Source organism: Musca domestica, unplaced genomic scaffold, assembly GCF_030504385.1.
Source record: "Musca domestica strain aabys unplaced genomic scaffold, Musca_domestica.polishedcontigs.V.1.1 9, whole genome shotgun sequence".
Lineage (NCBI taxonomy): Eukaryota > Metazoa > Arthropoda > Insecta > Diptera > Muscidae > Musca > Musca domestica.
In genome coordinates this window covers 13371710-13443798 of record NW_026712435.1, presented here as the reverse complement: position 1 = coordinate 13443798, position 72089 = coordinate 13371710, and the positions used below count along the sequence as shown (strand labels likewise).

Below are 72089 nucleotides of genomic sequence, written 5' to 3'. Positions count from 1 at the left end.
TAAAATTATTAAAATACCCAATCTGGGGAGGCACCGTTATATGGGGGTGTGCGAAGACGTAGAACTGTTTGAGCAGCTTTCCGTCACAAAACGTAATACCCATTAGGAACTTCAAATTCCAAAATTGAAACATTTCCGGTAAAAAGTGTGACACAAATTATCAAAAAACCTAATATCTAGAGGTATCATACCAAAACTTAGGCCTATATTGACAGTTCTATGCAAGTATGTTTCTTAAATGATATGAACATATGCTGCTTATTAACAGAAAATTCGGGCTAAAACCCCTTAAATCTGTCGGTATAGTTATATGAGGAGCTATGCCAAAACGTGGACCTATATAGCCCATTTTCAAAACCAAAAGTCCTGCAGGCCTCACACACTTTTGAGTAAATTTTTATCAACCTATTTCATTTTGTTCGGAAGCTAGAGTGATTTCCACAGACGGACGGAAATAATTAAATCGACGCAGAAACATATGCTGATAAGGAGTTTGTATATTTTGTGGGATATAACATTTATATTACAACATTTAAGTGGAGGGAAACTCATACTAAGGTCATTTTCGCCATTTCAATTTTGACTTAGCATCAAAACAATCCATACGAAAATTGCAATTGACTTGTAAATTATTGTACAGCCACCGAGTAAGAATTTAATGAGAGGATCATGTTCATTATTACCATGACTATCGGATAATGGAAAGAGAGCAACAACAACGTACGACAAAAAAAAATATGATGACATGCGTTACCACCTTCCAAGACTCAACTTGAGAAATAAACATTTAGATACTGTCTGTCTGGTGGACGACAACGACGACGCCATAATAAAAATTAATGAAAACAAAACCTGGGGGGCGTTACAGAGAAAATATAGCCCAACAAACGGACAAATTAATGACCATTTTTCAGAATGAAAAGGAAAGGCACCAACAAAATAACTGTGAGAGGCTCTTTTTTAAAAAAAAAAGAAGAATTGATTGGCAATGATTGGAAGAAATTGACAACATGGCAGATATAGGAAGAAATTTTTTTTTGTTGAGAAAATTGAAAAGTGATCGTCGTTGGTGGTTATATTTAGATGAAGATCTATGATGAAATAGACACGAAATTATGAAATGTTTAAAACAGATTCTCATTGAGCTTCCTATTTTCGCTAATAAAAACATCTAAATATTGGATAGGAAAGTATATATGGATCTTTCTATCTCGGCGAGCTCAGTCGATTTAGCTAAGTATGTCTGTCCGTCTGTCCATGTTAATTTGTAATCACTCTACAGGTCGCAATTATTGCCCGATCTTCACAAAATTTAGAATGGAGGTGGGGCTAGGGCTAGAATAGAAGCCTATTGAAAATAAACTGAACAATTTCCTGATTTTGGAGTTGCTCTGGAGGTTGCAATTATAGGCCAATCGAAGCGGAAGATAGCATGGGGCTAGAGCTTAGGGCTGGGCAGAAGCCTTCCAATTTGGATGGTCATCAGGTAATATTTAGTGGGTGAAATAGACCACAACATTTATGTTAAATAAAAGTCAAATTTCCTATTGAACCTCGAATATTTTTAATCCTGGCGAAAACACAAATAGACGAACAGGTCAATTCTGACGGTAACGTAGATGCCGATAGTAAATATATCGGATATATATAGCGAAATACATACAATGTATATATACAAAGGAAGGGGATGTTAGCTAGAATGCTTATATCTCAAGAATGGCTGGAACGATTTTGACAAATTTTGTCAATTCAGAATGCCCTCTTGGCATAAAAAATAAAATCTAAAAAAATCGCATATAATAATAATGATGTTTATACAGATTTTGTAGTCTTTTGTGAAAATTTTTTTCATTCATATTTTTATCGCATGCGATTTTTTCAATTTGACTTACAATATTGAAGTGTATATTTTGTAAAATTTTTTCACCTTCCAACACAGGTTGGGCTTATTATATACAGATTGCAATTATCGTCCGATCCTCACGAAAATTTTCACAAGGGTAGGGTAAGACTCAGAAAGGCTAAGCCTATTGTTTCAATAATAATGATGTTTATACAGAATGTTAATGATGTTTATACAAAAAGAGAATGGTACCCCCGATATTCGGTATTTTGATGTTTTTAGCCACATTTTTCAACGGAATTGTCTGAAATTCTACACAAGGAATTCTTTGTGAGCACTTTAGCCTCTGAAAGGGAATTGTCTATATAGTCCACAATATCGTACATCCCTCATATAACGGTAACCCCCGATATTCGGGATTTTGATGATTTGAGCCACATTTTCCAATGGAATGGTCTCAAAATTCACACAAGGAGTTCCTTGTGAGTAATTTATTCCTTGGAAGATAATTATCTATATAGGTCCACGATATCCTTTAGCCCCCATATAACGATACCCACGCGATATTCGGTTTTTTATGATTTTAGCCACATTTTTAAACGGATTGTCTTAAATTCTAACAAGAAGTTCTTTGTGAGTACTTTACCCCTAGACATAGATTTTTCTATATGGGTCCACAATATTGTATATTCCCCCATATATCGGGACCTTCCGATATAAGGTATTTTAAAGATTTTAACAGAACTTTTAATGATTTTTTTTTTTTTTTGAAAATATCCTAATTCGTTCCAAATGGTGGAGGGAATTCAAAGTTCGGCCCGGCCGAACTAAATGCTTTTTTACTTGTTTGTGCAAGGGTTTTCCAGCTTTCCGGTAACTTCGTGCAAGATTTCGTGTCCTTTGGTTTCTATTTGAACATTTTTAGTTGCTGGTCCATTTCAACCCCTAAATATTTTGCGGACATCTTTGAAAACAATAGGCTTAGCCTTTCTGAGTCTCACCCTACCCTTGTGAAAATTTTCGTGAGGATCGGACGATAATTGCAATCTGTATATAATAAGCCCAACCTGTGTTGGAAGGTGAAAAAATTTTACAAAATATACACTTCAATATTGTAAGTCAAATTGAAAAAATCGCATGCGATAAAAATATGAATGAAAAAAATTTTCACAAAAGACTACAAAATCTGTATAAACATCATTATTATTATATGCGATTTTTTTAGATTTTATTTTTTATGCCAAGAGGGCATTCTGAATTGACAAAATTTGTCAAAATCGTTCCAGCCATTCTTGAGATATAAGCATTCTAGCTAACATCCCCTTCCTTTGTATATATACATTGTATGTATTTCGCTATATATATCCGATATATTTACTATCGGCATCTACGTTACCGTCAGAATTGACCTGTTCATCTATTTGTGTTTTCGCCAGGATTAAAAATATTCGAGGTTCAATAGGAAATTTGACTTTTATTTAACATAAATGTTGTGGTCTATTTCACCCACTAAATATTACCTGATGACCATCCAAATTGGAAGGCTTCTGCCCAGCCCTAAGCCCTAGCCCCATGCTATCTTCCGCTTCGATTGGCCTATAATTGCAACCTCCAGAGCAACTCCAAAATCAGGAAATTGTTCAGTTTATTTTCCCCAAAATATTATGCGATCATCTCCAATAGGCAAGCAATAGGCTTCTATTCTAGTAAAGTGCTCACAAAGAACTCCTAATGTGGATTTTCAGGATATTCAATTGGAAAATGTGGCTAAGATTATCAAAATACCGGATATCGGGGGGTACCGTTATATGGGGCTATATGATATCGTGGACCGATATAGCCCATCTTCGAACTTGACCTGCCTGCAAAAAAAAAGAGGGATCTGTGCAAAATTTTAGCTTTCTATCTTAATTCGTTTTGACTGTAGCGTGATTACAACAGACGGACAGACGGACGGACGGGCAGACCGACGGACAGGGCTAAATCGTCTTAGAATTTTACGCTGATCAAGAATATATATACTTTGTTGGGTCTAAAATGATTATTGCGATGAGTTACAAACGGAATGACGAACTTAATATACCCTCCATACTATGTATGGTGGAGGGTATAAAAATACAGAAAAGGCGAACTTCGTTGACGTGTATAACCAAATATCGTAGGCAAGCAAATTATATAGATGAGTCTAAATTTGGAGATACAGATGGGCCTCTTGCATTTGGAGATGATCGCAAAATATGTAGGGGTTCAAATGAACCAAAAACACAAAAATTGAAACCAATCGACACGGATTTTTGCATGAGATGAGAGTTAAGGAAAGGGAAGAAGTCTAGCATTTAAGATGACAATTGGATTATATTTAGCTGTAAAATGGACCACAACAACTAATAGCACGACAGAGTGCGTAAATATTGGGAAAATGTCCCTGGTCAAAATCTGGGCAGTGCTCCGAGACATAATGTCAAAAGCGAAATCTTCCAAAATGATTTTGGACATATTGTAGGGTAGAATTGTATCACATGGTCGGCCCCGCACGACTATAGCCTTTGCTTACTTGTTTAAAACAGAATTTCGAAATTATTTTGGATGTAATTTTATGTGTTGCCTCTTTACTTAAATTGTTTGTTTTATTGACATTGCCCAGTCAATCAGGCAACCATACGCCCAAAGCGACATGCAGACCGGCAGACGGACATAACAAAAATATCAAACATTTGGATATTTGACGATCATCATCAGACAGACAGACAGACAGATAAATAACAAACACTACACCTTAACAGATGTTGTTATTTTTTTTTTTTTTTTGAGTAGACACCAGACTGGTGGCTGTTGTTCCCCCTCTTGTCTCTAGCGATACGCCAACGCCTCCTGCTTCCCAACAAAAAAACGGTAGAAACACCATTTTAATGGGTGATTTGTGGTTAATGCGTTATTTGCTACAGTCAATTGACAGTTGCAGTCGCTTAATGTGCGTTTAACATGTTGAGACACTTTTGCGGTGTGTGTTTTTCTATTCTTTTCGTTACACAAATCGAAACCGTACAAATACCCATCAAAAATAACAAATTTATGTTCGGAACAACAACAACCCAAAAGAACACCCCCCCCCCAACTAATGATGAGGGGCGAATGCATTTGTCTGAACAATTGTGGATTTCTTGAGGCATCCATCCATCCATCGATCCAGCCATTCGTCCATATGACGCTTGTTTTGGGGTGTTGTTGTTGGTGGCGACAGTTGTAATTCTGTTCGAATGATTCATTTTAATGAATTGTAATGTAATTCGATATACGAATTAGTGGTTGTTTGGTTTTATTATTATTGCCCAGAGTTGTTGCCGTTTAAATGTCAATGGTTTTGTTATTTTTAATAGTTGGTGTAGTTTGTTTGTAAATACATTGAAAGAAACAGCCATGGAATTGAGGAGCTAGTACGGAAATGTGTGTGTATTGTCATTCTCGGATTTTTTTTTTAATTAGTTCCAGAGTTGGAGAGGGACCCGGATATTTGACCCAAAAGTCCGGGTGGAAGACCCAGGTTAGACCCGGATCTACTGAACCGATATGGACAAAATAGGTATAGGTATCTCTTCTGGGTATGTCCAACATCGGCAATGCGAAATAAAGTTTTTTATACTGAAAATATCATTTAACAAGTTAAAAAGTATCAGTCGGTATTGCCGACAGATATATACCCTCAGCCTATGTTCGATTAAATAATCGAAATATATTTGACTAGTGTTGCAATTGTTCAAACGTTTGACCCTCTGATACAAATAAAAAGTATTGAGCGAAATATTGGGCAGCATTACAAGAGAGGATAATTATGTCCAATTTGATATTTGAAGAGAGTTGGATGCTTATTTCGCTTTATTTGAGCATTTTGTTTTTCAAAATCTTTAACCCTATGTATGGGGGATGCACCAGAAGAAATGGTTCGATCTATGCCACCTTTATAACAGATCTTTTGTTGATAGAAATATTGAGATGTGCCAAGTCTAAATGGAATCGGATGTTATTTTGGCGTTTTATGAGCTTCATGGATATTCAAAATTCTACACTTTGTGGGGGAGTTACCAGAAGGAATGGACCGATACATTTCATGCTAACACCAGATCTTTGGTTTACAAAAATATTGGAATGTGTGAAATTTGAAGACGTTTGGATCTTTACATCACATTTTATAAGAGTTATAATTATTCAAAATGTTGACCCTTTGTGGGGGAGGTACTTGATGAAGTGGATCGATACTGTCCATTTTAGCATCTGACCTAGCACTGATGCAAATATTAGAATTTGCAAAGTTAGGGCAAAATCGGATTATTGCTTCTCCTTATGTGCAGAAAATATTTTTTTTTTTAAATTTCGACCTTTTGTGGGGGTGGTAGCCGAAGGAGTGGACCGATACATTCCATTTTCACTCCTGACCTTGGGCTAATAAAATTTTGAGGATGTGTGATATTTGAAGACTATCGGACTCTTATATCACATTTTATAAGAGTTGTAATTATTCAAAATTTTGACCCTTTGTGGGGGAGGTACTTGATGGAGTGAACCGATATTGTCCATTTTCACACTTGACCTAGAACTGACGCAAATATTAGGATTTGCAAAGTTCAAGCAAAATCGGATTATCCTTTCTCTTTCTGTGCAATAAATTATTTTCTTTGAAAATTTTGACATTTTGTGTGGGAGGTACCAGAAGGAGTGAGCCGATATTGCCCACCTCCGTTTGACAAAAATATTACGATGTACCAAGTTTGGATCAAATCCCTTCGAGAGTTATCGTGCGCACCAGCCAGCCAGACAGACAGACGGGCGGACATCGGTAGATCGACTCCAAATGTTCTGAAACGGATTTAGTCCAAAGAGGCCTAGGGTCTAGAACCGTTATTTCGACTAGGCACGTTTTGACCATATTAAATGATATATACCCTCTATATATACCTGAGGGTATACAAATACCTTTACAGAACCGGGAGGTTCGGGTTCAAAGACCCGTATCTTTGGATCCGGATTTTTAAAAAATCCATACCTATGTTGTTCATACCTATGTTTTTTATATCGGTTTAGTAGATCCGGATCTAACCCTTGTCTTGGACCCGGCCTTTTAGGTCCTATATCCGGGTAGACACACCCATGAATCAGGGTGCAAATTCCTACCTACAAAAACTAAAGTTGTTCCGCGTAATACTCAGTGATATACAGTTCGTAGCGAACTAGCTCATATGTAGATGAATAGAACAAGACGATATTAGAAAATTCGAATTACTTCGTACACTCAAAATGTGATCGGGCTAGATTTGTAAAATGATTTCCTGAAAATTTTTAAATTATCAGTCGGTCTGCCGACAAATATGTACCTTCAGCTTACGGTTTGACGTAAGTAAGTTTTTTTTGAAAATCTTTGGTCAGATTTGGACAATTATCCACCGTTCACCATAGTATGAAGGGTATATTAAGTTTGTCATTCCGTTTGTAACACCTCGAAATATATATTTTAGACCCCACAAAGTATATATATTCTTGATCATGGCATAAAATTCTATGTCGATTTATCGATGACCGTCCGTCTGTGCAAATCACTCTAGCTTCCGAACGAATTGAATTAAGTTAATAAAATTGTATTCAAATGTATGTTTCCTCTGCATGACTTTTGGTATTGGAAATGGTCTATATAGGTCCACGTATAGTTATCGCCCCCATATAACTGTACCTCCCTATATTCGGTCTTTTGATGATTTTAGCGACATTGTTCAATGTAATGGGTACTACAGTCTGTGACAGAAAATTATGTATGCAGGTCAAGGTTCAGGTCTTCGTATATCGGTACCTACCTATATTTGGTATTTTGATGATTTTAGTGACATTATTCACCGGAATTGTTTCAAATTACTTATTTGAAGTTCCTAATGGAACTATGACAAAAAATGCTTATACAGGTCCTCGTCTATGACAGAAAAATTGTCTATGCAGGTTCAGGTCTTCATATAGCTCCCATATAACGGTACCCCCTATATTCGGTATTTTGTTGCTTTTCGACATTATTTACCGGAATTGCTTCAAGTTTCGTATTTGAATATTGTCTTTGACAAGGAATGCTTATGCAGGTCCACGTCTTCGTATAGACCCCAATAAAAGATTTTAAAGGAGTTTTTGACGGAATTTACTTTTTTTCCTTTTTTTATTTTTTATTTTGAAAATTTCCAAATTTGTTCCAAATAGTGGGGGGTATTTATAGTTCGGTCCTGCCAAACATACTGCTTTTTCACTTCTTGGTTAAAATAAAAATCACAAATAGACGAAAAGTTCAATTCTGACCGTTATGTAGATGCCTATAGTAAATATATCGGATATATATAGCGAAATATATACGATGTGTATATACAAAGGAAAGGGACGTTAGCTAGAATGCTTATCTCTCAAGAATGGGTGAACTGATGTTGAAAAATTTTTTCAATTCAGAATGCCCTTTTGGCATAAAATAATAAAATCAAAGAACAGCGCATAAAAATATGCCAATAATGATGTTATTATAGATTTTGTGAAATTTTTTTCATTTTTCAAATTTTTTTATCGCATGCGATTTTTTCAATTTTACTTACAATATTGAAGTATACTTTTTGTAATATTTTTTCACGTACCAACACAGGTTGGGATTATTATATACAAACTGCAATTTTCAAAGATGTCCGCAATATATTAAGAGGTTGAAATGGACACTGGAACAACTAAAAATGTTCCTGACTTTGCAACCGTTGTAAAGGTAACAAATAGAAAACAAAGGGGGTTCAAATGAAGTAAATACAGAAAAATTTCCTTGATCTCACAATTGAAACCAATCGACACGGAATTTAGCATGAGAAGAGACTTAAGGACTGGGAAGAGTCTAGCATTTTAGATGACCATTGGATTATATTGAGCTGTAAAATGGACCACAACAACTAACAGCATGACGAAGTGCGTAAATGTTTCATAGTGAAAATCTTCCAAAATGGATTTGGACATAAGGGGCCTTCTAACATATTGTAGTGTTGTAGGGTATCACATGGCCTCTGGTTACTTGATATTATACCTTACTTATGATATATTATACCTGATATACTATACCTTACTTATGTTAAGTTCGTCACTCTGTTTGTAACACCTCGAAATATACATTTTAGACCCCACAAAGTATATATATTCTTGATCAGCATAAAATTCTATGTCGATTTAGCAATGTCCGTCCGTCTATCCGTCTGTGGAAATCACTCTAGCTTCCGAACGAAATGAAGTAGGTTGATAAAATTTTACTCAAATGTGTATTATATCTGCAGGACTCTTGGTATTCAAAATGGACCATGTAGGTCCACGTCTTCGTATAGCCCCCATATAACGGTACCTCCCGATATTCGGTATTTTGATGATTTTAGCGACATTATTTACCGGAACTATTTCAAATTTTGTATTTGAAGTTCGTAATGGATACTACAGCCTATGTCACAAAATTGCTACCTACAGATTTCTTCAAGTTTCGCATTTGAATATTGTAATAACTTGTGACAAAAGGTGCCTATACAGGTCCACGTCGTCGTATAGACCCTATTATATGGCTACATTTTTAAGATTTTAACAAAATTTTTAACGGATTTAATTTTTGGAAAATTGCCAAATTTGTAGCAAATCGTGGAGGGTATTCAAGGTTCGGCCCGGCCGAACTTACAACTTTTTTACTTGTTTTTATTTTTTTTTTTTTTTTTTCATTACAATAAATACGTTTTTTTAATTCTTGATTTTTTCTTCAGAACCACTAAATAACGAAGGGAGTAGCGAAGAGCGCCGGGTTCAGCTAGTTAATATATAAATAACAAACCCCTACATTATGTTTTTCTCTGTGTACAATTTGAAATTTTACAAAAGAAACAAACGTAAAACCCCGCAAAAGAAAGAGATATCGTTCCAATAAATGAACAACAGATATGGTTTCTTTCTTTTTATTATTTAATTGAGAATTGTTGGGGGTGAAAGGAAGTGTTAATGAGTGAAATTGGTAACCGCAGTTCTACATGGGCACAAGCCACACATTGTGTATGAGGGCATTCATGCACTCATCCAAACATATAAGCACATACACAAATGAACTTCTGAAGTCGCATACGAGTATATGAATGGTTGAATGCATCGTTGAATGTAAATGCTAGCTACCCTTTCTTCTATTAGACTGATCTGAAATTTCCCTTCTACGGTCTTCGCATTGCCAAGGTAGTATCATCTTCATTTGGTAAATATTTGTTTATACGCTCAATATCGTATTTTAAATGCAAATCATGCACAAAATTTCGGTGTGGAAAATTAACAATGTGTTTCAAATTTTCCATTCAACCAAAATGTTAGTGTGGTCTTTTTAGAAATCCAATGATCAAAATGCAATGGTTGAATAGAGCTTTAGGTGGTGTTTTGGGCATGAAACCGACATTCGCTGTATTTTTGTTTAAACATTTACTCGACAACCACCAATACCTTCGTTTTGGTGGGGCTAGACTTGAACTGAATACAATTTTGGAAATGACTTGACACTTTGTGATGGTGGTATTTTGATTGGTTTGATTGGGCCAAAAAGTTAGCAAAACCTCGAAATATTGGTTCTAGACGCACGATGTTACAAATGGATCTTCCTATCTCGCGTCTATATGTCCATGTTAATTTGTACAGGTAGCAATTATGGCCCGATCTTCATGAAAACTTAAAATTAGTTCAAATAAAAAGAAAATGAGTTAAAATAAGGCTCAGAATATAAGCATATTTCTATACCCTCCACCATACTGGGTGAGATGAAAAAACTGCAACCAAATTCAGACTGTTGTCATTTCTAAGCCACTGGTCCGACAGCTTTTAAAATTATTCCAGTGACAGCTCATTATATTGTTTACAAGCGTACAAAAACATTTTGGTGAGAATTTTAAAGAAAAAAAGTTATCAGTGATGGAATTCAAGCGTGTGTGCGATAGTGTGGTTCCTTTATATTTGGGTGGAAAACAACAAGTGGCTATGGTTAGAGCACTCTGGCATTTAAATAAGAATAAATCTTTTGTGCCTCATACCATCGCTCGTTACCGTGATACTGGTAGTGTAGCCCGACGTCAAGGAAGTGGGCGGAAGAAAACAGCAACATAAGCAGAAATGGTTCGAAAAGTAAAGAAGCGACTTGATCGAAACCCGCGTCGTAGTGACCGCAATATTTCATTCGGCAAATATTGAAAAATGAGCTTACACCGAGCCATTGGAATTTCAAAAAGTGCAAGAACTTACACCGCAAAAGAAAGAAAAGAGACTAAAAAGGGCAAAAATTTTGGCCGCAGACCTTGGACATTCAAACAGGACTCAGCACCAAGAATGTCCAAGGTCTGCGGCCAAAATTTTTGCCCTTTTTAGTCTCTTTTCTTTCTTTTGCGGTGTAAGTTCTTGCACTTTTTGAAATTCCAATGGCTCGGTGTAAGCTCATTTTTCAATATTTGCCGAATGAAATATTGCGGTCACTACATTTCTAGCGCACAATGGCCACCAAAATCTCCGGATACCAATCCGTTGGACTACTGTGTCTGGAGTATTTTGGAGAGCAAGGCACTAAAAAATATCAAAATGTCCATCACCTCAAGCAAGCGCTTCGCCAAAACACCGCATTCAGCAGCGTGTGACGGTTTCATTGGCTGTTTGAAGGCCATAATTCGTGCCAAAGGTAACCAATTCGAACAAATCTAAACATGTTCTAAAATTTGATGCTATTTCCGACATTTCAATAAAATTTAGGAAAAAATAAAAATTATGGCGTTTGACTTTGTTGCAGTTTTTTTTATCTCACCCTGTATTAACTACGTCACTCCGTTTGTAACATCTCGAAATACCCATGTCAGACCCAACAAAATATATATATATTCTTGATCAGCGTAAATTCTAAGTCGATTTAGTGATGTCCATCAGTCTGTCTGTTGTGATCACGAAAATTTTGAGGTAGAAGGGTAAAATTTCGATCATGTCGGTCCAGGTTTTCATATGGCTCCCATATAACGGCACCTCCAAATAATTAGGATTTTTATGATTTTAACGACTTTATGTCGTTAATGTTAATGGGTACTACAACCTATGACCAAAAATACGCCTTTGTATAGCCCCCATATAACGGTTTTCATTTAAACGGTATTTTTCGGCTAAATTTTCTTAACATTTTGCAAGTTCTTTCCAAATGGTGAAAGATATTAAAAGTTCGGCCCGGGCGAACTTAGCTACTTTTTTATTTATTTATTTATTTTTTTTTTTGGGGCTGAATATTAAAAGAGTGGAAGGGAGAAAAAATATCCTGATTTTGGAGTTCTTCTAAAAGTCACAATTATTGAGCAATCTACGCGGAACTTTGCATGGGGAAAGAGTTCAAGAAAGAGCATCGTATAATTTTTGAAATAGATCAAAAAAAAAAAAATCATTAAATAATTTGATGCTGATAGCCAAGACATAGCAAAATAGGTCAATTTCTATATAAAATAAATTGCTATTAGTTACCACGATTATAGCTCAAGAACGGCTGGACTGATTTTCGCTGAAAAGGATAAAACTAAAAAAATCGCATAAAAATATGCCAAAAAAAATATTTAACTTCCGCCTGTCTGTCCATTTTTTTTAACAAATAGCAGGTCATATTTATAGTCCAATTTAGATAACGTTTTACACAAATCATTTTTGACCCAACGAACAAAAAACCATTTATATCTGAAAAAATCAAAAAGGCTTTCGGAAACGATAATATTAAGTGGAACCAAGCTCAATGGAAAAAACATTATTTCTGGGATTAGTCTACGTTTAATATTAAAGGCTCAGATGTGAAAAATTTTACGGTGAGAAGACAAAAAAATGAAGGACTCAAGCCGCAGTGTTGCAAAGGTACAGTGAAGCATGAGAGAGGGTCAAAAATGGCGTGGCGCTGTTTTTCTTTCTATGGACTTGGGCCTATCCATAAAATAAAGGAAGTTGTGGATCGGTTTGTTTACAAAGATGTGTTGGACATCACATTGTTCCCTTACGCTGAGTAAAATATTCGTCTGATTTGGGTGTTTCAGCATGACAATGATCCCAAACTTGTATCAAAACTTGTCAAATATTGTTTGCGGGAGTCAAAAATTCATGTTTTGTTATGGCCGGCACAATCACCTGATCTAAACTCCTTAGAAACCCTTTGGAGTATCGTAGATAGGAAGATCAAGAGAGATTCGGAAATAAATAAACACAATATTTTCTAAAGAATTCGGGGTGCCTGGGAAAGCACACCCAAGGATCAAATTGAGCGTGTTATAGATTCAATGCCTCGTAGGTGTGCAGCTGCTATCAAAAGTAATGGTTATGCTATCGGCTACTAGCCAACATTTAATTATTTTAAAATAAAACAAGTAAGCAAAGGCTACAGCGGGGCCGACCGCTAGAGCGGGGCCGACCGTTGAATACCCTACAACACTATAATAAGTGATACAGTTTATATAGGCGAGATACTCGAATGAATTCCACAAGATATTGTGACAAATAATAAAAGAAAACCATCAGGTTTCGTTCTCTAATTTTCAAATAATAGCAACTTAAGCTAATTTGATCATTTCCAATTTATTGGTAGATGTCTTCCTAGAGCTGGAACCAATATTTCCCAAAGACCTATAATCTCTCAGAAGTGGCAAAAGATTAACATTTATTATTGGTTTTTGACTGAAACGCATCTATATGAGATACAGACATTTGACTATATTCTTCAACGAAATCAGCCTTAACGAAATAGTCAGAAGTGCGTCTTTCCTGTATTTGTGAATTCTCCAAAAAGTCACTGAAAGTTATTTTCGTATTTTGTCTACAAAAGTTGGCAAACTATTTCAAACATTGAATATTTTTGGATGGCCATCCAAAACTGCTTGGCTTTTGCAATGTCCGGTAACCCCCATTCAAATGTGGGTGAGGATCGGGCGATAATTACGACCTGCTGACAATTTTGCAGTTTTCTTAGTCCATTTCAACCCCTAAATATATGGCGATCATCTCCAAAAAGAGTAGGCTTTTATTCTGACCCTCATCTTATCTCCATGCAAAATTTCGTAAGGATCGGGCCATAAATACGATCTGTATATGATATCCTGATATCCTAACTACTTAGTTTTGTTAGCTGTAGAAATATTACCAAATGTTTAATTCAAAATAAAAATATGCCAAAAATATGACAAAATTGAAAAAATATGAGAAAATGTTACAAAATCAATATTTTCATATTTAGAGAGATGTTTTTATGCGATTTTTTTAGACGTTTTTTCTTTCCTGCCAAAAGGCCATTCTGAATTAATGAGAACTGTCGAAATCAGTTCAGCCGTTCTCGACATATAAGAGATCTTTCAAGCATATCTTCTTTGATAGACATATATATCGCACATATATTGCTATATATCCGTTTTGTTGGATGTTAACATCAATGTAAAGATCAGAAGTAACCTTGTCATGGCTTTGTGGTTTCGCCGGGATTTAAAATATTAGCGGTTTAATGAAAATTTTTGAATTTTTTCAACACAAAATATATGATCTATTTTACCCGCTAAATATTATTTGATGACCACCCGAATTGGTAGACTCCTTCCCTGCCCTAAACTCTAGCTACATGCGAAATTCCGCGTCGATTGGTCTATAATTGCGACCTGTATAGCTACTGCAAAATCCGACATTTTTTCAGTATTTGGTCCATTTCAACCCCTAAACATTTGGCGATCGTCTCCAAAAGAAATAGGCTTCTATTCTGACCCTAGTCCCACCTCCATTCTAAATTTCGTGAAGATCGGGCCATAATTGCGACCTGTAGAGTGATTACAAATTAACATGGACAGACGGACAGACGGACGGACGGACATACATAGCTAGATCGACTCAACGTGGCGAGATAGGAAGATGCATATATACTTTCCTATGTGGGAAATCAATATTTCGTGGTGTTACATAATTGTTGGCCCAATCAAACTTATAATACCCCCAACACATAGTGTTGTAGGATATAAAAATTGCATTAAAAGGTGCCAATAATGATGTTAATATAGATTTGTGACATTTTTTTATATTTTCATATTTTTTATCGCATGCGATTTTTTAAATTTATTGAAGTGTTTGTTTTGTAATATTTTTTCACCTTAAACACAGGTTGGGGATATTATGTACAGATTGCAATTATTGTCCGATCCTCACGAAAATGTTCACAAGGGTAGGGTTAGGCTCAGAAGGACTAGGCCTATTGTTTTCATAGATTTATTTATGTGTTTAAATGGACCAAAAACAGAAAAAATTTCCTGATCACACAATTGAAGCCAATCGACACGCTTAAGAAGAGAGTTAAGGACAGGGAAGAATTGTAGCATTTTGGATGACCACTGGATTATATTTAGATATAAAATGGACCACAACAACTAACAGCACGTCCAAAATGCTAAGGGTAATATCTGGGTAGTGCTCCGTGACATAATTTCAAAGCGAAATCTTCCAAAATGGTTATGGACATAAAGGGACTTCTAACATATTGTATTGTTGTAGGATATCACATGGTCGGCCCCGCACGACTATAGCTTTTGCTTACTTGGTACTAGAGCCTCCGTCAAATTAGTTGAAAATCGATTTACAGTTGGATATAGTTCCGAAATTGTTACTACTGATACGCATTCAAATAAGGTTCATAGTTGGTATGATCTACTTCACATAAATTCCCAATGAAAACTTTTTTGTGTTTCGGGAGCTCTACTAAATACGCATAGTGGTGTGGGGTATGATATAGTCGGCCCCGCCCGACTTTTGACCTTTCCTTACTAGTTTTTTGTGAGGATTGTTCTAGGTCTAGTCATTTCCATATAATACTAAAATTTCGGTTGCATTTTTTCCCATCCTCCAACTTCATTTACAAAATCAAACAAATATTTTTTGTTTTGGTAAAAATTATTTTTTTATTATTGTCCATTGTTAGGAAATTAAATTATTACAAAATTTATTGCATATTAACAAGGCGTGGTCCATATTAGTTATATAAAATAAAAAAAATCGTACAATTTTAGCGATAACACCCAGCATTATGTCTAAGATAACTCCACTCCACATGACGATCACTGTTACTTGGCACGTTATAAGAAACGAAAAAAAAGTCAGCTTAATTAAAAGTCTCACTAACTACCACCACCTAAAATGGCCGATATGCTGAAGCCTTGCTTTCTGCCATTGTTGCTGTTGTGGCTGGGATGATTTAGCTGGGCCCTGTTGCATGACGGTGATTGGGGTAATGCATCATTTGTCGGTGGACAACCATCGCTGCCGGCGGCGATGGTGGAGTCGGTGTTGTTGGCAGTAGCAACAGCGTCGAACGTTGTTGGCACCGGGATTGGTGTTGTTGCTGTTGGTAGCGTCACATCGTCTTGTATTAATGATGAATCGGATGAAGAAAGATCGGCATCGTTTGTAATGCAATCGGAGGTGGTATTCGAGTTAATGGCAGTAACACGATTTGGCAACAATTCTCCACTACCACCACCGTCACTGCCTCCAGCATTGAGAGACAAATGTTGGGGCAATGGCGGCAGAAGAAGTGGTGGTGGCACAGGTGCTGTTGGTGGCAATGTATGCTGGGCTGTCAAACCGGCCGCCACAAGAGCTTCATGCTGTTGTGTGGAAACATAGGCTGCATGTTGCGGCTGGGGATACATGGGCTGGGGACGAGCAAAATAGGTACATGCTAAATCGACCAGTGAAGGTCGCAACAACGTCTGCATATTTTGTTGGAAATGATGCATGAATGCAACGGATGTTGCATTACAACTTGTACCAACTCGGTCGCCGCCAACACCATTTTGGCCAGCAGCCAATGCAGCAACAGCTGCCGCAGCGGCTTGTTGTTGAAAAACATTGCCACTATTGTTAACATATTCCAGAGGCAATGGTGATGACATACTGTGGTTAGAACTGGTTTCCAAAGCTGATGGTGCAATGCAACCACCACCGACACCACCACCACCATCCAATGATCCATGCGCAGCATGCTCCAGTGCTGCAATGGCGGCTAAATCGTTTGAGCGTAATCGTTTAATTTGCGCTGATGTTCCAGCATCCATGTCCACAATGATATGATCATTAAAGAATGCCGTCGTCACTGGTTTATCCGAACAAATTGATGATCCCGACTCACTGATTGTTGCATTCGATGTCGCCGAAGAGAGGCAGGAGGAGGAGGAGGAGGAGGAGGCTATTGTTGTTGACGACGACGTTGGTGGAGACGACGATGATAATTTCGTTGGCGACATGATTTCATGCTGCTGCCGCAACAACTGCTCATCGGCAGTAGGTGATGAAGACATTTTACGCTTGCAACGCGATTGACCAGTCTCACGAAAGCCCTTGGCAAAGGGATTATTATCGATTTTCAGTTTGGTAATGCGATCATTCTGAAAGTAGAGAAAAAGAACGAAGAGAGGAAAGAAGCTATTAAAAAAATTGTGTTTGATTGAATGCTATCTTAATGTTGCAGTTTTAAGAAAAATTGCGAAATATAATAATTAATTCAAATTGGGTGGATTGCAGTATCCGACTACATCATTGCTACATAAAAATATAGGCCTAGATAAAGGGATACCGTTCATGAAAGACCCGAAGAAGGCTGTCTCTGTCTCTAGAAGGCCGAAAAATTGAAGTTCTGTAAAATCGTTTCAACAAAAGCAAAATTTCTAAAGGTCTTTAACCTGCAGAGGTCTTTAAAAGGACTTCTAAGAAAAGAAAATATTCCCGTTTAGCCTTTTTAGTAATCAAAATGCACAATTTGTTTGGTTTGACAATTTTTTAAAAAAAAAACTTCATACGTCGTACCAAATTTACAGATTTTCAATTCAATTATTTTTTTTTTGTTTTCGAAAAGAATAATAGGAAAATGTTTAGAAAAATCTTCAAAATATTTAATTTTGATGTTTATCAAGGACATTTTAGTAAAGACATTACACAATGGACCCACATCCAATTTTTCTGTTCAAAACTATTTCAACGTCTCCATATGTAAACCTTAGAAACATTTTCAAAAAATCTCTATATCTCAACCTCAGATACCAAGAGTCCCTTCAATATCAAATTTCAGGATTTCACCTCTTTAATTCCCCCCATTTCCAAATTTAGTACCATTTACTAAAATAGCGTTCATCACTATTTCTTCACCCAATGCCAAATTAGTACTCTTTAGTACTTTTCGGACAATTATGGCACATATTTCAAAAAACACCTCCATATCTTAATCCCAGATACCAACAGAGACTTCAATATCAAATTTCGGGATTTCATTCATATTCCTTCACCCAATATCCAATTTAGTACTATTTGGTACTTTTCGAATAATTTTAGTACTCATATATAAAATAAAATACTCAAATATATAAATAAATATAAAATTTTATTAAAACAGCCCTATCTCTTCGGCCAATATTAAATTTAGTACCAATTCGTACTTTTCGTACAAATACAGTACAAACAGATGTCATCAGTAATCTAAATATTAAATTTCAGAATTTTATCTCTAGCCCTTAAAGAGTTGCTTCGCTTGGACGAAAGTGGTGAACTGCAGAATTTGGTTTTATTCGATGAGAAAACATTCGTTGTCCAGCAACGATGAGAAAACAAAATAATCGTGTTTACTTGCCAAAGAGGTAAGCGGAAAATGTGCAACTTCGGTTGGCCACCAGAACTTGCTCTCCGCTCGTATTAATCGACAGTGGCATCAGAATAAATGCCGAATATTATCGCGAAAATATTCTGGAGAGTGTATTAAAGCTTTGGGCACGCAAACATCCGATGAGAAAGCATTCCTTGTCCAGCAGTTTGTAAACAAACAAAATGAGATCAGCTGAAAATGTGCACCTTCGGTTGCCCACCAAAACTCAAGCGCCGGCCATGGTGATGGTATGGGCCTCCATAACAGCCGATGGTCGCTCTCCGTTCGTATTAATTGACCGTGGCATCACGGTCGACCTGGAGGGTGTATTAAAGCCTCGGGCATGCAAACATTATGGCCGCAGACCTTGGACATTCCAACAGGACTCAGCACCATCGCACTCAACAAGCGCCACCCAAGAATGTTTACAAAATGTGGTTCCTCGCTTCATTTCCAGCGCACAATGGCCACCAAAATATCCGGATACCAATCCGTTGGACTATTGTATCTGGAGTATTTTGGAAAGCATGGTTCGCACTAAAAAATACCAAAGTGTCGATCACCAAGACACCTTCGCCGGGAATGGGTCAAAATACCGCGGAGCAACATTCGGGCAGCGTGTGATGGTTTCATTGGCCATTTGAAGGCCATAATTCGTGCCAAAGGTGACCAATTCGAAACCAACCAACTAATTCCCAAAAATAACTCATATAACAAATGTTAGAATTTTAGCTCCATACATTCCTATAATGTCAAGTGGTACCAAATTGGGTGCTCTTTAGTTATTTTAGTACACTTATAGTTAGAACTTCTAAAAAAACAAAATTTTGGTACGTCTATCCTAACTCAATCATTCAAATTTCAGAATTCCATCTGTGTGTCCAATTAAAAAGGACTACATTTTTAGTACCTTTTAGTACCGTCAGTACACTAATAGCTCAAATTTCCGATAACACAGCCTTATATCATCCCTACACACCAACATCGACTCACATGCAAAATGTCAAATTGACACTTCTGAAAAGGAGGAGAAATATGTAACAAATGCAGACTGTTTTTACATAAAACCCTTGGTATTGACGTCACCTTTCATATGAAGTTTGCAGAAATAAAATCGGTTCACACATCCCAGAGAACATCAATTACTAACACAATCTAATTTATTTTTATACCCTCCCCCTTACATTGTATAAGGACACATTAAGTTTGTCATTCCCTTTGTAACTCATCAAAACAATCATTTTAGACCCCTCAAAGATTTTGCATAGAGTTGTCTTTTGTCATCAGGCGTATCAAGTTCGAAGATGAGCTATATCGGTCACCGTTTTCGTATCGCCCCATTTAATTGTACCTTTCCCTATTCGGTATTTTGACGATTTTAGGCACATTTTCTAACTGAAGAATGTAAAATTCGGTACATAGAGTTTACAAAGGAATCTGCCGCCTGTTGCAGATCCCTGGATATTCGGCTGATGATTTTCGCCACATTTTCTAGCGGAATAGCTTAAAATTCAGTATTTAGAGTTCATAATATATTCAACCTACTATGGCGGAACATTGTCTATTTAGGGCCACGTTTTCCTAAAGCCCTCCATAAAATGGTACCAACAGATATTCAATGCTCTTTTGATTTTAGCCATATTTTAAGAGGGAATTGATTCAAATTTAACTTTTGTGATTCGCAAAACATACCGCCGCTGTGAAAGAAATCTGTCCATGTAGGTTCACGATTTGACATTTGCTGATATTCAGTATGAAATTACTTAAAATTCGAGATTTCGATTTCGTAAAGCGTTCCTCTCCCGAAGCAGAATAATTTCTACACATGTTAATGTTTTTCTATAGCCCCTATCCTCACAAAAATCGGTATTTTGTTAATTTTGGATACATTTTTTTAGAATTGATTGAAATGTGCATTGTATGTTTCCAATGACATAAGTGGCGATTGCCCTTGAATACTGGAATTTCGGCATATTCAGAAAGATTTTCTGAATGATGGAGGGCATAAAAAAGACGATCTTTCATAAAAGACTTTTAAAATCTTTTACATCCTTAGAATACGCATTGAAGGTTTCCTATCCACACCCCATGTGCTATGATCTCACATACAGAATACGAATATACCACTGTTCCATTTAGGATCTTCTATTGAAAAAGAGTAAAAAAACACCAGTCATCGTTGATCTTGGCTAATTAGACATCTCCGAGAGAGACAGAGAGAGCGAGAAGGAGAGAATGAAAAATAAAGAGTAACTAATCATCAGATTGATGGCGTCCCATTCAAATCATATTAGGAGGGCAGACGAGGGAATGCTTAAAACCAGCCATCAAAACACATAGATGGCCGACTAGACAGATATTTGACCAACTGACTGACTTACTGAATCGACTGGGTGGATGGATAGCTGAGAGAATTAAATTCCGCTTTGGAAACAAAAACACAGCAAGAGCTCAAATTATGCCACTCATTCTCAAGAGCTGGTGATTCATTGCTGAGATGTTTGTCGAAAGGAAATTGGAAATTGGCTGGCTGGCTGACTGATGGCCATTAACTAGGCATGTTTGCCACGACGACGACGACGACGATGATGACGATGACTAAGGACTTGCCATGACTAAGAACAATTTTGGCAATCACCACAAAATGCAACGACATGCACTTCCTCTTTGGGATGCTGTCGCTGCTGCTGTTTTCTTCGGCCTCGTCTAACTAGCCAGTCTAGTTCAGGCAACTAGGCTGTCTTCATGTGGGCAAAACAAAAAGGATGTGCGGGGCGTTACAGGCTAATTTGCTTGTTAAAGGCCCAACCGCTGTGCCTTTGTTTGCGTCTGTCGTCCATGAGTGACTGCGTCCCCTACCCCGTCTCCGACCCCGTGACTGGGTCGTTGTGAGTTTTTCTTTGGCAGTCTTGAACAAATTAAATAATTAACTAAATTTCAAGTGGTTTCTATGGTTTCTGCCCAAAAATTCAGGCAACAACACCCCCAATGGTTAGTTTGGTAGTGGAAAAGGACAAAGGATGCCAAAGTCAATTAATAATTCGCAATGGGCCAAACATGGCCGCATAGGACAGGGCCAGTCCCAGATGATTGAGACAATGTAAATATTGAATGAATGAGTTTGTTTGCCAAGGTTGAGTTTTGATTTTCATTCGTCGTTTTCTTCTTCAAGTGGTTGAGTGGGTGATTGATTGATGGAGGGATTGCGATTTTGGTGTTGGGATGGTGCTGTCTACGCCTCTTAATTAGTTTGTCATTAACAAATAGTCGGCAATTATGTCCTTAAAAATGTCTTAGGTTGAGTTTGTGGTGGCAAGGAGTTTTTTTATTTTTGGAAAATTTTCTAGTCTTTTTTTTAGGAAGAATTGCAATGTGAAACTAGGTTTTTTAATTATTACAGGTATTTTTAAATCCCGCACGGATAATTTAGAGCCATTAATCCTCTATTCAAAATAAACCCCTGAATACATTATAAACGTTACTCAATGGCATGTGGTACGCCATCCGTGTTATCCGGAAACGTATTGTTATCCACGATATCCAAAACTATATGAATCTCTATGAATCCTTCAATATATGAAGCCGAATAGAGAAATATCACAAACGTATGAAATTTTGAAAAACCTTGGTATTGGTGTCACCTTTCATATGAAGTTTGCAGAAACAAAATCGATTCACGCATTCCAGGGAACATCAATTTTTAACACAATGAAACTTTTTTATACCCTCTACCATAAATTGTATGTATGTAAGTTTGTAACATAGCGAAATAATCAATTTAGACCCGACCCCAAAATTTTGCATAGTGTTGTCATTTGTCTGCAGGCAGTTCAAGTTCGATGATGAACTATATCGGTCAACGTTTTTGTATAGGCCCATTTAATTGTACCTCCCCGTATTCGGTATTTTGACGATTTTATCCACACTTTCTAACGGAAGAGTTTAGAGTTTAGTATTTAGAGTATATAAAAGGTTCTATCTCCTGTGGCAGAATATTTTCTATATAAGTACTTCTTTTAGTATAGCACTCATATATTGGTACTGAAAAAGTATGAAACTTTTGCCACACAATCCAAGAACTTTTGGAGCCTTATTCAAGTTTTCGGAAAACATATGCAAAATTATCGGAGTTATCTATAATTAGTAGATATCTAATCTACATTGTCAGGGGACATAAAATTTTATTCAAATCTTGGGACACCTAAACCATCCAGAAATCTGTTTATATAAAGGTAAAAAAAGAAGTTTTTATTCCCTCCACCATTTGGAAAGTATGTCTGTAAATGCCGAAATTCCAATCGAGAGGTATGCGTCACTTCTGTCACTGGGAACATATAATCCAAATTTCAATCAATTCTAAAAAAATGTGGCCAAAAACCACAAAATACCAAATATTGGGAGGATAGAGTCTATCGAAAAACATTAACTTGTGCAGAACTTATTCTGGTACAGGAGTAGAACACTTTACGAAATCCATATACCGAATTTTGAGCATTTTCATTACGTCAAACTACCGAATATCAGGAAGTACCATTATATGGGTGCCATAACAAAACGTGATCCCACACAGACAGTTTTCTTCTACAGTGGCGGTGTGTTTTTTATGGGGGCTATAGGCAATCGTGGAGCTATATACGGACAATGTTCCGCCATAGGAAATTGACCATATTATGAACTCTAAATACGAAATTTCATACTATTCCGCTAGAAATGTGGCTAAAATCATCAGAATATCGAACATCGGGTGGTTCCGTTATATATGGGGCTCTAGGGGAACTTGGACTTGGATATTCTGCCACAGGAAATAGAATCCATTATAAACTCTAGATGCCGAGTTTTAAATTCTTCCCCTAAATAGTGTGGCTAAAATCGTCAAAATATCCAATACTGGGAGATATAATTATATTACTGCCTGAAGGCAAAAGAGAATTATATGCAAAATCTTTGTTGGGACTAAAATTATAGTTTTGATGAGTTACAAGCGGAATGACAAACTTAATTTACCCTCCATACAATGTATGGTGGAGAGTATGAAAATAAGTTTCATTGTGTTAGTAATTGATGTTCCCTGGAATATGTGAACCGATTTCGTTTCTGCAAACTTCATATGAAAGGTGACGTCAATGCCAAGGTTTCTACGTCCGTATGTGTGACATGTGTTACAACTATTTTGGTGAAACTGCATTCATTTCTGAAGCTTGAACGTGACATTTTTGCATGTGGGACGACGTTGATCCGTAGGGATGAGATGAGGCTGGGTTTGTGGAAATTTTAGCTTTAAGCTATACAAAAGGTACTAAGAGTTGGGTCCATTGTTTTAGACACACAGATACCGCTACAATTCTGAAATTTGGATGATGGGGATAGAATAGATGTACCACAATTATGTTTTTTTAAGGGATTCCAGCTATAAGTTACTAAATTTTGGTACGACTTGATATCACGGGAACATATAGAGGCAAAATCCTGACATTTGGTATATGAATCCTATTTAGAAAGTAGGGTTGATACAAGTAGACTGTTTCGGAAATATGTCCTAAGTATGAAAACTGTACCAGATAATACAAAATTTAGTTTTGGGTGAAGAAAAAGAGATGGAACAATGTTAGCATTGGGTTCACTGATGGTGGGTAAGTATTGGGATAATTTAGGAAAATTACTAAATGGCACTAAATTTGGTATTGGTTGAGTGCATAGTGCTTGAAATCTCATATTTATGGTTAGGGTCACTGTTAGTGTTTAGGTTTGAGATTTGTATGGGGTTGAGGTGGGATGTGGAAATACATACTGAGAAGTATGAAAAGTGCTAAATGTTATTAAATTTGATATTTTGGGAAGGAATTAAGCAAGAATTTTGAAATTTGGAATGAGGGACTATGATGGGATGTAGGATAGGTGTAAAGTAGGATGTAGATAGATGTATTAAATTTAGTACCATTTGGTATAATTTTAACGGATAGAGCGAAAATCTTGATATAAAAAATTAGTTTACCAAGTAGTTGTGATATGAGGTGGTTTCGGAAATGTGTACTAAATGTGAACACTGTACTAGATAGTACTAAATTTGGAATACATTTTTCTTTGGGTGAACTGATGACGACGGAAATCTGAATGTTAGCTTTGAGGTCATTACAGGTGGGTAGTGTTAAAATAAAGAGGGACTTTGGAAAAGAGCTAAATGGTACTTAATTTGGTGATGGGAGAACAGATAGTGCTTGAAATCTAAATTTTGACAATGGGATTACAAGTGCGAAAAATAATAAATGGTATCAAATTTGGTATAATTTTTTTTTAATTTGGTATTGGGCAAGAGATAGTGGTAGAATTCTAAAAGTCGGAATGAGGGTCGCTGATAGGGCGTAGGATTGGAATTTGATGAGAGAACCTAAAGTATCTTCTCTCACATCGGTTTTTTAAATGTATTACAATAAAAGTTTTTTATAACCTCAGACATATGGCTGAACCGAAATAACGGGTTTAGGCCCTATGTATCTTTGGACCACATCCGTTTCAGGATATTTCGAGTCGATTTAGCGATGTTCGTCCGTCTATCTGGCTGGCTGTTTCGCACGATAACTCTCGAAGGGAGTATGCGGTTTGGTCCAAACATGGGACATCGTAATATCATTATCAAACTTAGATCGAGTTCGAAGATGGACAATATCGGATATTGCGAAACAACTCAGCGATCCTTTACAATTTCCTATATCTAAATATTTCTCTCAACCACAAACCTGAGATGAATATGGAATGTATAATTTCGAAAAAATTGAATATAAAATTTCGATTTTCCTGTAACTTTGCCCATACCAATATTTTTATCCGTATTAAATGAAGTATGAAAATTAAATACTTCGGTCTACTATATCTGGTACCTCACACACACATTTCAACATTCAAAATCTAAAAATTATCACATATCTCATTTAAGGTGAAGGATGTAACCAATGTTGCCCAAATCTAACACGTCGCAAAATTTATATCATATTTATTTAGGTCCGATACAAAATGGGGAATATTGGCCCATTTCTTTGGAACCTACTCCAAAGAGGGTCAATAATTTGAATAATGTAACAGAAGTCAAAATATATTTAAATAATCGAACATAGGCTGGGGGTAGAGATCTGTCGGCAAAACTGACTGATACTTTTTAACTTGTTCTATTATTTTTAACATCCGCTAAAGACCTGGCTAACAGGCACATGCTAGTATAGTACATATGTCTTTATAGACTTTCTAAATTTCCCAAACTCTTTCCTCCATAGTGAAATCTCTTCGCATTTAATTCCAACTTACCTGATAGGCTGTGACTGCCACAAATTCCGTTTCCGGAAATACAAAGGCCTGCTGTGGCGCCCACGGTATTTGAGCCAAATCCGAGGTGCGTATAACATGGATACGAGGTTGATATTTATGCATGCTGGCCAAAACAATCTAACAAACAAAATATAAAAAAATGCAATAATTCATTAAAAAAAAACATAACATCTGACTGTCTCGCTGCTCGCTCGTGGCTCGCCCACTACTTACTTGACCGCTGTTGTCCAAAGTGTTGTTCGTCAATTTCACTTTATTGAATAGAATCGGTTGGGCCTGCCAATGGGAACCGGTGGCCGGGCTATCCGGATGCAAGTACATGCGTTGTGGCGACTGTGGCTCAGCACCGCCAGCTGGCACCCACTGTGAACCGGAGAATTTATAGCGGCAATCGCCAATTGGTACCATCTCCAGGAGAACACAATAATTGGTGTCATCATCCAGGCCGGACAAAGACAAACGCATGGATGGGAACATACGTCTGTAAGGACGAAGAAAAAAAACACAATAACATAAATAAGAATTCTACAGAATAATAATACTAACAATAACAACAAATAATGTGATGGTGGTAATGATGATTTCGATCATTAAGGACACAACGGAGGGCTGTTACCGCACATTTTCTAGATAACCAAGCATTTTATTTGTTTTATTCACAGCCTATTTATCCCCTGGAAAACAAATGTTCCGAACAATGAAATGGAAAATAATATCACATTGCCTGGCCTCATCCCCCCCTCCTCTCCTGTTTTGATATTGAATGATAACGAACAAAAGACGAACGAGCTGTTGACTGATGGCAAGTGGGCGTTTCAAATATTTAATTGTGCGTTTTCCAGCGTTCATTTGTAAAACGTTTGCGCATGCGTCCAAGCCACTTCTCGTTTTTCTTTTGTCTTACATGGAAGCGTAGGCGATTTGGTGTGTAATTATTGTTCGGTCTTGTTTTTTTTTATTTACAGCAGAAGGAACTGTTCCAAACTCAAATAAACATTTAGGCGCACTTTGTTATTTCTAACAAGAAAACAAAAAAAAAAAAAAGCAAAATAATCGATAAATAGAGGAATGGAAGCAAATGTTTTGTAAAAAGTGTATGTTGCCTGTTTGTTGTGTACTAAAAACATTGAATAATGCTCCAAACTCCACCTTTGGAGAAATATCGAAAGGAGACTACTATTTATACGAGGAATCACAGAAGCTGATGCTTTGAAAATTTGTACTAAATGCTGTTGGCGTTGGAGCCAAGAATCTAAAAGTTTATGTTAAGCTTTGCTTGAGGAAGCCATAGGTGGGGCTAGGGCCGGAATAGAAGCTTATTGCTTTTGGAGATTATCGCATAATATTTAGGTGTTAAATAGACTAAAAACTGAAAAATTTCCTGATTTTGCAGTTGCTCTACAGGTCGCAATTATAGACCAATCGATACGGCTTGAGTTTAGGGCTGGGCAGAAGCCTTCCAATTTGGTCATGGTCATCGGGTAATATTTGGTGGGTGAAATAGACCATAACATTAGTGTTAAATAAAAGTAAAATTTTCCATAAACCGCGAAAATTTTTAATCCCGGCGAAATCACAATTAGACGAACAGGTCAATTCTGACCGTAACGTAGATGCCGATAGTAAATATATCGGTTATATATAGCGAAATATATACAATGTGTATATACAAAGGAAGGGGATGTTAGCTAAAATGCTTATATCTCAAGAATGGCTGGACCGATTTTCACAAATTTTGTCAATTCAGAATGCCCTCTTGGCATAGAAGAATAAAATCTAAGAAAATAGCATAAAAAGATGCCAATAATGATGTTTATATAGATTTTGTAGCATTTTGTGACATTTTTTTCATATTTTTTATCGCATGCGATTTTTTCAATTTGACTTAATATTGAAGTGTATATTTTGTAATACTTTTTCACCTTACAACACAGGTTGGGATTATTATATACAGATTGCAATTATCGTCCGATCCTTACGAAAATTTTCACAAGGGTAGGGTTAGGTTCAGAAAGGCTAGGCCTATTGTTTTCAAAGATGTTCGCAATATATTTAGAGGTTGAAATGAACCAAAAACAGACAACATTTCCTGATCACACAATTGAAGCCTATCGACACCCCTGAGAAGAGAGTTAAGGACAGGGAAGAAGTCTAGCATTTTGGATGACCATTGGATTATATTTAGTTGTAAATGGACCACAACAACTAGCATATCTGGGCACTGCTCCGTGACATAATTTCAAAAGCGAAATATTCCAAAATGGATTTGAACATGAGGGGGCTTTTAACATATTGTAGTGTTGTAGGGTATCACATGGTCGGCCCCGCACGACTATAGCCTTTGCTTACTTGTTTTTAAATGTTATTGAATGAAAACAAAACATGTCGGAAATAGCATCAAATTTTAGAATAAGTTTAGGTTTGTTCGAATTGGTCACCTTTGACACGAATTATGGCCTTCAAAGGCCAATGAACGCTGCCCGAATGTTGTTCTGCGGAATTTTGGCCCATTCCGGGCGAAGCGCTTGTTTGAGGTGGTCGACACTTTGATATTTTTCAGTTCCAACTCTGCTATCCAAAATACTGCAGACACAATAGTCCAACGGATTGATATCCGGAGATTTTGGTGGCCATAGATGACCATAAGGTCTTCTTCCATAGATGACCATAAGGTTTCTCCCATAGATGACCATAAGGTCTTCTTCCATAGATGACCATAAGGTCTGCTTCCATAGATGACCATAAGGTCTTCTTCCATAGATGACCATAAGGTCTTCTTCCATAGATGACCATAAGGTCTTCTTCTATAGAAGACCATGAGGTCTTCTTCAATAGAATACCATAAGGCCTTCTTCAATAGAAGACCATAAGGTCTTCTTCTATAGAAGACCATAAGGTCTTCTTCTATAGAAGACCATAAGGTCTTCTTCTATAGAAGACCATAAGGTCTTCTTCTATAGAAGACCATAAGGTCTTCTTCTATAGAAGACCATAAGGTCTTCTTCTATAGAAGACCATAAGGTCTTCTTCTATAGAAGACCATAAGGTCTTCTTCTATAGAAGACCATAAGGTCTTCTTCTATAGAAGATCATGAGGTCCTCTTCCACAGAAGACCATAAGGTCCTCTTCCATAGAAGACCATAAGGTCCTCTTCCATAGAAGACCATAAGGTCCTCTTCCATAGAAGACCATAAGGTCTTCTTCTATAGAAGACCATAAGGTCTTCTTCTATAGAAGACCATGAGGTTTTCTGCACAAAAAGACGAGGAACCTCATTTTGTAACCACTCTTGGTTGGCGCGTGCTGAGTGCGATGTTGCTAACTCCTTTTGTAATGTCCAAGGTCTGCGGCCGAAATGTTTGAGTGCTCTCCAGAATATTTTCGCGATAATATTCGGTACTTATTCTGATGCCACGGCCGATTAATACGAGCGGAGAGCGACCATCGGCTGTTATGGCGGCCCACACCACCACCAACTGGTGGCCAACAAAAGGTGCACATGTCAGCTGACCTCTTTGGCAAGTAAACACGATCATTTTGTTTGTTTACAAACTGCTGGACAACGAATGTTTTCTCATCGGAGAAACCCAAATTCGACAGTTCACCACTTTCGGCGAAGCGAAGCAACTCTTTTGAGTATATTTTCTTTCTGTTGCGGTGTAAGTTCTTGCACTTTTTGGAATTGCAATGGCTTTACCCCGAGCTCATTTTTCAATATTTGCCGAATGGAATATTGCGATATGTTCAGCACATGAGCCATTTTTCGGCCACTGCGACGCGGGTTTCCATCAAGTCGAAATTATAGCAGTCTGAAGTTGGTTGCAGTTTTTTCATCTCACCCAGCATATGTAAATTTGTATTAAGAGTAGTAAATAGTACTAAATATTATTATGATCCAAAAATGTGTTTTTGGAGAGAAACTTCTGCAGTTTTAGAGCCAGAATCATAGCATTTGGCATTATTATTGGCAAAAAAAAAAACAGTAACATTCCGAAATTTTTGGAATTCGATGATTTTTTATACCCTCCACCATGAAAATGAGGATGTTTGACCCCAGGACGAACCCTATTGAAATTGGTGAGAATCGGTTGAAAGTTAGATATAGCTCCTATATATATCTTTAACCGATTTCGGATTAATTGACCTGAATGACCTGAATTTTGGCACATCCGACCGAATTCAGTCTAGAAGCAATTACATCAAATTTGGTGAAAATGTGTTTACACATACAGCCCAGAAATACGTCTGCCAAATTTTATTAAGGTTCGTTCAGATTTGAATATTGCTCCCAAATGGTCAATATCAGTCCAAATGACCCGAATTTTGGCACAACCGACACATCTAGAAGCAAGTACATAAAATTTGAAGAAAATCGGTTCAGATATAGCTATAGCGCTCATATATATGTTCCATTCGATTTGGTGTTTAAGTTCCCTCCTTGTTTGAAGATGTAAATGATCTTTGGCTTTGAAAATTTACTTTAGCATGACTCTTGGGGAGAGGTAAGAAGGGATTTTCGGAAATTCCTACTTCAAGGTTTCCAGCGTTGTGGAATCAAGAATGTAATCTTCGGCGATATATATCTTTGTTTAACAAGTTAAGAACTATCAGTCGGTTTTGTCGACAGATGCATACCCTCAACCAATTTATGTTTATTTTGCCTCTTTATGGGAGAGGTTCCGAAAGGGTTGGCAAATATTGTCCACTTCGTATCTGACCTGAGTCTGAAAAAAATATTGCAAGATGTCGGATTTGACCTATATCGACTACTTCCTATACTTAATATGAGATATGCGATGATTTCTGAAAAATGTTCAAAAAAAAAAAACTGATAAAAATATTTAAATTTGCAAGAGTGGACCACAGAAATATCTATTAGTTCTATGTTCGCTGACTTGTTTCGTATATTTATTCAAAATGGTGACCCCCTGTGAGGGGGTAATGGAAGGACTGGGCCTGGGAGAAATATAAACCAAATTTGAAAACATTCGCTAAGCTCTTGCGCATGTTATGAGAGGTATAATTATTGAGAATTTTGACTCTTTGTGGAGAAGGCACCAGAAGGCGTGAACCGATATTTACTGTCTTCTCAACAGATCTTGTGCTGAGAGAAATATTATTAACTTCATGGATATTGCAAATTTTGACCCGCTGTGTGGGAGGTGCCAGAAGGAGTGGTCCTATATATATGCCATCTTCGAGAGTTATCGTGCGCACAAGCCAGACAGACGGATGGACACACCTAGATCAACTCCAAATGTTCTGAAACTGATTTTGTTCCAACAGACCCGTTATTCGATTAGACACGTTTTGGCCGTATCAAGTGATATATATCCTCTGCAGCCATATGGGTGAGAGTATAAAAATTCCTTGTTTATGCACAAATCATAGATGGGAACCTGTTTCTAATGGAGTAAAATTTAGGTAGATAATTTACAGAAAATACAAAGCCGGGTATTACGAGTAGAGATAAGCAGTCGTAGATGCATATCACAAAAAACGCATTAAAAATCTGGTTACCAACCCATTAGCAGTTATTTAACCTCGAAATAAGTAGTTATTTTCTGAATACTAAAATTCTATGGTTGTACCAAATACCCAAATAGTTCTAAATTCGAATTCTACAGCTTCCATGTCATGCGCTTTGATAGAATGCACAGAAATGATTTTTCATCACCTGCATTATTGTATTTGTATTGACTCTTTCATTTTTTTTGACGTTCGACAGAAATTTCGTTTTCTGTTTCAATTTGATGTTCAAAATTTCGGGCATTGCGAGGCTGTATTTGGACATAGGCATGGTAACATTAAAATCAGTTACCATTTCTTAAGTCTGACTTCACATTCCAACATTGTGCGGGAGTTTGTGTGTGTGTGCCTGTTTTTATTTGAGGTTTTGCATTGCTAACAAGGATACTTTGTGGTTGCTAGTAACAGCAGGTGGCCATGGGTCTCTGGCGCCAATTTAAATTATATCGCATGAAAATGCATGACCTCGTCACTGTTGGTGTTGTTGTTGTCGTCGTCGTCTTCTGTGTGTTTCATTTGTGCATCTTTGGTCCTCTTTATTTTTGAAATGTATGTTTTTTTTTTGGTAATTTGTTGTTGTTACTTCAGAGCAATGATATTGTTTTTGTTTGTAGGCCTGGTTTTTTCCTGAGGTTTACGCTTGAGGACCGATTTGAGGCGAAACAAAATGATTAATTAATTAAATTGTTAAATTTGTTTGAACCACCATTGAGTTCATTAATTGCTTTCAAGGTTATGGATGAAAAGACAGGCTTCCATGCTATCTTAGGACAAACTGAAATTAGTTTGGAAAATATAGAGAAGTTATGATGAAGCTGTGCAAAATATTCCAGGAAATCATAGGAAAGAACTGATTTTTACATCATTGAAAAAGACACCTACATAAAGTACAAACATAAGTTTTAGAGCCAAAATAATTATTCTTATTAAATTTATCTATATCCACAGCGTGAGATGAAAAAACTGCAACAAAGTCATACGATATAATTTTTATATTTTTTAAATTTTATTCAATGAAAGCAAAAAATGTCGGAAATAGCATCAAATTTTAGAAGAAGTTTAGATTTGTTCGAATTGGTCACCTTTGGCACGAATTATGGTCTTAAAACGGCCAATGAAACCGTCACACGCTGCCCGAATGTTGCTCTGCGGTATTTTGGCCCATTCCCGTCGAAGCGCTTGCTTGAAGTGTTAGACACTTTGGTATTTTTAGTGCCAACCATGTTTTCCAAAATACTCCAGATACAATTGTCCAACGGATTGTTATCCAAAGATTTTGGTGGCCATTGTGCGCTGGAAATGAAGGGAGGGAGGACCACATTTTGCAACCATTCTTGGGTGGCGTGTGCTGAGTCCTGTTTGAATGTCCAAGGTCTGCGGCCAAAATGTTTGCGTGCCCAAGGCTTTAATAACCCTCCAGAATATTTTTGCGATAATATTCGGAATTTATTCTGATGCCACGGTCGATTAATACGACTTTTAGTACACCCAAACTCAAACTGTATCCAATTTGTTACCATTTAGTGCAAATCTCAGACTTAGTAACAATCACATTTCCAAGACCACCTCCGTATATCAACTCTATTTCCCAAACTTAATTCTTATACCAAATGTCAGGATAGGTACATCTATCCTCAACCCAACCAATTAATATTGACTATAATTCGAATTTTAATACCTTTCGTACATCTGCAGCACGTATTTCCAAAACCACATCTATATCTCAAAACCACTCACCAATTGTTAACCCCAACACCGAAATTCAGAAATCTAACTCTATGCGTACAATCAATACTAAATTTTGTACCATTAATTACCATTTGTACTTTTATAATACTTATTTACAAAACTAATTCCAAATATCAGGAGTCCAGCTTTACTTGAACCAAATTTAGTACTATTTAGTACACATCAGAACGAATTTTTAAAAGTTCCTTCATGACCCAAACTACACTCCAATCTTAATTACAAATTTCAATCTTAATTCAAATTAAATCAAATTTAGTACCATTTAGTACATACCCCAATCCTACACTTCAACAGAAATCCTAACTTCAAATTTCAGCGTTCCAGCCGGTTCAGACTAATACAAATTGCACCAAATTTAGTACACATAAGTACGAATTTCCAAAACTACCTTCATACATCAATCTCACAATTTCAATTTGTACCGAATTTAGTACCATTTAGTATACATAAGAAAAAATTTCCATACCGACCTGCATCATACATCCAATAGAAATCTTATTTTCCATTTTCAGGATACCAACCCTATCGGTTCATACCTCAATCCTACACTTTCACGGTAATCTCAATTTAAAATTTAAGGTTCGCCCAAATAAAAATGTAGTACCATGTAGTACACATTAGTGCGAATTTCCAAAACTTCTCCCATACTCCAATCATACAGTCCAACATACTGTTCAAATTTCAATAATCGATCCACCCAAATCCAAATTAAGTACCAATTAGTACACAAAAGTACAAATGTCCATAACAACCTACATCATTTAATCTAACCGAAATCTTATTTCCAAATTTCAGGATTCCAATTCTACTAAATTTAGTACACGTAAGTACGAATTTTCAAAGCCTCCTACACTCCAACAGTAATCCCAATTCCAAATTTTGGGATTACAGCCCTATCGGTTCACCCAAATCCAATTTGTACCAAATGTAGTACACATAAGTACGAATTTCCAAAGCTTCCTACATACCCCAATCCTATACTCCCACAGTAATTCCAATTCCAAATTTCAGGATTCCACTCCTGTTGGTTCGTCGAAATACAAATTGTACCATATTTTGTACCACATAGTACACATTTCCAAAACTTCCTCCATATCCAAATCCTATGCCTCAAGTGTAATCATAATTTAAAATTTCCGGATTCCAGTTTTATAGGTTCAGCCAAATCATTATTGCACACAAGTACAAACTTCCATAACTACCTACATCATACACTCCAATAGAAATTTTATTTCCAAATTTCAAAATCCCAACTCTACCGGTTTTCTCAAAATTTAAATTGTACCAAATGTAGTACTATTTAGTACATATAAGTACGAATTTCCAAAACCACCTACATACCGCAGTCCTACAATGCAATAGTAATCTAATATTCAAATTTCAGCATTCCTGCTGTATCAGTTCACCCAAATCGAAATTGTACCAAATTCAGTACCGTTTAATACTTTTTCAAGAGTGCAAAGTGCAAAATAGCTAAAGAGTTGCTTCGCTCGGCCGAAAGTGGTGAACTGCCGAATTTGGTTTTATCCGATGAGAAAACATTCGTTGTCCAGCAGTTTGTAAAGAAACAAAGTGATCGTGTTTACTTGCCAAAGAGGTCAGCTGAAAATGTGCACCTTCGGTTGACCACCAGACTCAAGCGCCGGCCATGGTGATGGTGTGGACAGCCATAACAGCCGATGGTCGCCCTCCGCTCGTATTAATCGACCGTGGCATCAGAATAAATGCCGAATATTATCGCGAAAATATTCTGGAGGGTGTATTAAAGCCATGGGCTCGCAAACATTTTGGGCGCAGACCTTGAACATACCAACAGGACACACTCATCATGCGCCTCCCAAGAATGGTTACAAAATGAGGCTCCTCGCTTCATTTCGAGCGCACAATTGCCACCAATATCTCCGGATACCAATCCGTTGGACTATTGTGTCTGGAGTATTTTGGAAAGCAAGGTTGACACTAAAAATATCAAAGTGGCGATCACCTCAAGCGCTTCGCCGGGAATGGTCCAAAATACCGCAGAGCAACTTTCGGGCAGCGTGTTATGTTTTTATTGGCCATTTGAAGACCATAAATCGCCCGAAAGGTTGTCAATTCGAACAAATCTAAACTTATTCTAAAAAAAAATCTAAAATCCTTTGTCATTGATGATATATTTCTAATTTTGCCTGAAAAATGAGAAATAAATTATGAATCTCATTGCTACTGAAATGAAAATCAAGTATTTCGATCTGAACGATCTCACATTTATTTATTGAAAACAAAAACACTGCCTAAAACTTTAACAAATGACCAGGTTAAAAAAAAAATTAAGTATATAAAGGTGTTTTTTTTTTCTTGGCAGGGTAATGATAAATATCGCCGTAGAAGATAAAAATCAACAACAAATTAAACACAATCGCTGGCTACCCTGCATGCCATAGAAATAGTGTTATAAACATAATACTTAAAAAAAATGCGTATATAATTTCCTATTCGTCTTGGGACGGGCTGAGCCGGAGAGGAGGAAAGCACAGCTATAATGGCGGCGACGTCAACAGCTATTGTCAATAATAACAAATTTGTTTAATTAAAAATTCAAATTAAAAGACCCATTTAAATCGCTAAAAAAGACACTTGTAGCCACCACCGGTCAAAAGAAACAACCATTTGTTCGAGCAACAGCAGCTCCAAACAAGCCATGGAAATCATTAAAGATACCCATCCAAAACAAACAAAAAAATCTCTCCAAGCTAAAGATTTATGCCTGCTACCAAACGATCACAACACAAATCATGAATAATGTATGAAAGGCCGAAAATCGCTTAACCACGAAGCGAGAAAGATATCTCAGGCTGAGAAAGAAGGAAAAAAACGAAATCCACCGTGGGTTTCTTTTTTTTGGGAAATGTCGAAAAGAAGTAAACCTGTGTGTTCGGCTTGTGGATGGAAAACACAATAACTTTGAAGATCATTTATTTATGAACGGTCCCTACTTCGATCAATGGGTCGCTCGTAAAAAAAGCTAACAATATTTTACGACAAGTACCCCCACAGCAATGTTATCCGCATCGACATGAAGATGCAACTTTGTTGTTGTTTGTGTGTGTGTGTTTTTTTTTGTTCCTTGGCTTTGTCGCCAGTCTCATATCTGGCTGATGGCGGGTGGCTTCGCATATCTCTGCCTCGGCTTAGCTGTGAACCGATCAAGATCTCCTTTTGTTGGCTGTCGTTAAAAGTGTGAAATTGTCCGCATTTAATGTAACGAGATGATGACACGCTGTGGATATTGTCAACAATCACGGATCAGTGTTCAGTTAATAGCGGGTGAATCGTTTTTTTTTGTTCTTTTTTTCTTTGTAGAATTATTGCCATTTAGCAAAAGGGTTGCCATTTTTATAAAATGTTCTGCATCTCTTAAGAAATATGGTGAAGACTAGCAAGTGTTCGGATCATTCGTAGCAGAAATTGACAAAGTCGGGATGGGTCGTTTTTATGATACCATACATCACTGTGCATATATGGTAGAGCCAACTATGATAATTAAAGCAGATATAATTTACTCAGATTTCTGTTAGGTCTGTCGGACTTTTGGTATTGAAAATGGGCTATACAGGGTGATATGAAAAACAGCAACCAACTTTAGACTGCTGTCATTTCTAAGCCACTCATCCGACAGCTGTTAAAATTATTCCAGTGGCAGCTCATTATATTCTTTACAAGCGTACAAATGGATTTTGGTGAGAATTGTCCAGAAAAAAAGTTATTCGTGATGGAATTCAAGCGTGATAGTGTGATTTCTTTATATTTGTCTGGAAAACCACAAGTGGCTATCGTTAGAGCACTCCACACATTTAAATGTGAATAAATCTTTTGTGTCTCGTAACATTGCTCGTTACCGTGATACTGGTAGCGTAGCCCGACGTCAAGGAAGTGGACGGAAGAAAACAGCAACATCAGCAGAAATGGTTCGAAAAGTAAAGAAGCGACTTGATCGAAACCCGCTTTGCAGTGGCCGAAAAATGGCTCATGAGCTTAACATATCGGCAAATATTGGTAAAGCCATTGAAATTCCAAAAAGCAAGCTCGTATTAATCGACCGTGGCATCAGAATAAATGCCGAATATTATCGCGAAAATATTGTGAAGGGTGTATTAAAGCCTTGGGCACGCAAACATTTTGGCCGCAGACCTTGGACATTTCAACAGGACCAAAGGTGACCAATTCGAACAAATCTAAACTTATTCTAAAATTTGATGCTATTTCCGACATTTTTGGCTTTCATTCAATAAAATTAAAAATAATTTAAAAATGATGGCGTTTGACCTGTATAGGTCATCGTTTTGGTATAGCCCCAAAATATAACAGTACCAACAGATTTAAGGTCTTTTAGTCACAATTCTAACCGGAATTTGCTGCAAATTGGCAGCATGTGCTTCCCTTATATAAGAAACTGCCAATATAGGTCTAAGTTTCGGTATAGTCCCCTTATAACTGTACCTCCAGATATTCGGTATTTTGATGATTTGTATCACTCTTTTCACTGCAAATGTTACAAATGTGAATTTTCAAGTTCCAAATGGGTGTTTCATCCTATGAGAGAAATTTGCTCACGTCTTCGTATAGCCCCCAAATAACGGTATCTACCTATATTCGGTATTTTGACGATTTTGGCGAACATCGATCCACTAGAATTGTTCTACATTTCGTGTTGCATATTCGTAATGGGTGGTACAGTCTGTGACCGAAAATTATGAAGGTAGATATACGTATTCGTATAGTGTCCATAAAGGTACCTCCCTAAATTCGGTATTCTGATGATTTAAGCGACATTATTCATCGGAATTGTATCAAATTTTCTAATGGGTACTACCGACTATGACAGAAAATTCTCTAGGCGTCTTCGTATAGCCCACATATAACCGTACCTCCGTTTTTTGGTATTTTGTTTCACCGAATTTTTTTTTTAAAATTTCGTATTTGATGTTCGGAATCGGTACTGCAGCCTATGGCAAAAACCCCACCTTGTCTCTTGATTGGCGCTAATAATCCGCATGATTCTAGAGTTAAATGTATATGATTTTTTTTGCTCCAGAACCATTATGTTTAGTACTTAATGCATTTTTGTATTTTGTACTTTTTTGTACCACTTTCAATAAAGATTGCAATTTATCCCCCTCTCACACAGCAGTTGTCGAGGTGCCAGAAGGATTGTCTCGTCTAAACCAGATTTTGTGTTGTTAGAAATATTGGGGTTTCCAAAGTTTTAAAATGGTCGGATGTTCATTTTGTGCAGGTTTTAAAAATTCTGACCCTTTTTGGAGAGGTACCTGGGGGAATGGTCCAATCCACACCATCTTCGTACCAGACCTAGAGCTTGTATAATTATTCAGGTGTGACAAATTTAAATAGTTTCGATTTTTCAAAATTTTGACCTTTGTGTGAGAGGTACCAGAAGGAGTGGGCCAATATTGTCCATTTTTACACCTGAAAATATTAAGATTTGCAATGTCTGAACAAAGTCTAAAAATCCTTTCCCTTTTTATTAGAAAATCATTTTTTTATTTGACCTTCTGTGGGAGAGATTCCTAAAGGATTGAAGCGATATTGTTCATCTCCGAACTTGATCTAAGTTTGACAATTATATGTGCCAAGTTTGAATTAAATGGGATACTCCCCTCGAGAGTTATCGAGCGCACAAGACAGACAGACGGACGGATACTCCTATATCGACTTCAAATGTCCTGAAACGGATTTGGGATGGGGTCTAGGGTCTAAAAACATTATTCGAATACAATACAAAAACAGACGTTCTAGTTTTAGAACACTTGTGTTGAATTTGACGAAGACGTGGACATGCATAGGCAATTTTCTGTCACAGACTGTAGTTCCAATTACTAACTCTAAATACGTAATTTGAAACTACGACGGTGAATAATAACGCTAAAATCATCAAAATGCCGAATATTGGTAGGTACCGTTATATGGGGGCTATACGAAGACGTGGACCTGCATGAACAATTTTCTGCCTTAGGCTGTAGTATCCATTTCGAACTTCAAATGCCAAATTTGAAACAATTCCTGTAAATAATGTCGCTAAAATCATAAAAATACCGAATATTGGGAGATACCGTTATATGGGGGCTATATGAAAACGTGAAAACGTACGAACTTCCTACTGGCAAAATAACCTTCTATCTTAATTCGTTCGAAAGATAGCGTGATTACAACAGACAGACCGATGATCAGATCGTCTTTTAATTTTACACTGATCCAGAATATATATACTTTGTAGGGTCTATTATGAATATTTCGAAGAGTTACAATCGGAATGACAAAGTTAATATACCCTTCATAAAATGGTGGAGGGTATAAAACGGAGATCTTCTTTGTTGAATTAAAAATATTCCTACTTTAAAAAGAAATTTTTAGAGATCTATAAAAAACATGCCCCACAATTCGAAATAATGGCAACCCGATCACAGCAGACCACAGAGGACATTAATAATGATAGATATTTTGTGTCAAGTTTATGAGCATTTTGCTAAATTGGCGCCACATACCTTCGGTTAACTTTCTTGCCCTCCCCCAGACCTCAAATGAATTGTCATAAAAAGTTAAGAAGAAGAAGAAGAAGAAGAAAAAGCAAACTATATTTTATGGGAAAGGTGAAGCCGTTTAGCCATGGCATATTTCATTAAAACAAAAAGAGGAACAAGCCCAGAGATAACGTTTAACACGTAATTTATAGGTGTTACATAGTTTACGTAACGTTGCAGGGCAGTGACAATGCCATCGCTGGCACCACTTAAACGTGCAACATTTCTTGGCCATATCATCACGCTCTTATCGTTGGCTAACAAGATTTTGAAGATTTATAGGCACGACGAAAAAACAGGAGGACGAGAAGAAGAAAGCAAAAACGCACATTGCCGAACATTGGTGAGCAGCCAAAGGAATGCCAAAAAGGTTTAAAGCCTTCCAATGTGATACAGGATCGAAGGACTGAAATCAGTCATGTCACATCACCCAAATACCAGATATCCTACTGAGTTCTCAAGTCATAAATAATCCAGACGCCACATTACGTGCTGGCAGCAACAGGCGCTTCGATTGTGTCGTTTGTGTTGTTGTTGTCCCTAAAGACTGGCAATGCTGCTGATGATAATGATGACGATGATGACATTCCGAACGTTAAAATGTTCTTGAGCAGATCGTTCTTCTGCCCCCACGTCAAGGCTCTTATCATATCTTTAAAATCTTTTCGGTTCGTTTGACAGTAGATGCCGATGTGAAGCGTCACTTCGAGTGTGTGTGTGTATGAATGTGTTTTATGTTTCTTGGTAGCTAACAAGTGAATTGTTGTTGTTGTAGGTGATCTTGTCAAATGGCCGATATGAAGGTATGGGTAACAGGTGAAATGCAAATTAGAAAATACAAAAACAACAACAACATGGAAATATTTTTTCACATGTTCATATCAATCTTCATGTTCTTATTACGTAGAATTTAAGCTTATCAACCCATCGGCTTGATTCAAGATTCAATACCAAAATTCCTGCAGCCCTAAACCATATCTGAGTAGAATTTAATAGACCTACTTCATTTCGTTCGGATGTTAGAGTGATTTCCACACACGGACAGACTAACAGACAAACAGAGAGATGGTCGGACATCACTAAATCGGCAAAGAATTTTACTGTGATGAAGAATGTATTTCCTTTGGAGGGTCCAAAATGTATATTTGGAGGTGTTGCAAACCCATCATATTATGGGGAATAGTATTAAAAGGGGGATCCGAACTCTAAATTGCTCGATCGAATTGGAGTAAAGAGTGAAACAAGTGATTCAACTCCCACTCTACTTTTTCAAAGATAAAACAAAAGATCGAGGAGTAAACTACATGTAAAATCTCCTTCCTTGGACAGGCCCGCTACGGAGCAAGTTTTACAAGCAAATCTGTTCTCCGGTCAGAACTTATGAAAGGTGCCCTAGCAAGACTGTCGTGTTGGTCCCACCTCAACTGGTTGGGAATAAACCCGAACCCAAAGTTCTGCATCATGAAGATTGTCAGTGAAGCAAATAAAAACAAGTAAGCAAAGGCTACAGTCGAGCGGGGCCGATCGTTGAATACCCTACAACACTATAATAATACAGTTTATATAGGTGAGATACTCGAAAGAATTCCACAAGATTTTGTGACAAATAATAAAAGAAAACCATCAGGTTTCGTTCTCTAATTTTCGAATAATAACAACTTAAACTAATTTGCTCATTTCCAAATAATTGGCATATTTTGCACCTAAATGGTCTTCCTAGATCTGGAACCAATATTTCCCAAAGACCTATAATCTCTCAGAAGTGACAAAAGATTAACATTTATTATTGGTTTTTGACTGAAACGCATCTATATGAGATACAGACATTTGACTATATTCTTCAACGAAATCAGCGTTAACGAAATAGTCAGAAGTGCGTCTTTCCTGTATTTGTGAATTCTCCAAAAAGTCACTGGAATAGACATTTTCGTATTTTGTCAACAAAAGTTGTGGGTGAGGGTCGGGCGATAATTACGACCTGCTGACAATTTTGCAGTTTTTTGGTCCATTTCAACCCCTAAATATATGGCGATCATCTCCAAAAAGAATAGGCTTTTATTCTGACCCTCATCTTATCTCCATGCAAAATTTCGTAAGGATCGGGCCATAAATACGATCTGTATATGATATCCTGATATCCTAACTACTTAGTTTTGTTAGCTGTAGAAATATTACCAAATGTTTAATTCAAAATGAAAATATGCCAAAAATATGACAAAATGGAAAAAATTTGAGAAAATTTTACAAAATCAATATTTCATCTTTAGAGAGATATTTTTATGCGATTTTTTTAGACGTTGTTTCTTTCCTGCCAAGAGGCCATTCTGAATTAATGAGAACTGTCGAAATCAGTTCAGCCGTTCTCGACATATAAGAGATTTTTCAAGCATATATTCTTTGATAGACATATATATCCCACATATTTTGCTATATATCCGTTTTGTTGGATGTTAACATCAATGCAAAGATCAGAAGTAACCTTGTCATGGATTTGTGATTTCGCCGGGATTTAAAATATTCGCGGTTTAATGAAAAATTTTGAATTTTTTCAACACAAAATATATGATCTATTTTACCCGCTAAATATTATCCGATGACCACCCAAATTGGTAGGCTTCTTCCCCGCCCTAAACTCTAGCTACATGCGAAATTCCGCGTCGATTGGTCTACAATTGCGACCTGTATAGCTACTGCAAAATCCGACATTTTTTCAGTATTTGGTCCATTTCAACCCCTAAATATTATGCGATCATCTCCAAAAGCAATAGGGTTCTATTCTGGCCCTACCCGCACCTCCATTCTAAATTTTGTGAAGATCGGGCCATAATTGCGACCTGTAGAGTGATTACAAATTAACATGGACAGACGGACAGACGGACAGACGGACAGACGGACAGACGGACGGACGGACATACATAGCTGGATCGACTCAGCTGGGCGAGATAGGAAGATCCATATAAACTTTCCTATGTGGGAAACGCATATTTCGAGGTGTTTCATAATTTTTGGCCCAATCAAACTTACAATACCCCCAACACATAGTGTTGTAGGGTATAAAGACTCCAAGAGGTACTGAGAGCATTTCTAAATATTCAACCCCTGTATATTTTTGTGCAGTTTCAGTCGTCGAGTAGTGCTCTGAGTCTTAGGAAAACGAACCGACACCGAATATAGATACGCTAGCACATCGGTACTGCGCCGGACTCACATTCAAATAGAACAGGACATACCGATTTCATATCTCCCGTCTTAGACTTCAGGTCGGCTGATATAATATTTCTTGAAGGCAACGAGTGGGAGCAGGGCGGACCAAAACCTGATAATTTCGTTATCTATACAAAAGGGTCGATGTTGGAAGAGGGAACAAGTGTTGATGTTTTTGCAGGGAGTTGGACATCAGAACCTTACTGATATCTGCAGAGTTATTCAAGCTAAGATATTCGCGATACTGAGGAAATGTCACAAAATATTACGGGATCAATAAAGTTCTACATACGTGGACGGCCAAGCTTCCCATTAGGTACTCATTTCTTTTCTATCAAATTCAGGGTTGTCAAGGAATGCAGATCTGTCATAGGAACTGTTGGCGGGGTCCTTGAGTCTTTGTGGTTACCAGGGCACTGCGATATTGTGGATAATCAGACAGTAGATGAGTTAGCACGGCGGGGCAAGCACTGCTCCGATATTAGCCGAGCGGACCGTGGTAAACCCCTACCCCAGTTTCTTAATTGAAAACAAAAACATGAACCTACTTTTCTCTGTAAGGCTAAGATCAGAATAGCCACTGGTCACTAGTCCATAGGATGCATGGGAGTAGGGTAATATTGTGTTCTGTAGGAGGAGACTAGAAGGAGATAGCGACTATAGAGCATCTTATCTGTCGATGCCCTAAGCTTTCAATCTGGAAGCACAAGTAAAGTAATCGCGCATCCCAATATTTATATTAACCCCAGCTTTGGTGTTAAGATGGAATATATCTGTCCACTCCTTCAAGTACCTCCCCCACAAATGGTCAAAATTTTGTATAATTATAACTCTCATAAAATGTACTTGTCTTCAAATTTCACAAATCCCAATCATTTTATTAGCCAAGGTCTTCTGTTAAGATGGAGTATATTGGTCCACTTCTTCTGGTACCTCCCCCACAAATGGTCGAAATTTTAAAAATATATATTTTCTGCCCAGAAAGGGAAGCAATAATCTAATTTTGAAAAACATAATACTCAAAGAAAGCGAAATAAGGATCCAACTCTCTTCAAATTTCACACATACAATAATTTTTGCTAACACCAGATCTGTTGTGAAGATGCTATATATCTGCGAACACCTTCTGGTACCTCACCCACAAAGGGACACAATTTTCAATATTTTTATCTATCATAAGCTGCGAAGCAACTCAGTGATTCTTTACAATTGCTATATCTATCTGTTATAATTTATTTATACCCTACAACACTATGTGTTGGGGGTATTATAAGTTTGATTGGGCCAAAAATTATGAAACACCTCGAAATATGCGTTTCCCACATAGGAAAGTATATATGGATCTTCCTATCTCGCCGAGCTGAGTCGATCCAGCTATGTATGTCCGTCCGTCCGTCTGTCCGTCTGTCCATGTTAATTTGTAATCACTCTACAGGTCGCAATTATGGCCCGATCTTCACAAAATTTAGAATGGAGGTGCGGGTAGGGCCAGAATAGAACCCTATTGCTTTTGGAGATGATCGCATAATATTTAGGGGTTGAAATGGACCAAATACTGAAAAAATGTCGGATTTTGCAGAAGCTATACAGGTCGCAATTTTAGACCAATCGACGCGGAATTTCGCATGTAGCTAGAGTTTAGGGCGGGGAAGAAGCCTACCAATTTGGGTGGTCATCGGATAATATTTAGCGGGTAAAATAGATCATATATTTTGTGTTGAAAAAATTCAAAATTTTTCATTAAACCGCGAATATTTTAAATCCCGGCGAAATCACAAATCCATGACAAGGTTACTTCTGATCTTTGCATTGATGTTAACATCCAACAAAACGGATATATAGCAAAATATGTGGGATATATATGTCTATCAAAGAATATATGCTTGAAAAATCTCTTATATGTCGAGAACGGCTGAACTGATTTCGACAGTTCTCATTAATTCAGAATGGCCTCTTGGCAGGAAAGAAACAACGTCTAAAAAAATCGCATAAAAATATCTCTCTAAAGATGAAAATATTGATTTTGTAAAATTTTCTCAAATTTTTTCCATTTTGTCATATTTTTGGCATATTTTCATTTTGAATTAAACATTTGGTAATATTTCTACAGCTAACAAAACTAAGTAGTTAGGATATCAGGATATCATATACAGATCGTATTTATGGCCCGATCCTTACGAAATTTTGCATGGAGATAAGATGAGGGTCAGAATAAAAGCCTATTCTTTTTGGAGATGATCGCCATATATTTAGGGGTTGAAATGGACCAAAAAACTGCAAAATTGTCAGCAGGTCGTAATTATCGCCCGACCCTCACCCACAACTTTTGTTGACAAAATACGAAAATGTCTATTCCAGTGACTTTTTGGAGAATTCACAAATACAGGAAAGACGCACTTCTGACTATTTCGTTAACGCTGATTTCGTTGAAGAATATAGTCAAATGTCTGTATCTCATATAGATGCGTTTCAGTCAAAAACCAATAATAAATGTTAATCTTTTGTCACTTCTGAGAGATTATAGGTCTTTGGGAAATATTGGTTCCAGATCTAGGAAGACCATTTAGGTGCAAAATATGCCAATTATTTGGAAATGAGCAAATTAGTTTAAGTTGTTATTATTCGAAAATTAGAGAACGAAACCTGATGGTTTTCTTTTATTATTTGTCACAAAATCTTGTGGAATTCTTTCGAGTATCTCACCTATATAAACTGTATTATTATAGTGTTGTAGGGTATTCAACGATCGGCCCCGCTCGACTGTAGCCTTTGCTTACTTGTTTTTTATATATAATTATTTTTATATATAATAATATTTATATCATATTTATTTAGGTGGGATACGAAATGGACAATATTGGCCGATTCTTTCAAAACCCACTCCATAGAGGGTGAAGAGGGCTGAGGGTATACATCTGTCGGCAAAACCGACCGATACTTTTTTACTTGTTTTATACAAAGTTTAGACCCATAATGAGAATGTACCTGAAGGAATGTGCTGAAAAAAACTAGGATGCACCTTTGCTTTCTATAAGGTACAATATTTTCTTAAAAGTTTTGACCTTATCTTTATAAGGGACAAAAAAGATCAGATTATTGTAAATAAGAAAGGTCCTGTTTGCATTTCCCAATAATAATCCTAACTTTTATAAAATCCGGAATTATTCTTCCCACATTTGATTGTTTCGAAAAGAATTTTTATGTTTAAAACTTAGTTTACTATAATGTGTAGTAGAAATATTATATTTAATATTTCACGTAAATGTGTGTGCAGTATTTAGATCTGAATATTATCCATGGTCCTATATTCCTACAAAATTATATATTCCAATAGAGTCTTCTAATTTAAAATAACAAGGATCTTGCTATAGAATACGATAAGTTACTTCCCATAAAACACCATATGACTATGACCATAGTTCTTCTAAGGATCTTAGCTGGTTTCCAATAGAGAATTATGATGCAGGCTAAAACAAGTCCTGGCCCATTCAATTCAAACATTTTCATTTCTTAAATTTTCTTAACAAAAACATGGCAGGAGGTCTACCATTGTAGCGGCAGTCACCTAAACTTCCATGTTAGAATGAGACAGCAAGCAACCCGTGTTTAGAAGAGGAAAATTAAAACCTCAACCTAACCCAACCCAAGCTAACCTCGGAATGTGACGAAATACTGTTTTTCCTATCTGATATTTGTGTGTGAAAAATCTTGTCGCGCCGTTGTTATATTGCTCAGCTCATTTTGGCAGGCGCCGTTGTCGTCGCCGAGGCTTAATGAGTCTCACTTAAAATGCAATTTTTTCTCATTTCCATTTCGAAAACACTGACTGGCTGTTTTCAGGTTGCGGTCTTGTTGTTGTTTTTGCTGTTATCCGTAATGTAATATCATGGCTGGACGGACGCTAACTGTGAGTTTTTGTATGACGGTGTTAATGCAATCATAAAAATCTATTTTTCTTTTCTAGCTGCTGCCTGTGCGCCGAGGATGCACTTAACCTCAAACAAGCAAAAACATAAATACATACATACACACTCGTATAACAGGGAACTATTTTCATTTGTGGTCGGTCAGGCAAATTGCCATGCCATTGTTAAGGCGCGATATTTTCCATGTTTCCACAAAAAAAAGAAAATTAGTAAAGCTGTGATCCTAAACAAAGTTTGCCTGGCGTCTCTGTCTAATAATCCTTAATTGATTTCCAAACAAACCGAAGCGGTAAGCGGAAAAGAAATAGCGCCATGTAAAAATAGAGTAAATGAGATCAAGCGCCAGAAGTTCGTGTACATAATATCGTCTACCTGAATGCTGAACTTACCTTCCACTTTTCGTTATTATCATTTCCGTTCCAATTTGATGAAATTGTTTCCATAATTCGTCGTTTTGCAATTGGACATCGACTCCGGGCAGAGTAACTCGTGGTGGCATTATAACATGTCGTGGCAGAGGGATGTGCATCATCGGTGGAAAGGGATCTGAAATCAAATTTAAAGGAGATTTTAATATATTGTATCAAATGATTGAAAAATAATTAATAAAAGGTTTGGAAAATATTTCCTTGGTGTCACCACGAATCGGTCTCCACTCAATTGTCTACAACGAGGTCTCAGGATATTTCTAAAAGGATATTTATTTAAAAGGCAAGTTAAATTGGCTAGAGATGATACCATGTAATAGCCAATATTACAAAATTTGCACTAAAAATCCTGAGCTTGTCACGAATAAGCTGTTTTGAGTAGAGATGTACATACACTTGTTTATACCCTCCACCATAGCATGAAGGGTATATTGCGTTTGTCTTTTCGTTCATAACACTTCGAAATATAAATATTAGACCACACAAAGTGTATATATTCTAGATCAGCATAAAATTCTATGTCGATTTAGTGATGTTCACCCGCCTGTCTGTCTGACTGTCCGGATATCGAAATCACTCTAGATCCGGACGAAATGAAGTAGTTTGATACAATTTTACTCAGTTGTGTGTTTGGTCTGCTGGACTTTTGGTATTCAAAATGGGCTGTATAGGTCCACATTTTGGTATAGCCCCCATATAACTTTATCGACAGATTTAAGAGCTTTGGGATGTTCTAGTCACAATTTAAACTCAAAATAAGCTGTAAATTGCCAGCATATGTTCCCATTATGTAAGAAACATCCCTGGGTTTGGTATAGGTCCCATATAACGGTACCTCCAGCTATTCGGTAATTTGATGATTTGCGTCACACTTTTCACCGGAAATGTTTCAAATTTGGAATTTAAAGTTCCTAATGGGTACTACACCCTATAACCGAAAATGGAGATCACGCCTTGGTATAGCCCTCATATAGCGGTATCTCCCAAAATTCTGTATTTAGACGTTTTTGCGACATTTTTAACGGAATTGTTTCAAGGTTCGTATTTGAATAAAATTGCCTATTCTGGTCCATATCTTCATATCCTTATAGTTGGTATTTTTTTCAATTTTGGCAGTATTTTCCAACAGATGGTAAAGGGTACTCATAGTTCGACCCGACCAAACTTACTTTCCCTTTTTATACCCTACACCACAAGGTGATCAGGGTATTATGTCTTTGTGCATTTGTTTGTAACAGGCAAAAGGAAACGAGATAGACCCATAGTTCCTTTTGATGATCTGCATAGAATCACATTCTGAGTCGATTTATGCATGTCCGTCCGTACAGACGGATCGCATTTATAGCCCTATCCAGATGAAATTTTGCACAAATCATTTGTTTGGCCCAAGGACGAACCCTATTGAAATTGGAGATAATCGGTCAACATTTAGATATAGCTCCCATATATATCTTCGTCCGATTTGCCTTTTATTGTGCACCAAACGTGTAATATCAGTCCGAATAGTATGGAATTGTGCACGTACGATCAGATTGGACCTGAAAATGAAAATATATACTTTGATCGAAATCGGTTCAGATATAGCTATAGCTTCCATATATATTGTTCATCCGATTTGTTATTTTCGTCCTCCGCAGCCGTAATATGCACTCTGTAACAACAATATTTGGGGAAATATATCAAATACAGCTCAGAAATACATTTGCTAAGATTTATCGAGATCGGTTGTGGTGTAGGGTATTATAAAGTCGGCCCCGCCCGACTTTAAGACTTTCTTTACTGGTTTATTCTTTCTTAACCTTTTATTGAGCTTACAGTTGACACATTTAAAAGAGTATAGAAACTGATGGTTCGTTCCAAAATTCCCCTATGGTTCGTTCCTAAATTCGCTATGTTTTGTCTGACAGCTATTTTAACAGTTTAAAGTGACGTCTCTACTCAGTTTTTTTTTTTGGAAAATCAAAACGAATAGGTTAACTTCAGAACAACGCTTCGCAATCGTGGAAATTTATTTTCAACTTCGTAAAAGTTATGCTGCACAAAATGGACCACTGGACCACCATAAAGAACTTAATTACCGAATTTCGGTATACATTCACTCTTTTGAATGCCAAGCCAGCGAAAAGAATGAAGGAGTGAGTGATTACAGAAGAAAATATTGCTGTCGTTGAGGCTAGTGGCGAAGAAAATGGCAATCTATCGATTTGTGCGCAAGAAGTTGGATGCATCGATTTTATGGAACATTTTCCGTAAGGATCATTCCATTCAAAATTCAATTGGTGCAGGAATGGAAGCCACATGAGCATCAAATGCGCCCTGAATTCAGTTCACTTAATCAAGTAGACGAATATGTTGTTTTCGAATGGTGGATGCTGGACCGAAGACCAATATTTCGAGTCGTTACGAGCTTCTGCTCCAAAACAAAGTTATAACCGGAGTGGAATTTTTTGCAAGACTACGCAAACCTAAAAGATAACCAAATCTGCAAATGCCATAGCATACCCTACAACACTTCAATTTGCGGTAAAGTTTCCGCGGATCTGAAAACATTTTGACTGAAGAATGAATAGACATCCCCGTAACTACTATATAATAAAAGCAAATGTAATTGTTCCTCTTTTCGAATAATCATCAAAAATCTCTAAAAAATCATCGGTATTTTACGAAGCAGATGTTCCTACTACGTCAAATACCCAATTCGCTCTTTCGGAAGAACAGAAATTTCAAATTCATGTATTTGTGATTTCTATAATTTTGGTATTTTTTAACACCAAATTGTGGTCCGCTAAATATTAGCAGATGGCCATCCAAAATGATATGCTTCAGCGCTGTCCTAAACTCTAGCTTCATAAAAAATTCCATGTCCATTGGTTCTAAGTTGATAACTGTAGAGCGACTAAAAAATCTAGACAATTTTTAGGTTTTTGGTCCAACCCTAACTGTTTTGAGAAAATCTTCGAAAACAATAGGCATTATGATAACCTACACCGCTTTGCTAATTTAGTAGAGCTCCGCATAACAATTAAAAGTTTTTATAGTAGAATCAAATCCTACACGCTATGATTATAAATATAATTCAAAGTTCAAAGGACTAAATATGCCGAAGCATTTGTATCTTTTAAATTCGGACTTGTATTGCCCATTTGGTGCACAAAAGGAACTATATCCAAATCGGAAATTTGGCAAAGATATTTCTGAGCTGTATTTGATATATTTCCCTGAATATCGTTGTTACGGAGTGCATATTACGGCTGTGGGTAACAAATGCAACAAATCGAATGAACAATATATATGGGAGCAATAGCTATATCTGAACCGATCTTCACCAAATTTGACATACTAGACTCAATTCGGTCGTAAGTGCTAAATTTCATCTCAATTGGGCAAATATAAGACGTTTGGTGCACAATAAAAGGTAAATCGGACGAAGTTATATATGGGAGCTATATCCAAATCTGAACCGATCTCGATAATATAAATTCTAAATTTTGGCCGGTTACGAGACAGACCCATAGTTCCTATCATGATGTGTATAGAGTTACATTCTGAGTCCATTTATTCATGTCCGTCCGTCCGTCTGACCAAGTATAGGTCGCATATATCGCCCGATCGAGATGAAATTTTGTACAAATCATTAATTTGGACCAAGGACAAACCCTATTGAAATTGGAGGTAATCTATCAAAATTTGATAAAGCATCCATATATATCTTTGTCCGATTTGCTATTTGAAGTTTGTCAGAAAGAAGTTTGTAAAATTTGATGAAAATTGGTTCAGATATGGCTTTAGCGCCAATAAATTTGTTCATCCGATTTATTATTTTGCCCTCCGCAGCTGCAATATGCACTCCGTAATAACGATATTTGGGGAAATTTATCAAATACTCCGTAACAACGATATTCGGGGAAATATATAAAATACAGCTCAGATATACCTTTGCCAAATTTTATCAAGATCAGTTCAGATTTGGATATAGCTTACATACATATATATCTTTACTCGATTTCAAGTTTTTTGTACACCAAATGTTTAATATAAGCCCCAATTCAATGGATTATAGCACATACGAAAGAACTGAGCATCAAAGAAAGTGTATTAAATTTGGTGAAAATCGGTTAAGATGTAGCTATAGGTCTCATATATATGTTTCATTAGATTTTGTATTTAAGTCCCTTACACCCGTACAATGCTCTGACAGCTATACACAATAACAATATTTGATCTCAGCTATCAGATACATCATATAAATTCCTCTGCTTAATTTTATAGAGATCGGTTCAGGTTTGGATATAGCTCCTATATATATCTTCATCTGATTACACGTTTATTGTGCATAAGAAGCGTAATATCTTTTTAAATAGCAAGGTTCAGATACAAATATCTAGGTCAAATTTAGTAGAAATGAAGAGGAGGATATACATCACATATGTATATAAATTGCTTTCGGTTTATATTATAACTGATTCAAAGCCATAATACCCATTCAAAAACTATCATAGTTTATATGATTTAATTTTCATAAATTCCCCATAAAAACGTTTATTTGTTATATGTAGCTCTACTAAATATGAAAAGTGGTGTAGGGTATCATAAAGTCGGCCCGCCCTACTTTTGGCTTTTCTCTACATGAATACATGACCTTTTTGGTCTAATTGAATCACTAAATATTGAATAATATTTAGACATATTTAACCATCGAAATTGGTAGACTTCTGTCCTGTCCTAAACTAAAAATTAAGAGTTTTTCTGTTCCTGGACCATATCACCCCTGCATATTTTGCGATCATCCCCCCAACAATATGTAGACTTCTATTCTGATCTTAACTCCACCTCCATTTTCAATTTCGTGAGGATTGGACCATAATTGCGACATGTAGCGTGATTCCAATTCAACATGGACAGACGGACGAACATACATGCTACATCGACACAGCTCGGTGAGATGGGAAAATCCACATAAAACATCCTATCTCTTGGATCAGTATTTCGAGGTGTTCCATAATTCCCTTTCCAACCGAACATATAATACTTATAATGTCTGCCGACTACTCGGACATACCGAATTAATGGCGCACTTTCCCTATCATGTTTTATTGCGCATTAGGTATCCTTCGATTCAATCTAGCTGTTTTAAAGCAATAAAATAATGTTATTTTTGAAACACCTTTACAGCGCAAAAGCTGCCGACGGCATTGCAAAAGTTCTATGGAGGCAAGAAAAAAATAGGTAGATAATGCTTAAAGGAAACCCCACTCACCTGGTATACGTTGCATGATCTGTTGGCGATAGATTTCATGGGCAATGTGTTGTTGCATACGCAAATCCACCAGTTCGTTCATGGTAATCATTGTGCTTTTGTATCTCCCTGTTTTGTTCGCTTTTTATAACAATTATGAATGATGATGTCTTTGTTGTTGCACTTCGTTAATACCTTTTATTTTTTTCGTTTTTAATTGCAGACAGGTTATAATGGAAATTTATCGCTAGGCACGATCACAAAACACGAAGTCCGACATAGTCAATTACAACAGTTGTTGTTATTAGAGTTTAGGTGATTGTTGTATTTATTATTATTGTTGTTGTTAAGTAGTGAACACGTCTTCTATGATGCTGATGATGATGATGATGACGACAACGACATGATAACGAATGCAAAAAAATGCGAACCGGCGTTGGCGTTAAACGGAAGTGTTACATTTATCACCAATACTTTAGCATGATTACACAACGCAAAGCAACGTGTTTTTTTTCCTTTTCTTTAAAAATTTTTTTAATAATCAGCAACAATTTTATTATTGTTGAGATAGTGTGAACTTGTTTTTTGTATAATAATTTATGCAAATTGAAAACAAATTATTCAAATGTGTCAAATTTGCTTTTCTTGTTTTGTAAGCGAAGAAGAAAAAAACTTTATCCAGCTTTTGAGTGGGTGCTAATTGGATTAGATCTAAGCGATAACTATGTGGAATTGAGGTACCGCAGCTTTAAAGTTTCCATAACACGCTGCATTGCTACCGACGGTCTAACACAGCTTCAGATGGCTCGACTACACGTTCGCATACAGTTGGAGTGAGAGAGAGTAATTCACGATCGCCAATGAGCATGGATCCGCTTGCTGGCTTAACAAAGTTTGTAGTTCAACTGAATATCGTTTTTTTTTTTCGTTTTACGTTTGTCACAAAAAATTATACGTTTCAGTGAATGAGAACGGCGACGGCAGCCACGATGAGAAGTGACGATCGTTTTCGTGGTAGCAGTCGTCGCAGCAACCACCACACACAACATCGGCTTAAGAGTAAAAATAAAAAAAAAACACACAAAAAATCGAAAGAAAAAACAAATCGATTTTTAAGTTGATAGTCGTCATCATCTTCCTCATCAACATTATCAATGGAGACACTGGAAGATGGATGAATGAGGCATCTTTTGTCTGGAGAAAATTTACCTGCTATTGTTTTTTTGCTCTTCTTATAAGATCGCATCGATTTTGTTTCATTGTTGTTATTACATTTACTACAGTGGCGGCATTTGAACACTTGTGATTGGTTGAAATTGTAATGAGCAGAGAGTTGTTTCTCATTCTCTCTCTCTTCGTTTTAACCAACCAACTCACCACCCTCTCTCACATTCCCACAAAGTAACAGAACAACAATACAAAACAACAGAAGCCAATGCAGCTGTTATCAACTCACAGTATTGTTGATATGGACTTATGCTCTCCATCTCTCTTTTGCTCACATTCTTCCCCAGCCTTGTTGCTTGTATTGCTCACTGCAGAGCTGCTGCTTTCCACAATGATTCTCCATTTTGAAAATCACACTCGTCGCAATGAAGTGCTGATCTTAACGCTTGTGGCTGTTGACTTCCAACACGCTTCTGTTGAATTTTTAGCCCCTCCTTCGGCAAGTGTGAGCGTATATTTGACGGAGTATCACGTTATTTTTGTGCTCTGCGTCCGTAACACTGTATGCGTATAATTTTTTCGTGAGTTTTAACGCTCAATAATGTTAGCTGTTAAGTTTTTCTTTGTGTTTTTGTTTCGTTTTTTTTTTTTTTTTCGAAAATACCAGGGTTCAGTTGGTTTGATGGGCATTAATACTGTCAGCTGGTCAAATGAGCGGCAGATGAATTGTTCGTTTTTTTTTGTTTCTGAAAAAATGTACTGTCGATTATTAATTCTGCCATTTTGGAAGATGTAGTGATGTTTAGGTAAAAAATCTACTCATTTGGAATAAAAAGAATATATTTGCTTCAAATATGTCAGTCATCTTTGTGTAAAATTTCGCTAAGAATATTTGACTTTTACTAGTAAAAATTATTTTTTTTATTCTTAAGAAAAAAATTTGTGGGGGAGTCAAATTAAAAAAAATGATATCGTGAAACATGAAATACCTGTCAAAAGATCTTTTTAGACAAATATTTTATTGCAAAATATTTATAATTTTACAATTTTTTCTGGGACATACAGATTAAGTATTTCACTAAAGTCGGCATGTGGTTGAAAACATGCATTTGGATGTTATAACTAACCAAAAATGGAAATAAAAAAATTGTGAAATAAATACTTTAAAATATTATAAATTAACAAATAAAATAATTTCGGAGTGTTTATCCGTTATTAGGATCTCTTAACTTCAAAAATAAGTTTGGCAGACATGTCGACCATAAAATCAGTCCTAAGGTCGGAATATTTATAAAAAAGAGGAATTTTTAATTTAATGGAGAGAGGTGCCGACTACTGGCATAAATCACTATTTTAATTAAATTTTAAATTCTACAAATTTAATAAAAAAAAACAAGTAAAAAAGTATCTGTCGGTTTTTCCGACCAATGTTCGATTATTTAAAAATAGTTTGACTTCCGTTATGGTTATTAAAATCTTTCACCCCTTATGCAGTTGCTTCCGAAGGAATTGTCCAATATTGACCATTTTGTATCGGACCTAAATAAATATGATATAGATATTGGAACGTGCTAGGTTTGGACTGTGTTGCGTTGATGGAAATATTGGGATGTATCAAGTCTTGAATGGAATCGGATGTCAATTTCGCTTTTTTGAGCTTCATTTTGAGCATTTGTGGGGAGGTACCTGCTGAGATGGACCGATATATCCCATCTTCACAACGGATGTTTTGTTGGTGGAAATAATGGGATGTGTGAAATATAAAGAGAACCTGATGCTTATTTCGGATTTTATAAACGTTTTGATTATTCAAAACTTTGACTCTTTGTGGGGGAGGTACCAAAAGGAATGGTCCTGTGTTGCTAGAAATATTTAGATGTGCCAAGTTTAAATGGAATCCGATCCAATGTAGGTCTAAGTTTTGATAGTCCCCATATAACTTTACCTCCAAATATTCGGTATTCTGATGATTTGTGTCACACTTTTCACCGGAAATGTTTTAAATTTGGAATTTGAAGTTCCTAATGGATACTACATACATTGGTCAACGTCTTCGTATAGCGTGGTACCTCCATATATTCGATATTTTTAATAACCGGAATTGTTTAAAATTTCGCATTTTAAGTTCGTAATGGGTGCTACATCCTATGACACAAAATTGCAAATGCAGGCCCAGATCTTCGGATAACCCCCATATAACGCTACCTCCCTATATTCCGTATTTTGATGATTTTAGCGACTTTATTAACCGGAATTGTTCCAAATTTCGTATTTTAAGCTCATAATGGGTGCTATAGCCTGTGACGGAAAATTGCATTTGCAGGTCATTGTCTTCGTATGGGCCCCCATATAATGGTACCTCCATATATTCATATATTTTTATGATTTTAACAGTAATTTTCAACGGAGTTTTTTTTTTTTTCAAAATTTCCTATTTTTTCCAAATGGTAGAGAGTATTCAAAGTTCGGGTTGGTCGAACTTACTGTTTTTTTATTGTTTTTTATTTAAGAATACTATATTGTACATCGTCATATACAAATTAGATAAATAAATACGTTATTTGTTTAAATTGTGCCTAATAGTGGATAAACACTGCCAAAACCTTTTCTAAGAATATGTATTGTCTCGCTCGTACTGAAGGATTCTCACTGATAAAAACGTAAAATTCTATAGAATAAATCATCTTTTCTCAACGGAATTTTACGCAAAGATAGCTGACAATATCTTCAGAAGAAATAAATATTTTTTCTGTTTAATTATAAAAAATTAGAAGATAATAGCTGAATGCGTTTATATAATAAGACGTTTAACCATTTGTTTATATTATTGGACTTTTGGGATATACTAACAAATTATTTTAATCATTCCTACAACTTGATCCTACAATGAAGGTGGTCTTTCGTCCTGTACAACTACCAATTGGTGAAAGGAAACATATGCTACGCCGCCATCATCCCTAAAATTTGTTGCATTTTTAAATACACGCAATTTACCTCTCTCTCTCTTTTCCCTTTTTTCACCGTTTTATTTCGATATCCTCTTGCCTGCTGTTGTCGATCGTTTAGTTGATTTCTTAATGGCGTTTTTTACACTCGTATTCGTGTGTTTTTCCGTTTTTGCTCTATCACAAAACATTTGTTCGGCCTGCATTCTGGTTTCACTCCATAGCTGGCTGGATGGCTGTCTGGCTGGCGGCAGTGCCAATTGGCTTCGTCACGTTACAGCAGGTGGAATCATAAATGTTTATGATCCGATCATGGTGAAAACAGGCTCGATTGTGGGGATGGCATAACCCAAAGATGGCTGGCATTAAGTGGCAATTAATCCGATAGACATGGCCAAGAGAGTGTTTAAAATTTCACTATTTACTGTGAAAATTGTATGCAATGAACAAATTTTTTGACACAGCCGTATTTCAAAGTGTTCTGTTTCGTTTTTTATTTTGCCTCACACTGACTTGGATAGGGATGAATGTAGGTATGTATGAACACGATAGGGGAATAGTTGATAGGTTGATCTTTTAGTTTGATAAATTGACAGATGTTTATAGGTAGTTGTTGCTTTAATACTAGAGATTAAGTATGAAATGTTTGTTGCCTTCCAGCGTTTTAAAATAACGAATATTTAAGAAAATATAAAATAAAAGCTTAAACTATTTAAATTTGTATTTAAATGCTTTGATTGGCTTTTTTAATTTTTAAGTGCCTATTTCACAAAGAAAAGATTGAAAGACATTAATTTCGGGGCCGAACTTCTAACATCCTCCATCATTCGGTATAGAAAAAATTGTTATGCAAAAGTATTTGGATTCAAATGCGTTCCACATTAAACTACAAACTCTAGTAAGATCGCTGGGAGAAAATAGTTAGAATTTTCAAGGACAATATAATGATTGGAGCTGTTATATGAGGGCCATACTAAAACGGGGGTCTAAATAGACAATTTTATACTACAACGATTGTAATCTATTGCTAGTCTTAAATACCAAATCTGACATAATTTCGAGGGTAAATGAGATTAGGATTATCAAACTACGGAATATTGATCTATATATCCAATATAAAATACCGAACCATGGAATGGAAACCGTTGACCAATATACACAATATTTTAACACCGGTTGTAGAACCCATTATGAAGTACAAATATCAAATTTAACACAAATCTATTAGAAAATGTGCGATAAATTGTGAAAATTCCGAAAATCCGAAGGAATCGTTATATGATTGCTATAGGAAAACTTAAATCTAGATATTCAATGTTCCTCCACCGAAGTTCGAACTCCTTACGAACTACAAATACCAATTTTTAGACAATTCCGTCGAAAAATTCGGCAAAAATCATCAAAATGCATCGGTAGGTACAGTTATATGGGGGCTATACGAAAACGTGGACCTATATAACCCTTGTTCTGCCACCGGAGCTAAGACCCATTTCGAACCACAAAGACCAATTTTTAGACAAATCCGTGGAAAATGTGGCTAAACCCATCAAACACCGAATATCGGGAGATATCGTTATAGAATTTTATGCTGATCATGAAGATATGTTTAATGCATAATCTATAACGGAAATTACTGAAACTGAAGTAATGCTTCAGAAAATTCTATGTCAAAACTCTGTTGACAACATTGTGGTTTCTAAAATTTATATATATATATATATAAAGGAGTAGTGAAATAAGTGACAGACCTAGAATTAACGCCCAGAGCAAACAGCGGAAGCTAGAATATTGAAATTTTGCACGAGTGTCCGGCTTGGTTATGTAGACGTGTGATAAGACTGGTTTTCGCACTCAAAGGCTACGAAAAGTACTAAAATCTACTAGAAAGTTAATACTTTGTATTGGACAAACGGAATCAGCTAGGATTATGAAATTTAGAATGGGGGCCACTAATGGCATTCAGGATAGATGTACCAGAGGGTTTTTGGAAATTAGAACCTCAAGGTTACGAAAAGTTCTAAAATGATACTAAACTTCTAAAATGTGCGAACTGTACTAAATGATAATACATTTGGAACAGTGTGGTTTAGGATGAAGCTGAAATTGTAACAATTTGTTGTTATTTTATAATAAAGAGGTGATTTTGGAAATGTGTACAACAAGTGCACGAAAAGAACTAAATTGCACTATACAGGGTAGAAAACCTTAACAAAGTCAAACGCCATGATTTTTACATTTTTTTTTTTTTAAATTTATTGAATGAAAGCAAAAAATGTCGAAAATACCATCAAATTTTAGAAGAAGTTTAGATTTGTTCGAATTGGCCTTCAAAAGGCCAATGAAACCGTCACACGCTGCCCGAATGTTACTCAGCGGTATTTTGGCCCATTCCCGGCGAAGCGCTTGCTTGAGGTGATCGACACTTTGGTATTTTTTAGTGCAACCTTGCTTTCCAGAACACTCCAGACACAATAGTCCAACGGATTGGTATCCGGAGATTTTGGTGGCCATTATGCGCTGGAAATGAAGCGAGGAACCTCATTTTGTAACCATTCTCGGGTGAGGCGTGCTGAGTGTGATGGTGCTGAGTCCTGTTGGAATGTCCAAGGTCTGTGGCCAAAATGTTTGTGTGCCCATGGCTTTAATACACCCTCGAGTATATTTTCGCGATAATATTCGGCATTAGAATAAGATGCCACGGTCGATTAATACGAGCGGAGAGCGACCAGCAGCTGTTATGGCGGCCTACACCATCACCATGGCCGGCGCTTGAGTTCTGGTGGCCAACCGAAGGTGCACATCTTCAGCTGACTTTGGTTTACATGCCACGATCATTTCGTTTGTTTACAAACTGCTGGACAACGAATGTTTTCGCATCGGAGAAAACTAAATTCGGCAATTCACCACTTTCGGCCAAGCGAAGCAACTCTTTAGCTCTTTTGAGTTTATTTTCTTTCCGTTGCGGTGTAATTTCTTGAACTTTTTGGAATTTCATTGGCTTTACTCCGTGCTCATTTTTCAATATTTGCCGAATGGAATATTGCGATATGTTTAGCTCACGATATGTTGGTCTCACTCCATATGCGGCAATTTTGCTTATTAAACAAGCCGTTAAGCTAAAAATGCGCCTCATCGCTGAACACAATTTTGCGATAAAACAACGGGTCATTTGCCAACTGCTCTAGAGCCAGATTTTCAAAGTAAATTCGGATAATTTCGTAGCGTTGTTCAAACGTGAGTCTATTCATGATGATTTGTCAGAGTATACTGAAACAAATAAAAAAAATTTCCTCAAAATTTAATTTTTATTTTTTACAATTTAAAGTTCTATCTAGCCTAAAAAAAAACACCCTTTACAATACCGGTCCTGATAACACCGATCGACGGGGATGTGGAAAATGATTGGATATAGGCTGGTCTTTCAAACCTTCCGTTTCCATTTAACCATTTTAACCATATAACATTTGATAGCCACGACGAATGTAGCCATTAAGTTGGTGTCCCAACAAGGCATAATAATAATGACATGACTTTATTAAAATACTTAGTGTATTTATTAATTTAATAATACAACAAATTTACACCTATCGCATGGAAATTCCCAAAATTACAAAAATAAAATCATAAGACATCCAAAAAGAGTTAAATTTTGATTACAATTATTTTATTGTGAATATCGGAAAGCAGCTTTTATTAGGCCTACAATTGGCATCGTAACTCTAATTGTTGTAAAGAATAATAATGAGAACAACAACGGCCAAAAATAAACTTTCCAGTTCATTGACCGTACAAAACGACGGCCACTTTACAAGTGTCATTTTCACACATTGCAAATAAGGCAAACAAATCGAGTCGAAAAAAAAACAGAAGACTGATATCATCTCAAGAAATGACTCAAGAAGACAAAAGTTTACTCGGCTCACTTGTTGCTGCCAAAATATGTAAATTCAAATTTGGACACACGCACATGACTTTGCCTACAAATTGGACTGGAATGGATGGTAACGGTTACGGTTACGGTTCATTAACATTGCCGTCAACAAACAGAAACGGCAGCAACGTCAGCGGTGTGCAGCTGCAATAAATAAAGCGTCACAAAGAAGACGCTTTAATATTGACTCAAATCATTTGTAACTTTACAGGTAGCCTTATTTTGGTGTTAGCTTTCAGACACTGGGAAATACCAAGAAAAACAATAATAACAACGACAAAAAACATATAAAGAGAAAACGGAAAATGCACAAAAAATATCACAGCCAAGGTTACTTAACCTGCCCATTCGATATAGGGTTCACGGTCAATTACCAATGTTTTCTAGAAAAATTTATTTTTGCAATAAAATGACAATAAAAAAAACATGTAAGGAAAAGTCAAAAGTCAGGCGGAGCCGACTAAATGATAACCTACACCACTATGCATATTTAGTAGAGCTCCCGTAACAAAAGAATTTATTTGAAGTAGATCATACCACCCATCAATATTTGGCTTTAGAACAGTTATAAATTGGTTTCAGAGGGAACTAATATATGGGAGGAGGCATATCCAATTCTGAATCGATTTTCACTAAATTTAATGGAGACCTTTTTTATAACAAATAACATTGCTGAAGAGTGCATGATATCACTTCGAGAAGGATTATATTAAAAAACAAGTAAAAAACATTAAGTTCGGCCGGGCAAAACTTTTAATACCCTCCACCTTAGGGCAAAAGAAACATTAGAAGACATGTGGCAAAAGCCATTAAAATGCCGAATATCGGGAGGTACCGTCATATGGGGGCTATACCAAATAGTGGACCTACACATGCAATGTTTCGCCAAAGGAGCTAGAACCCATTATGACCTACAAATACCAATTTTCAGACAAATACGTGAACAAATGTGGCAAAAATCATCAGCTTACCGAATATCGGGAGGTACCGCTATATGGGGGCTATGCCAAAACGTGGACCTATACATACAATGTTTCGCCACACGAACTACCCACAAATACCAAATCCGTGAAAAAATTGCTCTGCTAAATTTTGGCGCTCTACGTCACATAATGTGGGCTGTATCGTGATTTCAACAGACAGACAGACGGACAGGCAGACAGACGGACATCGTTAAATCGACTTAGAATTTTATGCTGATTATGAATATATAAACATTATGGGGTCTACGACCTTTCCAAGGTGGGGGGTATGAATATATATATCGGAGCCGAGTTCCGCAAAATGGAAACCTACGTCCCGAAACTAGCCATTATTTGCACTGTAAACCAGAAATCGGATAAAGGATTTATATGAAAGCTATATCCAAATCTGAACCGATCGTGATAAAGTTTGGCCGAGGTATTTCTGAGCTTGTTGTCGAATGCATGTTACGAATGTGAGGAATTAAACAGCAAATCTGATGAAACATATATATGGGAGCTACTGCTATATCTGAACCAATTTTCTCCAGATTAGTTGTACTTGCTTCTAGACTGAATTAGGTCGGATGTATCAATCCAATCCAGGACTTTTGGACTGATATTGGCCATTTGGTGCACGAATAACCCAAAAACGGTTGAAGATATGTATGGGAGCTATATCCAAATGCCAAATCCAAAATTTGGCAGAGGTATATTTGGGCTATATCTGATATCTGGTATCAAATATCATTCTTGTGGAGTGCATATTACGCGTGTGAGGGTATTTGCTTCTAGACTCGATCCGGTCGGAATTGCCAAAATTCAGATTATTTGGACTTTCGGCAAATATTGAAAAATGAACTCGTGGTAAAGGCATTGAAATTCCAAAAAGTGCAAGAACTTATACCGCAACAGAAAGAAAAGAGACTCAAAAGAGCTAAAGAGTTGCTTCGCTTGGCCGAAAGTGATGAACTGCCGAATTTTGTTTTCTCCGATGAGAAAACATTCGTTGTCCAGCAGTTTGTAAACAAACAAAATGATCGTGTTTACTTGCCAGAGAGGTCAGCTGAAAATGTGGACCTTCGGTTGGCCACCAGAACTCAAGCGCCGGCCATGGTGATGGTGTGGGCCGCTATAACAGCCGATGGTCGCTCTCCGCTCGTATTAATCGTGTATTAAAGCCTGGAGGTGTATTAAAGCCTTGGGCAGCAAACATTTTGGCCGCAGAACTTGGACATTCCAACAGAACTCAGCACTTCATTTCCAGCACACAATGGCCACCAAAATCTCCGGATACCAATCCGTTGGACTATTGTGTCTGGAGTAGCAATGTTGGCACTAAATACCAAAGTATCGATCACCTCTAAGCAAGCGCTACGCCGGAAATAGGCCAAAACATAGCAGAGCAACATTCGGGCAGCGTGTGACGGTTTCATTGACCGTTTGAAGGCAATAATTCGTGCCAAAGGTGGCCAATTCGAATAAATCTAAAGTTATTCTAAAATTTGCTGCTATTTCCGACATTTTTGCTTTCATTGCTTTCATTGAATAAAATTAAAAAAATATATATAAAAATTATGGCGTTTGACTTTGTTGCAGTTTTTTTATGTCACCCTGTATATAAGAGCTATTTCTAAATTTGAACCTATTCTCATCACATTCAATGGAGCTCGTTCTGGGCCAAACAAATATTGTTTGGAAAATATCATTTCAATCGGATAATAAATGCGATCTGCATTTTGTTCACAAAAATAAATGGACACACGGACGGACGGACTGACATGCGTAAATCGGCTATTTCTATGAAGATTCCCAAAAGTAACTATGGGTCTATTTCGCTTCCTTCTCCATGTTACAAACAAAGGCACAAAGGCATAATACCCTTACGACTATGTGGTGTAGAGTGTAATCATTACCAATGTATATGTTACCAATATACCAATGGTTTGTGACGTCACAGAGAACTCTTTATTTTATCAAAATGATGAACATTTGAAAATTGTCGTTGGAAACAGATGATAACAAACTTATTGGTGGTTTAACACTCAGTGGTCTGGAAACCACCCAGAGCTTATTCATCATCACTTTCATTCCCCAATATATCGCAATATACGGGGTCCCAAAAAGAAAAAACTTAATGAAATCCTAGTTTTTTTTTAGAGTAGCTCTTAATTTAATCACACTTGATTTGATAGATTTTAGGGTTGCCTGATTGTCGACATATATAGTCACCGGTCTTATAACGCTGCGGCTTAGTTTTCTTACCATTTCTGCTGCTTTATTTATTGCCAGAATCTCTGTCAGAAAAATCTATACACGCACAGACGTACTTCGGGTTCAGAGTGTGTCTACAAGGACATTTGGCGACTATAACGTCTTCGATTATTTCTTTTGTCTTAGAGAAAGTTTAGTAGATTCCCACTTAGTCCACTTAATTTTGAAATGGGAATGGATCCGTAAAATGTAAGTCTTTCATTCTTTGCTAGTATATAATTTTTAATTTATTAAAGAGCTGTAATACAAAATTAAAAAAAATAAATGTAAATGCTCGACGCAAACAAATAACCCGTAATGTGCTTTGTATGCAAATAAGTTGCAAATAAGTTGGGTTGCCGCGAATTTTTGCCTGGCATTATTTACAGAAATATTTTTATACTGTCTCTTGTTTATTTGCACTAATAATAAAAAAAAAAACAAAAAAAAAAACAACAATATTTTACAATGATTTAAAATGTAAATGCAATTTCACACCTTTTTATGAGTCGAGTTTTTCGACTGTTTGCGAAAATACAACAGTCGCAATAAATGCAAATTAACATCAACGAGCCGAGAGTAGTCAACAACGTCTGTCTCCAGATTTGACGTTTTTGATAAAATTTAATTTGTTTTTTTTTTTTTTTTAATATTTTTTTCAATTTGCACCCGGTGCGTGGGTGGACGATAATAAGTGTATCTCCAGTCACAACAATTTAGATCGAAATTTGTTTACAACAATTTCTGAAAATTGGATAAAAATAAATATTATTGTTGATGTTTTGACTCGAATGAGTTATTGCTGGAAAATTTATTGACATTTATCGATTGTAAATAGAATAACATGTACCAGACAAATGGGGATCCACCGAGTAGCCCAAGTGCAAATTGGCAAAACATCGAAAGTTTAATTCACTTTCGTGTATCTGTTATTTCGCTGGAATTAAAAATAATCACGCTTTAATGGAATTTTTCGTGTTTTATGTCCTCCACCAAAGTATGAAGGGTATATAAAGTTTGTAACAGGGCGAAATTAATATTTTAGACCTCACAAAGTATATATATTCTTGATCAGCATAAAATTCTATGTCGATTTACCGATGTCCGTCCTTCACTCTAGCTTCCGAGCGAAAGGAAGTAGGTTGATAAAATTTTACTCAGATGTGTGTTTGTTCTGCGGGATTTTTGGTATTGAAAATGGGCCATATAGGACAACGTTTTGGTACAGATTTAAGGTTGCTGTAAATTGGCAGCATATGTTCCCATTATGTAAGAAACATCCTTGAATAGAATAGGCCTAAGTTTTGATGCAGTCCCCATGTAACTGTCCCTCCAGGTATTCGGTATGTTGATGATTTGTGTCATACTTCACCAGAAATGTTTCCAATTTGAAGTTTCTAATAGGTTTTACTTCCTATGATAGAAAATTGCTCGAAAGGTATAGGTCTTCGTGGTCTTATTCACTGGAATCATTTCAAATTTCGTATTTGGAGTTCCCAATAGGCGCTAACATCTGTGACAGAAAATTGCCTATGCAGGTCCACGTCTTCGTAGGTAACTTCCTAAATTCGATATTTTTATGACTTTAGTAGAACTGTTAACCTATTTATCCTTCCAAATGGTGGAGGTTCGGTCCGGCCGAATTTACTAGATCGGCTCTCAGCTCGGAGTGATAGGAAGATCCATATGTAATATCCTTTGTGCAGGATCAACATAGTATTTTGGGGGAATAAATACAACTAAATAATTCCTTTATCAACTCCATTTTTATGCCTTCCACAAATACAGGGTGAGTTAAAAAAACTGCAACAAAGTCAAACGCCATAATTTTTATATATTTTTTTAAACGTTATTGAATGAAAACAAAAAATGTCGGAAATGGCATAAAATTTTTAAATAAGTTTAGATTTGTTCGAATTGGTCAGCTTTGGCACGAATTATGGCCTTCAAACGGCCAATGAAACCGTCACCGTCGCACGCTGCCCGAATGTTGCTTGAGGTATTTTGTCCCATTCCGGCGAAGCGCTTGCTTGAGGTGATCGACACTTTGGTATTTTTTAGTGCAAACTTGCTTTCCAAAATACTCCAGACACAATAGTCCGACGGATTGGTATCCGGAGATTTTGGTGGCCATTGTGCGCTGGAAATATAGCGAGGAACCTCATTTCGTAACCATTCTTGGGTGGCGCGTGCTCAGTGCACTGGTGCTGAGTCCTGTTGGAATGTCCAAGGTCTGTGGCCAAAAGGCTTTAATACAGAATATTTTAGCGATAATATTCGGCATTTATTCTGATGCCACGGTCGATTAATACGAGCGGAGAGCGACCATCGGCTGTTATGGCGGCCCACACCATCACCATGGCCGGCGCTTGAGTTCTGTTGGCCAACCGAAGATGGACATTTTCAGCTGACCTCTTTGGCAAGTAAACACGATCATTTTGTTTGTTTACAAACTGCTGGACAACGAATGTTTTCTCATCGGAAAAAAACCAAATTCGGCAGTTCAGCACTTTCAGCCAAGCGAAGCAACTCTTTAGCTCTTTTGAGTCTATTTTTTTGTTGCGGTGTAAGTTCTTGCACTTTTTGGAATTTCAATGGCTTTACCCCGAGCTCAGCTGTCGGATGGGTGGCTTAGAAATGACAGCAGTCTGAAGTTGGTTGCAGTTTTTTTTTTATCTCACCCTGTGTATCACAAAATATTACAGAAGAAATTCACATTTTTATTAGCATCTTTCTATGCGTTTTTGTTTTTTTAGATTTTATTCTTTTTTGCCAAAAGGCCATTCTGAATTGGTGAGGATTATCAGAGTCCGTTCATGTGCTCTTGAGTTATAAACCACTTAACTAATATCCCATTTTTTGATATATGAGATTATATATATTTTGCTATATATGCGATATATAGATTTGGTATATTTTGGATTTGGTTGAACCAAAAGAGCTGGTATCCCGTAATTTGGAAATAAGGTTACTGGCGGAGTGTAGGATTGAATTATGTAAAGTAGTTTTCGAAATTTGTATTTATGTGCATGAAAAGTACTAAATGGTACTAAATTGGGTACAATTTTGATTTGGGTGAACCGATAGAGCTGGAATTCTGAAATTTAAAAGATTGCTATTGCTTTTTAGACTTAGGAATGTAGGAAGTTTTGGAAATTCTTACTTATGTGTGCTAAATAGTACTAAATTTGGTAAAATTTATATTTTGGGTGAACCGTTAGGGTTGGAATACTGAAATTTGAAAATAAGATTTCTGTTGGACTGTATGATGTAGGTAATTATGAATGATTGTACTCAAGTGTAGTAAATGGTACTTAATTTTGGACAATTTAGATTAGGCTGAACCAATAGAGCTGGTATCCTGAAAATAAAATAAGATTACTGTCGCGGTGTAGGATAGGGATATGTAGGTAGATGTACTAAATTTGGTACAATTTGGATTTAGGTGAACCAACAGGGGAATCCTAAATTTTAAATTGGGATTAAAATTACAAATTTATTTAAAATTATAAAATTGGGATTACTGTAGGAGTGTAGGATTGGACTATGTAGGAAGCTTTGGAAATTCGCACTTATGTGTACTAAATGGTACTAAGTTTGCTACAAATTGGAATTGAGATCTGGGATTCTGAAACTTGGAATGAGAGTCACTGATGGAGCGCAGGATAGATGCACTCAAGGATTATTGGAAGTTCGAACTTTAACTTTAGGAAATGTTCTAAAATGTTACTAAACTTCTAAATTGGTACCATTTGGTATTATGTGAAGGGATAGAGCTAAAAACTGAGCTGAAATATGTTTGGAATATGAAGGCGGTTTTGCAAATGTGTACTAAGTGAGGAAACTGTTCCAAATGGTACTTTATTTGAAACAGTTTGATTTATTGTAAATGGATGGAGCTGAAATTTTGTGTTGAATAAATAGGTGGTTTAGAAATATGTATTAAAAGTGCAATTTGGCTTTTGGTGAACATATAGTGCTTGAAATTCTGGAATTTGGTATTAGGGCATTAGGCATGTGTTGCCTTGACATATGGAAGTGATTGCGGAAATGTGTACTTTAATTGTACGAAAAGTACTCAATGGTACTACATTTAGTATAGGGTGAAGGGATAGAGATGAAATTCAGAAATTTGATATTTAGATTACTGATTATTATTTATACCCTACACCACATAGTGGTAAGGGTATTATGTCTTTGTGCATTTGTTTGTAATATGGAAAAGGAAGCGAGATAGACCCATAGTTACTTTGGAGGATCTCCATAGAATCACTTTCCGAGTTGATTTATGCATGTCAGTCAGTCAGTCAGTCCGTCCGTCTGTCTATGTATTCTTGTGAACAAATTGCAGGTCGCATTTATTATCCGATTGAGATGAAATTTTTTTGGCCCAAGGACGAACCCTATCGAAATGGATATAATCGGTAAAAAATTTAGATATAGCTCCCATATATGTCTTTGTCCGATTTGCCTTTTATTGTGCACCAAACGTGTAATATCAGCCCGAATAGTATGGAATTTTGCACACACAACCAAATTAGGCCTGAAAATAGGTATGTTAAATTTGGTCGAAATCGGTTCAGATATAGCTATAGCTCCCATATATATTGTTCATCCGATTTGTAATTTTTGTCCTCCGCAGCCGTAATATGCACTCTGTAACAACAATATTTGGGGAAATATATCAAATACAGCTCAGAAATAGCTTTGCCAAATTTTATCGAGATCGGTTCAGATTTGGATATAGCTCCCATATATATCTTTATTTGATTTCAATTAATTTTGCACCATATACACGTCACAATTTAAAAGATACAAATGCTTCGGCATACTTAGTCCCTTGAACTTTAAATAATAATTATAATCATAGCGTGTATGATTAAATTCTCTTATAAAAACTGTTAATTGTTATGTGGAGCTCTACTAAATTAGCAATGTGGTGTAGGGTATCATAAAGTCGGCCCGCCCGGCTTTAGGACTTTCTTTACCGGTTTGTTTGAGATTTAGCGGTGGTGTGTAAATTCATCCTAAATTTGTGCGAAAAATTCTAAATGCTACTAAGTTTGGTATACGGTAAAGGGATTGAGCTGGAATCTCGAAATTTGATAGTGAGGAGTGTGTGGTAATTGGGATTGATATATTATGGTGGTTTTGCAAATGTGTATTATAATTTTACGAAAAGTACTAAATAGTCCTAAATTTGGAATTAGAGCTGTAATCCGGAAATTTGAAATGTATTGTTGGCATCCTATATTTGTACGAAAAGTATTAAATGTTGTATGGGGTGAGAGGATAGTGCAATACTCCTCAAATTTGATATTGAGGTCTCTGTTGGTATCTGAGATTGAGACTTGGATATTGTTTTGAAAATGTGTACTATAATTGTACGAAATCTATATCTATAGACCTATCTATAACTATGAATCTATAGAGCTAGAATTCCAAAATTTGATATTGAGGTATCTCTCTTGGTATCTGGTGTTGAGATATGGAAATGGTTTCGAAAATATGTACGATAGTTGTACTAAATGTTACTTAATTTGGCAATGGGGGAAATTAGGATAGTAAGTTCACTGTTGGTAGCTGAGGTTGATATATGGAGATTATTTTGAAAATGCCCACTATAATTGTTCGAAAAGTATTAAATTTGATATTGGGTGAAGGGATAGGGTTGAAATCTTCAAATTTGATATTGAGGTCTCCGTTGGTATCTGGGATAAAAATATGGAAATGGTTTCGGAAACGCGCACTATACTTGTACGAAAAGTACTAATTGGGTATTGGGTGAAGGGATAGAGCTGGAATGCCGGAATTTCATGTTGAGGTCTCTCTTGGTATCCGAGATTGAGATATGAAGGTGGTTGTAGAAATATGTGCTATAATTGTACAAAAAGTACTAAATTGTACTCAATCTGGTATTGTGTGAAGAATGTATTCTAAAATTGGAGTGAATTCTGAAATTTGATATAGTTGTCACTATTTGGGTCTGTGGTTCAGATATGGAGGTGGGTTTGGAAATGCGTACTATAGTTGTTGGAAAAGTACTAAATAGAACTAAATATGGTAATGGGGGAAGTTAAAGAGCTGAAATCCTGAAGTTTGAAATCGATGTCCCTGCTGGTGTCGGTGGTTGAGGAAGATTGAGATATATATGTGATTTTGGAAATGTGTACTATAAATGTACGAAAAGTACTAAAGGTTACTAAATTTGGTATTGAGTGAATGTATAGAGTTGGAAACTCAAAATTTGATATTGAGTTCTCTCTTGTGTTGAGATATGTGGTGGTAGTTTTGGAACTGTGTACTATTATTGTTCGAAAATTATTAAATTTGGATCACTATTGGTGTCTAGGGTGCAGAGGTGAGGATTGTTTTAGATATGTGTACTAGATGTTACTAAATTTGTTATTGAGATAGAGCTTAAATTCCGAAATTTAAATTCCGAAATTCCGAAATTGGAAATGCGTACTATAGTTGTTGGAAAAGTACTAAATAGAACTAAATATGGTAATGGGGGAAGTTAAAGAGCTGAAATCCTGAAGTTTGAAATCGATGTCCCTGCTGGTGTCGGTGGTTGAGGAAGATTGAGATATATATGTGATTTTGGAAATGTGTACTATAAATGTACGAAAAGTACTAAAGGTTACTAAATTTGGTATTGAGTGAATGTATAGAGTTGGAAACTCAAAATTTGATATTGAGTTCTCTCTTGTGTTGAGATATGTGGTGGTAGTTTTGGAACTGTGTACTATTATTGTTCGAAAATTATTAAATTTGGATCACTATTGGTGTCTAGGGTGCAGAGGTGAGGATTGTTTTAGATATGTGTACTAGATGTTACTAAATTTGTTATTGAGATAGAGCTTAAATTCCGAAATTTAAATTCCGAAATTCCGAAATTGGAAATGCGTACTATAGTTGTTGGAAAAGTACTAAATAGAACTAAATATGGTAATGGGGGAAGTTAAAGAGCTGAAATCCTGAAGTTTGAAATCGATGTCCCTGCTGGTGTCGGTGGTTGAGGAAGATTGAGATATATATGTGATTTTGGAAATGTGTACTATAAATGTACGAAAAGTACTAAAGGTTACTAAATTTGGTATTGAGTGAATGTATAGAGTTGGAAACTCAAAATTTGATATTGAGTTCTCTCTTGTGTTGAGATATGTGGTGGTAGTTTTGGAACTGTGTACTATTATTGTTCGAAAATTATTAAATTTGGATCACTATTGGTGTCTAGGGTGCAGAGGTGAGGATTGTTTTAGATATGTGTACTAGATGTTACTAAATATGTTATTGAGATAGCGCTTAAATTCCGAAATTTGCTATTGAGGTGGCTGTTGTTTCTTAGGTTTAGGTTTTTGAACAGAAAAATTTGATGCGGATCCATTTTGCAATGGTTTAACTAATATCTTCCTCGGTCAACTTCAAAATGCTAAAAAGGCTTAACACTATCTCTTGGAACGAATCTAAATTTTAAGGTGAACTTTCGATATTCCCCAATAGCGTCACTTAAATTTTAAAATGACTTTATTTGAGTTTTGATAATTTATAATGCTCTTGGGCCTAGTGTGCCACAAGTGGCAACTTGTTGGCGCACATCGATCAGCCGCCACAACCGTTTAATGCAACCAGTTTTAAAAGTTTATCTTCTTTCTCTTCTCTGGGTTTGATTTATTTTATGAACCGTTTATAATCCCTCACAATCGTAGGGTGCAGTAAAAAAAGTCGTCATAAACCGTAAATTAATAAATCTGTCAAGAAGTCAACAACAAAGCCAAGGATGGATGGGAAATAAAAAAAAAAACAAACCCAAAAAGAAAATAACAACAAAGTGTAGATGTTGTTAATTTGAAATAGCATTCGGAATGGTGGAAACATAAAGTGCTATTAAAATTAAATACAATTTCGAATTCTCGCTGGCTGGGCACCACTACACCACCAGAGATGACGATGAAACGTACAATTTGAACATTTCCCTTCAATGAACTTCACTGTCCAGAATACTGGCTAGTTGGTGGTACGTCGTTTGCCGGTCCATCCCAGCATTGTACCTGTCAAAATGCATCTCAAATGAGAATGATCGAGTGATGGTATTTAATTTTATGACGTTGTATCGCCCATTTCATGTGCACTGATGGCGCCAAAAATTATCGAAATATGACCCCAATGATAAATCCACGGCAGTAATTTGGGATGTCAGACTGACTTGCCACTGGGTCCAAACGCCCAAAACGAAGCAGAAAACGAAACGAAAACTAAATGGGAAATGTAGACGCACGTCTCCCCAAATAAATGAATGTAAATGA

At 36.5% G+C, this 72089-nt stretch overlaps 1 protein-coding gene across 1 annotated transcript; it reads right to left on the bottom strand.

Moving 5' to 3' along the window:
• Window positions 1-15795: 15795 nt before the first annotated feature.
• On the bottom strand, window positions 15796-53629 carry LOC101897919 (T-box transcription factor TBX6). Its single transcript, XM_005184867.4, has 5 exons — window positions 52544-53629; window positions 47248-47404; window positions 26085-26352; window positions 25851-25988; window positions 15796-17307 (listed from the first exon to the last, which is right to left on the bottom strand). The coding sequence occupies exons 1-5, from the start codon at window positions 52632-52634 to the stop codon at window positions 16039-16041; spliced, it is 1923 nt and encodes a 640-aa protein (XP_005184924.1). The 5' UTR covers window positions 52635-53629; the 3' UTR covers window positions 15796-16038.
• Window positions 53630-72089: the final 18460 nt, after the last annotated feature.

Excerpts from the sequence above, each read along its gene's own strand:
- LOC101897919 (XM_005184867.4), bottom strand. The coding sequence starts at position 52,634 with ATGATTACCATGAACGAACTGGTGGATTTGCGTATGCAACAACACATT. Across the intron at positions 47,405-52,543 it reads GATCATGCAACGTATACCAG|ATCCCTTTCCACCGATGATG; the intron begins GTGAGTGGGGTT and ends ATTTGATTTCAG. Across the intron at positions 17,308-25,850 it reads TGGCAGTCACAGCCTATCAG|AATGATCGCATTACCAAACT; the intron begins GTAAGTTGGAAT and ends CTCTACTTTCAG.